The 72089-nt window shown below is 44.7% G+C and overlaps 1 protein-coding gene and 1 long non-coding RNA gene across 2 annotated transcripts; both read right to left on the bottom strand.

Moving 5' to 3' along the window:
• Positions 1–13354: 13354 nt before the first annotated feature.
• Positions 13355–29300, bottom strand: ZNF628 (zinc finger protein 628). The gene is made up of 2 exons (XM_040322992.1): positions 29228–29300; positions 13355–16682 (listed from the first exon to the last, which is right to left on the bottom strand). The coding sequence occupies exon 2, from the start codon at positions 16667–16669 to the stop codon at positions 13397–13399; it is 3273 nt and encodes a 1090-aa protein (XP_040178926.1). The 5' UTR covers positions 16670–16682; positions 29228–29300; the 3' UTR covers positions 13355–13396.
• A 20100-nt stretch (positions 29301–49400) lies between these two features.
• Positions 49401–69706, bottom strand: LOC120913207. The gene is made up of 3 exons (XR_005743484.1): positions 69663–69706; positions 52136–52199; positions 49401–49578 (listed from the first exon to the last, which is right to left on the bottom strand). It is a non-coding gene; the product is annotated as an uncharacterized LOC120913207 (long non-coding RNA).
• Positions 69707–72089: the final 2383 nt, after the last annotated feature.

Raw genomic sequence — 72089 nt, 5'->3', positions numbered from 1 at the left:
CATCCATCTTCCCATCAGCTTCCCTGTTCCTGCTGAAGAAAAGCATCCACACAACATGATGCTGCCACCACCATGTTTCACGGTGGGGATGGTGTGTTCAGGGTGATGTGCAGTGTTAGTTTTTAGGCCAAAAAGTTAAATTTTAGTCTCATCTGACCAGAGCCGTGTCCCCCACATGGCTTCTTGCAAACAGGACTTCTTATGCCTTTCTTTTGACAATGGCTTTCTTCTTGCCAATCTTCCAAACAAGCCAGAAGTGAAGTGCATGACTTAGGCCGGGTACTAACGAGCAAACATGTACGATGAAACCGGTCCGTCGGACCGTTTTCACCGTACATGTCTGCCAGAGGGCTTCTGTACGATGGCTGTACTAACCATCGTACAGAAGTCTGCGCGTAAACAATACACGGGGCGTGTCCGCGTCGTTGCCGCGACGATGACACGGCGATGTGGGCGGGCCTGCCATTTAAAGGCCTCCACGCATGCGTCGAAGTCATTCGACGCATGCGAGGGACGGCGGGCGCTCGGACATGTACGGTAGGTCTGTACTGACGACCGTACATGTCCGAGCGGGCAGGATTCCAGCGGACGGTTTTAAAACACGTCCAGGAATATTTGCCCGCTGGGAAAAGGCCCGGCGGGCAAATGTTTGCTGGAATTCGGCCCGCTCGCGCCTACACACGACCGAACATGTATGCTGAAACTGGCCCGCAGACAAGTTTCAGCATACATGTTTGGTCGTGTGTACGGGGCCTAATAGTTGTCCTGTTGAGATTCTCCTACCTAAGCTGTGGATCTCTGAAGCTCCTCCAGAGTTACCATGGGCCTCTTGGCTGCTTCTCTGATGAATGCTCTTCTTGCCCGGCCTGTCAGTTTAGGTGGACGGCCATGTCTTGGTAGGTTTGCAGTTGTGCTGTTCTCTTTCCATTTTCAGATGATGGATTGAACAGAGCTCTGTGAGATGTTCAAAGCTTGGGATATTTTTTATAACCCAACCCTGCTTTAAACCTCTCCACGTTATCCCTGACCCATCTAGTGTGTTCCTTGGCCTTCATGATACTGTTAATGATTTGTTCACTAAAGTTCTGTGAAGCCCTCAGAGGTTTGTTAGAGAACAGCTGTATTTATACTGAGATCAAATTACACACAGGTCTATTTACTAATTAGGTGACTTCTGAAGGCAATTGGTTCCACTAGATTTTAGTTAGGGGTATCAGAGTAAAGGGCGCTGAATACAAATGTACGCCACACTTTTCACATATTTGTAAAAAAAAATTGAAAACCATTTATCATTGTCCTTCCACTTCACAATTATGTGCCACTTTGTGTTGGTCTATCACGTGATATACATTTAAGTTTTTAGTTGTAACATGACAACATTTTAAAAATTTCAAGGGGTATGAATACTTTTTCAAGGCACTAGGCTGCAGTTGATACAGAATGTTTTATCACATTCATTTTGATGCCCTGGGTAAAAGTATTGCATTTTTGATGTGTTTCCAGTGAAGTCTATGGAACCAAAAGCGCAAACTGCTACGAGGGGGGGGGGGGGGGGGACACAGTGGTAGAAAACGCACAGACGTGAACATGACCCATAGGAAACCATGTTAAAAGGACTGTAGTGCTTTTCTGAAAATGCACTGAAAACCCCATAGGTGTGAACCAGATTTAAATTATGTTTTTGGTTTAATGCCTGGGCTTTAGTTCTTTTTCCCCATTTTATATGCTGCTATCCATCTTCTGCTGGCACCACAAGGTAAATAACCCCCTCTGGCCGCAGCCTGGCAGCTCTTTATGTGGCTTTCAATGCAGAGCAGCTTCCTGATCACTGCTGTGATTGGCGCCCTATCAGAAACTGTGCCTGTGAGCTGTCAGACACAACTCGGTCAATGTGCTGGGAGCACGCAGTGGGCAAGCTGTCAGCACACAACCTCAGACTGCCACAGACACATATGTGCAGCAGCTGGGCTATGAGGCCCACTCTTCCTGCTGCTGCATATACACGTTACACGGTTGCTAGGAGGTTAAGATCCTAAAATTCTAATGGTTTTGATTTCTAATATCGGCACTGGACAGATTAACCTTTTGCTCAGGTGTCTGCTATATAGACAGTGGCAGACTGAATTATTTAAAATTGTATAATTTTCTTGCATTTCTGTCTAAGAAGAAATTTATTTTATACATATCAATGTAAACATTATATTATATTACGAGTTTATTTATTTTTTTTGTATAAATGCTCCTCCCAGGATGTGGCAAGTTTACGGTGGTTTGCTTGTTTCTTTGCAAAATACAAGAACTTGATGGAAGTTATTGCTTTAGCTTACATCTATTTAACTACTTCAATACCAGGCATTTTCACCCCCTTCCTGCCCAGGCCAATTTTCCGCTTTCAGCACTGTCACAACTTGAATGACAATTGCACGGTCGCGCGACATGGCTCCCAAACAAAATCGGAGTCCTGTTTTCCCCACAAATAGAGATTTCTTTTGGTGGTATTTGATCATCTCTGCGGTTTTTATTTTTTGCGCTATGAACAAAAAAAGACTGACAATTTTGAAAAAAAATATAGGCCCAGATTCACGTAGATTCGCCTATCTTTAGGCGGGCGTAGCGCATCTGATACACTACGCCGCCGTAACTTAGAGCGGCAGGTCCCGTATTCTCAAAGAACTTGCGCTTTAAGTTACGCCGGCGTAAGCCCGCCTAACTCAAATGTGAAAGTGGTGGGCGTGTTTTATGGAAATTGATCGTGACCACACGTAATTGACGCTTTTAACGAACGGCGCATGCGCCATCCGTGAATGTATCCCAGTCCGCATGCTCCAAATTACGCCGCAAAGACTCAATGCTTTTGACGTGAACGTAACTTACGCACAGCCCCATTCACGGATGACTTACGCAAATGACGTAAAACGTGAAAAATTTTACGCTGTTCCGATGTCCATACCTAACATTGGTACGCCTCATAGAGCAGGGGTAACTTTACGCCCAAAAAAGCCTTACGTAAAAAAAATGCGCCGGGCGCACGTACGTTTGAGAATTGGCGTATCTAGCTCATTACCATATTCGATGCGTAAATCGACGGAAGCGCCACCTAGCGGCAAGCGTAAATATGCAACTTAGATACGACGGTGTAAGAGACTTACGCCAGTCGGACGGTGTAAGAGACTTACGCCAGTCGGATCTAAGACAAATCTATGCGTAACTGATTCTAAGAATCAGGCGCATAGATACAATGCCTCACACAACGCCGTCGTAACTCCTTTGAGAATCTGGGCCATAGTATTTTCTACTTTTTGCTATAATAAATACCGTATATACTCGAGTATAAGCCGAGGACTGAATTTGAAAAAATGGGAAAATGTATTGACTCAAGTATAAGCCGAGGGTGAGAATGCAGCAGCTACTGTAAGCGGAATAGAGGGTCAACAATGCCCATTTGCACACCTCACTGTGCCCATTGCAGTCTCACTGTGTCATACCTCTCTGTGCCCGAGTACCTGCAATCTTGACAGGCGTCCATTTTTTGAGTCGTGGCTTCCTCTTGGTGTTCCGTTCCGTGATAGGCATTTGACACTGTGTTCCGCCTATCACGGAGGTCCACTCATGCTCGGACTCAGTTTCCCAGCCGAGACTGTGTTCAGTGTTCCGCCAATCACAGACATTCTTTCATCCTTGAACAAGAGGACGTCCGCGATTGGCGGAACACAATGTCTGCTGGGAAACTGTCCGAGGATGAGAGGACATCCGTGATAGGCGGAACACAGGACTGCGATATTGCGGCGGACAGATCGGACACTATTTTGGGACCATTCACATTTATACAATGAACAGTGCTATAAATATGCACTGATTACTGTATAAATGTGACTAGCATGGAAGGGGTTGACACTAGGGGTTAAATGTGTGCCCTAGGGAGTGATTCTAACTGTAGAGGGAGGGGACAAGGGACACACCATCGGTCTCCTCTCCTGGACAGGACGTAGATCTCTGTGTTTACACACGTCCCTGGCTCTGTAACTGCTGATCGCGGGTACCTGGTGGACATGGCGGCTGGCAGGCACGCGCATCGGCACCCGAGTGACGTGGCGGGCATGCGCGTGCCTCCTAGCAACCGGGAGGCCCGAGGAGGTCATATGACGTCCACCCAGGATGGCAGAGCCACCTTGTGGGTGTCATATGTCTATAGGCGGGATGGAAAGTGGTTAAAAAACCCCATCACAATGTTTTACCAGCATATGGATCTGCTATGTAGCATTCTGGCTCAGGTTAAGAGTTTCTGGTTGAAATCTCTGCCCAAATTAACAGTTTGGAAGTTGAAAGGTGACACAGCAAGGAAATGGATGTCCTCTATCTGGCAAGGAAATGGATGTCCTCATTCTGGCTATGCCATGATTGAGGACCAGAACAGGATTGCAACATTTTGGACAGGTAACTGTGCACACATGTATTTCAACTCTATATTAAGCAATTATCTTAGAGTTCTACTTTAACTATAGTGCTCTAATATTTAAAATTATTATGTGCTCTTAGAAATTTTAAGAAAATGTATGAGGTCAGACAGGTAACAGGGGGAACTATTAAAGCGGTAGTAAACTGAAGAAAAAAAAATCCTCCTGCAAGGTAATGTTATGTGTTAGCATGCATTGCATACTAGCACATTATGTTAAACTTACCTTAAAACAAAGCCCTCTGGTGGTGCACTGTCACTGTTCACAAGGCTTCCATCTTCACCCGTTCTTCCTTCAGAGTCCTTTGATTGGACGAGCCGTGATGTCACTCCAGCACATGAGCTGCTGTTCACACACTGGGCTCTGAAGGAACGGCGAATTGGGTGATCTCTGGTGAACCATGGCTCTAAAGCTAGAGTCACACCTAGACAAACGAAAGCTAAGGCAAGAGGGTAGTCCCTGTATATTTTTGCTTTCCCTTAAACAGCGACAGCGCTGAAAGTTGGCTTTGGCAGGAAGGGGGTGTAAGTGCCTGGCACTGAAGTGGTTAAACAGTTCAGGCCAATATGTATTCTTCTATACCGTGTTTCCCCGAAAATAAGCCGTAGCGGGATTTCGAAGCAAGATCGAAATATAAGCCATACCCCCGAAAATAAGACGTAGTGATGGGCGTGACTATGCGTAGCAGAGCAGGAAACAAGACGTGATAGGCGTATGTACCGTAGTGTACTGGTGCAGAGCTGTAAATAAGTTGTGCAGCCCTTCTTATCTGCTCCATCGTGACAGCTGCTACGGTGACTGGAGAGGTGTCGGCAGCACCATCAATAAGGTCAGCTCCCCCTGTCAGGTCCAAGAAGTAAAGCTGCTCCCCAGCACTGACCAGCAACAGTCTCTCACCCTCACACAAACAAATGTAGATTGTTGTACCATACTTGCCGGTAATACAAATAAGACATCCCCCGAAAATAAGCCATGGTGTGTTTTCTTGAGAAAAAATAAATATAAGACGGTGTCTTATTTTCGGGGAAACACGGTATATTTTTTGGTAAAAAAAAAAATTCCCAATAGGTGTATATGGATTGGTTTGTTCAAAAGTTATAGCGTTGACAAAATTGGGGATAGATTTAGGGACTTTTAATTAGTTTTTAATGGTAATGGTGGCGATCAGATTTTTAGCAGGACTGCGACGTTGCGTGTTCAAACTGTGTGGGGGATGGGCTCACTGGGACAACACAGATTGCTGTTCCTGATTACTAGGAACAGCCATTCTCAGTGTCGTCCCCTTGTCAGAACCGGGATCTGCCTTGTTTACATAAGCAGATCTTCGTTCTGTCTCTCTGTGGAGCGATCACAGGTGGTCTGCAGACTTGATCCGCGTGCGTGCCCACAGTATCTCATGCACGAGACGATGTACAGGTATGGGGTTTCGCGCAGCCAGGCCACACCGTCGCAGTATATGTGTGGTGGGCGGTCTGGAAGTGGTTATTATTAGAATACCATGACTCTGGGCCAGATTCACAGAAGAGATACGACGGCGTATCTCCTGATACGCCGTCGTATCTCTGAGTGTATCTATGCGACTGATTCATAGAATCAGTTACGCATAGATAGCCCTAGGATCCGACAGGCGTAAGGCTTCGTACGCCTTCAGATCTTAGGCTGCAATACTTCGGCCGCCGCTGGGTGGAGTTCGCGTAGTTTTCCTGCGTCGGGTATGCAAATGAGCTTTTACGGCGATCCACGACGGTTTTCGCGTTCGTTACGTCGTCGCTAGTAATTTTTTCCCGTCACAAGGTTACGGCTGCTTTAACATGGCTTAAAGCGGATGTGCCATGGGAAAAACATATTAAAAGCCAGCAGCTACAAATACTGCTGCTGCTGACTTTTAATATTAGGACACTTACCTGTCCTGGAGGCCAGCGCCGATCGCAGCAGAGCACGAGCGATCGCTCGTCTCTCTGCTGTTCCCCCCGCCATCCACGCTGAGGGAACCAGGAAGTGAAGCGCTGCGGCTTCACTGCCCGGTTCCCTACGGCGCATGCGCGAGTCGCGCCCGCCGATTGGCTCCTGCTGTGTGCTGGGAGCCGAGTGTTCCCAGCACACGACGGGGGGGGGGGGGGTGACGGGAAGTGACGGAATGCCCGTCTTTTGCCCGTGAATGCCGGGCCGGAAGTGGGTGCAAATACCTGTCTTTAGACAGGTATCTGCACCCCCCTCCCCCCTGAAAGGTGTCAAATGTGACACCGGAGGGGGGAGGGTTCCGATCAGCGGGACTCCACTTTAGGGTGGAGAACCGCTTTAACTTTAGATGAGCCATGTTAAAGTATGGCCAAAAAAAATGACGTCACTTCGCGCAAAGCACGGCGGGAATTTCAAAACGGAGCATGCGCAGTACGTCTGGCGCGGGAGCGCGCCTAATTTAAATGGTACACGCCCCATTTGAATTAGGCGGGCTTGCGCCAGACATCTTTACGATACACCGCCGTAAGTTTACACGCAAGTGCTTGGTGAATCAGGCACTTGCGCTGAAAACTTGCGGCGGTGTAACGTAAACACGATACGTTACGCCGCCGGAGTTTTCTGTGAATCTGGCCCCTTTGATTTTAGTTTGAATTCTAAACGTAATCTGCGAAACGAATATTTAACACTTAATATTTTAATAGTAATACCTAAAACAAAACAAGTTACTTTGTGCATTACAATCTTACAGTCTGACCAAATCTTTACATCAGTTCATTGCAAAATGTATTTTAGAAGCACGTTCTTCTACTGACATGGCATCAGTAAGCCTTTGTGATCAGAGATACAGGACTGAAATGCACATCATTAAAAACAAAACATTGTAACCATAACTGATCCAATTTGAAACGGCATCCTGACAAATGTATATAAAGAGGAGGTTATCATATACCTGGGTATCGGAGAGCTGGGATGGTTTCTGATCATGTTGACTTAGTGTGCCAGCAGCCAATTGTAAGCTGAACCAATGCCTAGGAGGATCATCCGATTCATTTAGTAAGAGGTAATGCCATTGCTCAAGAATGTGTAAACATTACCCATACAAGGGCACAAAAACACACATCCAAAAATAGTTTTTTTTTTGTTTTAACTATCTGCCTTTTGATTGTCCTGAGCACCAAATGTTCTGCCCTGTGTCTGCATTCCAACTTTTGGTTAAGCGATTACAGAAAACATGTATTAAGAGATTAAAGGCAAATTCACCCAACAAAATGCACATTTCATATTTTATTTATTTCTCTTTTGCAACGCTTAGCACTCATCTCAGGTGGTGCAATGCCAGGCTCTTGCAGACTATTCCTCCAGCTCCCTGCCGATACTTTCCCCAGCTCTCAATCAATAGATGAGCATGGTGATGGCTGCACGTGTAGTCCATGGAAAAATACTAGTCTGTCTGCCATGGTGGCCATTGTAGTTCATGAATCAAGGCCTGTTTCACACGAGCTTCGGCTTGTATAAGAGCAGTAAGCTTTGGCAAAGCATTTGCAGAGCTTTCAGTAGGCTTTGTTGAAGCCTTTAAAGTACCGTTCAGCTCCAGTTTGTAAATGTTGAGACAGGCATTGTAGCGCGAGCTACAGTATGCCTGTCCCGATTTTTTTAACCCCGGACTCACCTTGCGTGCCTATGGAGAGGGAGGATGATTGACGGCCGGCTCTGGCACGTCACTCTCCCCGAAGACAGCCGGAGTAGGTCTCGGCTCTTCACGGCGCCTGCGCACAGGCTATGCGCACGCGTCGTGAAGAGCCAAGCCTATTTCGGCTATTTCCGGAGAAGCGTGACGCGCCAGAGCCGGCCGTCAATCATCCTCCGTCTCCATAGGCACGCCCATTCCCTGGTATCTTCGATGAACGATTACAAGGTGAGTACGGGGGTAAAAAATTCGGGACAGGCATACTGTAGCTCGCGCTACAATGCCTGATTTTATGGTAAAAGAAAATTTTTTTTATTTTTTTTCGTTGATAGGGTGAACCCCCGCTTTAAAATTGGTTCAGCAAACAAGATGGCTGCTTGCACCGTACACAGGTAACACATCCGCTCTTCTTACCCATAAAGCACATTTCACTGTATTGTAAGTGCATAGAATAGATCACTTTTCCCACTGGGAAAATTCAAATCAGACCTGGAAACTTAAATATAATCTGTCAGTGCAAGCAATATTCCAATGTTGTCAGCATCTTGCTAGAATCTCGCTCAGCTTAGTGCTGGAATTCTTTTTTTTTTTTTTTTAAAGCTGGAAGTATATACACTCCCATATTTACAGAAAGGTGCATGCATGTGAGGTCATATTAAATGACATCAAAAGAATAGAGGAGACTACAGGCGTTCGTCTTCCTCTAGGAAAGTGCTAGAAAATATTTTGCTAAATACTCAAATCACAGTAGTATCTAACAGAATTCTGCTAAGCATGGATAGCCTTACTACATATTTTACCCACAATACACTAATTTTTTAGATAAACATTGGTAGATCCAATCATATTTACTTCACATTCCTAAGGACTTATTCACACCGGTGTAAACACTGCGTACAGCTTATTGTTTGTATGTACTATAGAAGGCTATGGGCCCATCTAGACAGCGGCACTGTGTTGAGCGGCATTCTAAGAGGACTGTATTTTATGCATGTAAACATTTGTGTCAACATTTACCCGCACCCTATTGGCTGCTGCTCAGGACCAAAATGTTAATATCAATATGTTTCAGCTGTTGATTAAATACCAATATAGTCATTAATGTGGTGACGGCACGTGTGCAGAATGACCCCAGCCAGTCGCTCATGAATGACTGAAGGTCGGTTAGTCGGTACAGCAAAAATGACTCATTTAAGGTAGACGTAAACAGCAACTGCACAGGGACCGCTGATTGCACATTGTTAACATGTCAGCCCTAAGCAGCGAAGGCCAAACCTTACATGTGCACAGTGTGTGGAGAAGATTTTACACACGATCTTGCAATCAGTAGGATCCTGCGTAAATAGATCCAGGCCCTATGAATGAGGCCTTAAAGTGACTGTTAAGATTACTTATAAATAGCAAATGTACCACAGTCTTACTGCAGTATACACCTGTGTGAGAGCCGTATTTGCCCACTTGGGGAAGCACAGGTGATCTGTGCACGCAGTCCTATTCAAGTCAACTGGGACGCAGTTGCTACTCCCACAAAACGGCTGTCAATTTGCCAGTAGAATCTCTGTCAGTGCGTCCCAACTGACATCAATGAGACTGCCTGTACAAGAATGCGTGGAACACCTGTGCATCCACATGCGGGCAAACACAGCCCTTACACGGTGTATGCTGTAGTACACCTATGGTGAATGAGGCCTTACCTATAAAGAAGAGCATAAATACTTAACTCTCTTGCTGCCCATGTCACTGAACACCTTCAGTGAGGAGAAATTGCTGCCTGAACATTATTCTGAAACCAGTTTTGTTGATTTCAAAATAAAACTTCAGGAAGCAATTCTCCTCCAACGGAGCTGTGGTCAGCAGTGCAGGCTCCTCCACTGGAGCGGTGTTCAGCAGCGCGAGATCCCCTCCACTGGAGCGGTGTTCAGCAGCGCGAGTTCCCCTCCACTGGAGCAGTGTTCAGCAGCGCGAGTTCCCCTCCACTGGAGCGGTGTTCAGCAGCGCGAGATCCCCTCCACTGGAGCGGTGTTCAGCAGCGTGAGTTCCCCTCCACTGGAGCGGTGTTCAGCAGCGCGAGATCCCCTCCACTGGAGCGGTGTTCAGCAGCGCGAGTTCCCCTCCACTGGAGCGGTGGTCATCAGTGCAGGTTCCCCTACATTGGAGTGTTGTTCAGCAGTGCAGGTTCCTCCTCATTGAAGTGGTGTTCAGCAGTGCAGAATCGAATCCCCCTCCATTGGAGCAGTGGTCAGCAGGAGAGGCAAGTATTTATGTTTCTCTTTACAGACACAATTGCTATTAACGTTTCATTCTTGCGACAGATTTGCTTTTAACATGGCTATACTTCATTCAAAGCCATCACAAATGTCAGTCATTTAAGTTAAGCATTTCATGAAAAAAAAAAAAATGCATAAACAAATATTACTGTCAGCAAAAAACATGTGTCAAAATGATCAGGAGATGCAGATGCCTGAATTTTTTGTAAAATTATCCTGTAAATTCTGAGATTTCTACCCATTCCGTTACCAAAGCCTCCCCACTGGTCAAAGAAATCACCCATTATGAAAATGAGGAAAATAAAAAAGGTTTGGTGGCAGGACTGGGGCCAAGGTCCACAAGTATGAGATATCCATATTACTTCAGCTGATAGTTTTGGATCTACAAATCATAAAGCTTTTCACTGAAGGTAACCTCTGTTTATGCATTTTGCACAATTTGAATTTTAAAGGACCAGTAAACCTAAAATAAAACATACGTAATGTGCAAAAAGAGGATTTCCATCCTAACTGAAGGGACACAGCAATACAAATGAGGTGATAGTATGTAGTTAGTGCTTAGTGGATTTGTTCTTCAGAGGATAGACATATGGGAACTGCTAGTTAGTTTGTAGTGAAGCTGACAGCACAAAGCCGGCATTATTACATGGGAACTGCTAGTTAGTTTGTAGTGAAGCTGACAGCACAAAGCCGGCATTATTACAGAGTGAGTGGCTTGGAACAAGCATGTTGGATGGGAGTTCAGACTTTCCAGCCTTCATTGGCTACATGCTAGTTCCAGGTCATTACCTCACTAGGTTTCTAAGCCAGGATTAGGATGCCTTCACCTTGGAAAATTAGCATTTGCAACTCTTGTATTTCTATCCCCACAACTTCACTTTCAGATATCTTAATTATTTTTACTAAATGGCATTTATATCAGGATATAAATTAAAGTGGTACACGCTGCAACAAACTCCTACGATTTAAAATAAAGGTCTGAAATTTGACTTATTCCCCCTGCTCTTCCAATGTCAACTTTCTACGGCCAATCACAAGGCTTGAGTACTGAAAAGCAGGGTAAGAGATGTGTCTAGCAGTATGACCTGAAAAACGCTTAGGGGCATATTTGTAAAGCAGTGAATCAGACATTCACCACTCATTTACTTCAGGTGAATATTCCAGACAGATATGTTTTAATTGACAGCGATTGAGTTGCGACGGTGAAAATCACACTCACTGCTTAATAAATAGGCATTTTAATGTATAGTCAGTATTTGCAAGAGCATGACAATGTCGTGGTAAAGGTAAGCTAAGGCCCCAGTTAATTTTTTTACATTTTTTGCTTTAAGGCCCCTTTCACACGGGGCGGATTCCATTGTGATCAGTTCACAGATACCCTACTGATCAGAGCAGTGCGGGCGGATGATACATCCATGTCCGCTCAGTTTCAGCAGAAAGGACATGGACAGAGCCCTCTCTGCTCTATGGGCGGCTGGGAGTAAACAGACTCTGCTGTCCATTAACACCAAACCACACTTCGATTTGAACCACCTAATTCAGGGGTCTCCAAACTTTTTTGAAAGAGGGCCAGATTTGATGAGTGAACGTGCGTGAGGGCCGACCATTTTGCCTGAGATTCTTTGAACCATTAAAATCTGTGTCAGTGTGTTCGTCCAAGCACTAATACACTGCCCAAAAATAATTCTCCTATCTTTGTGTCTGTGTGTGGTGAATATATATATCTATATCTCCTCTTTGGCCCCCAACAAATCCCAGAGCTCCACTCAGGGTAAGGATGAGATCAGGTTGTAAAAAAATATATATTTTCTCTTCTTTATCCCCTGAGAAATCTGGCCTCTATCTCTTCTGTGGCCCCCAAGCTCCACTCAGGGCAAGGATGAGCTATTATTATTTTTTTATAGATTAGAGAATATATAAATAATTTTTTAAAACCAAGCTCATCCTTACCCCGTGCAGAGCTTGGGGGGCCACAAAACTGATAAAAGCAAATTGCAAGTGGGGCCATATAAAACCAGGCCGCGGGCCGGACTTTGGACATGCCTGATCTAATTGGAAGATGGACCCCCCCTTTCATTTTTTTCTAGCGGATTGGATCAGACCCGGAGGTAGGTGGGAGTAAATGGACACAAGTCTGTTTACACATGCATGTAAATAGGAGTGCCTGGACCTTCCGATCAGATCGCCAGTGTGAAAGGAGCACAAGGACTACATGGCAGCATAATACCACGTATCCGTCATGGTTTGGTACCAGGAAAGAAAAGTTACGGTAAGTATTAGACTTCATTTTCCTTTTTTCTGCCTTTGGAAAGCTTGTTGCTATACAGATTTTAAAATGAAAGATTATGGAAATCCAAAAAACAAATGTCATATATTGCTGCCTACTATTCCTTAGATGCAGTGGCTCCCATTTGTTTCTTTTTTTATTCTAAGTGCATTGCAATTCTTATACTTCTATATTATAACACTTATATTTTCTGCTCACAAGTACTCACAATACCTCTTGATCCTTATAGTTCCTGTACCAAACTGCTAAACAATTTCCAAATACATTTTTATGAACTACACAACCCCTTCCAACACAACTCCCTACTGTAACAATGAGTAGAGGTGAAGTTTTTTCCTGCCCTGAGGTGGCAATGCTACTCCTCCACAGATACAGTACAGTGAGTGAGTGTAGCCACCCAAGGACAGGAAATGTGTTACTAACAGAATAGCCTGGTGAAAATAGATGGGGGGAAAAAAGCCTGACAGATAGAAACTAACAAAGCCACCATATCTAAGGACTGGGAAACAGCAATAGATTGCATTTTTGTTTTTGAGTTTAAATACACTTTACATTTTAAAATCTGAGAATTTGTAATTTACTGGCCCTTTATAATACGGTAAGTACTAATCAGTGCTATTACAAAAGTAACTGATAATGTGATATAAAGATGATAACCTAACACAGGTGCCCTAATTTCAATATCTGCAGCCGATTACTTCAGAATACCAGGAAGAATAGGCACTGCCGTATTTCTATATTAAAATGTATGGACAAGCTGTACTTTTGGGGCGGCCTGGACAATCTGAATTAATGGCAATACATGCTGTAATCCCTGACCAGAATTCTTTTGGACTAGCTGGATTGTCTGAACGTTCTGATTCCCGGCACCCACCGCTTGTACATTCTGGAGACCCTGAAACTTTTGAACAGTTTGTAGGCCTTGGTTGGCCGGTACGGTCCTCAGCTGCATGTTCTGTGGTAGCTGGACGGTGTTGTGGCTCTGAATGCTAGGTAACAGTTGAAGCTGGTTCTGCCCGGCCTGCAAACCTTGGAGATTTTCAACCATGTGCAGATTCGGATCGTTTTGGAAGTTATCCACCATTTGAAGCGTCTGTTCTCCTTGAGAACTCTGGATAATAAAGAGCTTTTGACATTCTGGAGCTGTGGCACCAGGTTCTTGTATATTAGACATAGCTTGGATTTGGACATTAGAAACATCTTGTATGCCCTGAATATTTTCCACTCCCTGCACACACAACCTTGTCTGCTCCCCATCCGCGTTTTGCAAGATGAGGACGTTCTGCAAACCTTCTTCCGTCTGAAGGGTTTCAAAGTGGACATCCTGAACTTCCTCCATTGACTGCAAGTTTTCTACGCTCTCAGAGCTTAGGAGTTCCTCTCCTGGAGAATTCTGTACAACGATCAAGTTCTGACTTTCTTGCAAACTAGAGACGCTCTGTGGCTCTGGAAGGGATTGAATGTGAATATCTGAAAGATGAGTTGTGTTTGGACTTGTTTGAAGGTGCACATTCGATAGTTCTTGGTGGATATGCATATTAGCAATGTTTTGAGAGCTTGATACAGTTTGAATACCAGGCAGTTCCCCTGCTTTCATTTGAATATTGGACACTTCCTGAGCACCAGGCAAGCTTTGAATAGTTATATCTTGTGTACTGGGTAATTGTTGGATCTGTATGTTTGCAGTCTTCGGTGCAGATGGAATAGCATTCATATGCATTGTCGGTAGCTGCAGATGATTTCGATCCGTCACATTCTGTAAGACGATTATATTTTGACCCATGGGTAGTGTCTGAGCTCGGGGAAAGCCTTGAATAGTCTGTATTTGAAGAGGCTGCAGGTTAGGAATTGTTTGGCTTGTGTTGGGCATAATAAGAATGTTTTTATTAGGACTAGTAAAATTAGTAACCGCATTAGAAGCTTTAGCCTTGGGCTTCTTTCGCAAAACCTTATTCTGTGGAGCTCTTTGACTAGCATTGCTTTGTATTGTAACCAGGTTCGAAGTACTGGGCGCTACAGGAACCTTCTGCTGAGGCTGAAAAAGTTGTGAAGAAGGCACAAGTATAAACTTAGGAGTGTTTTGTTGTGGGACTTGTACCAGGAAAAAGGTTTGCGAATTTAAGGTACTGGGTTGGTTGCAGACTTCAAGATTTAGCGTAGTTGGTGTGTCGGGCATAAGTTGTACTTTTTGACTAGCCGGCACAGCTTGCCCGTTTTGAGGAGCTAGACTTTGTGCGGAAGAGTCACCATCTCCGCCGCTGTTTATGGAATGGGTGCGCAGATGTCTCTGAAGATAAGAAGACATGACAAAACCTTTGCCGCAAATGGTGCACCTGTAAGGTCGATCGCTGGAGTGTGTGCGTTGATGCAACTGCAAATTCGAAGAGTGCGTAAATGTTTTGTCACATTTTTCACATTTGTAAGGCTTTTCACCCGTGTGGGTCCGCTCATGCTGACGTAGATTGGAAGTCTGCGTGAAGGTCTTGCCACACATAACGCAGGCAAATGGGCGTTCCCCTGTGTGGAGCTGCCTATGGCGACGTAGGCAAGAAGTGTTTTTAAAGGACTTTCCGCACTCCGTACAACTGTAAGGCCTTTCCCCTGTATGGAGCCGTAAATGGTACTGATAATGTGAGGACCACTTAAATGTAAGGCCGCACTCCGCACACTTGAACGCCCTGACGCCCGTGTGAACCCTCTGGTGTATAGACAAAAGGGAAGAGCGCTTGAAAGCTTTTCCGCACTCTGAACACTTGTAAGGGCGCTCTCCAGTATGGTCCCTCATGTGGTACCGCAGCCCCGAGGAGCCTTTGAAGGCTTTATTACAGTCTGTACATTTGTACGGCCGTTCGACGGTCTCAGCAGGGGTGGCGGTGGTAAAGGGAGGAATGATTTCAATGGTCTGTGGGCAGGTCACCTCTGCCTCTGTCTGGATGAGCTGTTGTTCTTCCGTGTGAGTTCTCTGGTGCATCAAGAGGTTGGAGAGCTGCACAAATGTCTTTTCACAGATGGAGCATTTATAAGGCCTTTCGTTAGAGTGTGTATATTGGTGGCGGGACAACCCTGAGGCATTTTTAAAAGTCTTATCGCATAACGTACAAGAATAGCTCTGCTCCTCGACATGGCTCTGCTGGTGTTCAAGAAGCATCTCCTCATCCTTGAAGGTCAAGTCACAAGTGCCACACTTATAAAGCATCTCCACCGTCTCGATTTCGCTGGTGGTAGTCAGGAACAGTTCAGCTTCTGCTTGTACAAACGTCTGTTCGATTGTGTGAGTTTGCAGGTGCTTCTGCAGGAAAGTGTCTGAAATAAACACTTTTCCACACAAGTCGCATTTGTGTGTGGCCCCGCTGTTGTGTGTACGCTGGTGAAGAAGCAAGTTGGACGAGTGGGTGAAGGATTTACCACATTCAGTGCACTTGTAAGGCCGTTCACCCGTGTGGATCCGCTCATGTTGCTTTAAGTTGGTGGACTGCGTAAATGCTTTGCCACACACCGTACACACATAAGGACGCTCTCCCGTGTGGATGTTTCTGTGCCGCCTCAAACTGGAGGAATTCTTAAATGCTTTGTCGCAGATGTTGCATTTATAAGGTCGCTCTCCTGTATGTTGTCTCATGTGGTACTGGTAATGGGAGGACCACTTGAATGCCATTCCGCACACACTGCATTTGAATGAGCGATATCCAGTGTGCACACTCTGGTGGATCTGCAGAAGAGAGGAGCGCTTAAAAGCTTTACCACAGTCTTCACACTTGTAAGGCCTTTCTCCAGTATGGCTTCTCTGGTGATAAAGGAGGGCTGAGGAGCCTTTAAAAGCTTTTGGACAGTCTGAGCATTTATAAGGACGTTCTCCAGTGTGGGTTCTTTGGTGGTGTATTAATCTTGAAGACCATTTAAAGACTTTCCCACACTCCAGGCACTCATATTGATGGCTACTAGCTTCTGCAGGTTGCACAAGGGGTTGTTGTATAGAAGATGCCTGTACCTCCAGTTCCTGTGCACCCACCATTCTGAAGGATCTGCTAAGAGATAATGAAGACAAGAAATGGGGGTTATTTTCTAGATTCCACTGACTAAATGAATAACTGTGAATATCGGCCGCACTGATAATCGTCGACCCCTACTTTACAGTTTTTTTTTTTTTTTAAGAATTGGTATCGGTCACAAACTTACCAATATTGCTTCAAGGGGTTGTACCGGGGTGATGCTTGCAGCTAAAGGTATTACCCCGGTACCATCCTTTACACCGAATGGTCAGCTTTCTTGCAAAAACAACCAATGCGGCTTAGCAGCTGCTTGGCTATTATTACAAGCAATGGAAGGGGGACCCCCCTCCGCTGCTTTCCGCCTGGGTCACCAGGAGGCTTGAGCTACCAGCCGGCACATCCGCCAGCTTGCCCGAGACCCAAACAAACCCATAATCAGCTTTCTTTGGGTCTCAGATCTAGTAAACTAGAAGCGATGTCATCACATCATTTCTGGATTACTGACACCCTAAAGGCGCCAGTTTTAAAAAATAGAAAGAATTCAAAAACGCAGATCTTGGCATTGGGGTCTTATAGACTATAGGTGTAGGCCATTTAAATACCTCCTGAAGTATGGCTGAAAAACTCCCAGAGATGGCATCATCCTGTCCTGCCTTGTTGCTAGGATGTTGATATGACCATCCCAGCTGATTCAAACCTCCCTGTGTGTGTTTTCTTCCCAGTCGCAGTAAGTCTGAGAGCCTGTTGGTGCAGCTGCGCATGCGCACGCGCAAATACAGAAAAGGTTTCGGACTTCTCTGTGCGTGTGCCACCCCTGTATGTGCACAAATGGCTGGGAAACTGGCAGCACATTTGTGCATGTCTGCCAGACTCTCTCGGGAACTGAGCCCTGAAGCACATCTGAACATCCACATTGGGCGGGGAGAACATCTTGTTTAAGCGAGAAAGGTGGAAGTGCTGATTTGCGGCATTAATAAAGTATATTCTGGAAAAAAATATGTCTATTGGTGAGAGGAAGGAGGTAGGGCAGCACAAGATGTCGTTTGAGGTGAAGGTCTGCTTTAAAACATGAAATACCTTTTGCGCCAAGGATCTTAAACCCTGCAAGGTCCCAACAGCAGAATCTTCCGAGTGCCGTCTTCAACTGTCCTGATTGGCTGGACAGTTGAAGACCGGCACTGCCAAGGAAGTAATTTATCCCGGCACACTGGCACTGTGTTGGAAATATAAATAGAGCTGTGCATGCGCAGCTCCATTTACATTCTTGGGAGGATTGCACGCAGGTACGTTTATTTTATTGCAGGAGAGGCATTGGGGTTGATTTACTAAAACTGGAGAGTGCAAAATCGGATTCAGTTCTGCATAGAAACCAATCAGCTTCCAGTTTCGTTTGTTAAAGCTTAAAGGGGTTGTAAAGGAAATGTTTTTTTTCTCTAACTAGCTTCCTTTACCTTAGTGCAGTCCTCCTTCACTTACCTCATCCTTCCATTTTGCTTTTAAATGTCCTTATTTCTTCTGAGAAATCTTCACTTCCTGTTCTTCTGTCTGCAACTCCACACAGTAATGCAAGGCTTTCTCCCTGGTATGGAGAAAGCCTCTTGAGGGGGCGAGCAGGAGTGTCAGGATGCCCACTAACACACAGCTCCTTTCTCTATCTGCACAGTAGAGCGTCCTGACCCTCCTGCTCGTCCCCTCCTCCCTCAAGAGGCTTTCTCCACACCAGGGAGAAAGCCTTGCATTACTGTGTGGAGTTACAAACAGAAGAACAGGAAGTGAAGATTTCTCAGGAGAAATAAGGACATTTAAAAGCAAAATGGAAGGATGAGGTAAGTGAAGGAGGACTGCACTAAGGTAAAGGAAGCTATTTAGGGGAAAAAATTTTTTTCCTTTACAACCCCTTTAATTGAACAAGCTGAAGTTAGAAGCAAAAGCTGCACCAGATTTTGCACACCAGTTCTAGTAAATTAACCACTTCCCGACCGCCGCATGTACATATACGTCGGCAGAATGGCACGTACAGGCACATTGGCGTACCTGTACGTCCCTGCCTAGACGTGGGTCGGGGGTCCGATTGAGCCCCCCCCCGCTACACGCGGCGGTCGGGTTCCCTCGGGGAGCGATCCGGGACGACGGCGCGGCTATTTGTTTATAGCCGCTCCGTCGCGATCGCTCCCCGGAGCTGAAGAACGGGGAGAGCCGTATGTAAACACGGCTTCCCCGTGCTTCACTATGGCGCTGCATCGATCGAGTGATCCCCCTTTATAGGGGAGACTCGTTTGATGACGTCATTCCTATAGCCACACCCCCCTACAGTTGTAAACACACACACTAAGTGTACACTAAATCCTACAGCGCCACCTGTGGTTAACTCCCAAACTGCAACTGTCATTTTCACAATAAAGAATGCAATTTAAATGCATTTTTTGCTGTGAAAATGACAATGGTCCCAAAAATGTGTCAAAATTGTCCGAAGTGTCCGCCATAATGTCGCAGTCACGAAAAAAATCGCTGATCGCCGCCATTAGTAGTAAAAAAAAAAAAATTAATAAAAATGCAATAAAACTATCCCCTATTTTGTAAACGCTATAAATTTTGCACAAACCAATCGATAAACGCTTATTGCGATTTTTTTTTTACCAAAAATAGGTACAAGAATACGTATCGGCCTAAACTGAGGAAAAAAAAAATTTATATATGTTTTTGGGGGATATTTATTACAGCAAAAAGTAAAAAATATTGCATTTTTTTCAAAATTGTCTCTCTATTTTTGTTTATAGCGCAAAAAATAAAAACCGCCGAGGTGATCAAATACCACCAAAAGAAAGCTCCATTTGTGGGGAAAAAAGGACACCAATTTTGTTTGGGAGCCACGTCGCACGACCGCGCAATTGTCTGTTAAAGCGACGCAGTCCCGAACTGTAAAAACACCTTGGGTCTTTAGGCAGCATATTGGTCCGGTCCTTAAGTGGTTAATGGCTTCTGAATTAAAGAGCCTGCCAGCTAGGATTTTTTTTTTGCATTCGAAAGCAAACTGTGCAGCTTTGACTAAAGATGAATATTGCCCTTGGAATAGGTGTAAGCTATTTATTTACCTCCTGAAACCTGGCCAAAACCTCACAGAGGTGGCATCAACCTACCTTGTTGCTAGGGCACTCCTAGCTGTAGCAGGAGGTAGCTCTGAGTTAATTGATGCTGCAGTGGAGGAGATGGTGGACCATGGTTTTAAGAGCTCAATCCTGGGAAGGTTGTTTGCGAGTAGTAAATCCTGGAGGGATAGCAACGTCTTAGCAACAAAGCAGAAAGGCATACGACACTCAGCCTGTTAGCCATCAAACCCCCATCTCCTCAGTCACAGCATTGTTTTCTGTTCATAACCGTTTAACACCATCCTGCCCACCCTGGCATCTATGCATCATGCACAAAGCATCTTTTCCTAGCTGAGTTTGGGGTGGCTTTACCAATTTATGGCACAAGCGCAATGCTTCTTTTTGCGTGTTACAGGAATATGTGCTGAAGTGTCTGTGTGCATTCTTGGAACATGCAGATGTATATGGAGCCTTAAAATGGCTGTAAACCTCAGACACAAAATACACGTGTTTCACAGCCGGTTTCCCTACTGTGCATTGGCAAAGTGCACTGCACTTTGTGAATGGCCCAGCAGTGGGGGAAGGAGGAAGGGAACGAACTTCCAGATAAGTTCGCTGGCAAAATCAGCCGGAAGTGGGTACCAGTCAAAACCAGGTACCCGCTGCCCCTGAAAGGAGCCAAATGTGGCAGTGGAGGGGGGAGGAGGCAAATAATCAAAGGCAGCTAGAGTGCGAGATAGTCGGACAGGTTTAGGTAGAGAGTTTCAGAGGATGGGAGAGGCTCTGGAGAAATCCTGGAGATGAGCATGGGAGGAGGAGACAAGGGAGCTTGAGAGTAGGAGGTCTTGAGTGGAGCGGAGAGGAAGGTTTGCGTGATATTTGGAGACAAGATTGGTGATGTAGCTGGAGGCAGAGTTGTGAATGGCTTTGTAAGTTGTGCTTAGTATTTTGAATTTAATTCGCTAGGCGATCGGGAGCCAGTGTAGGGATTGGCAGAGAAGGGTGGCAGACACTGAGCGGTTGGTAAGGTGGATAAGTCTGGCAGCAGCATTCATGATAGACTGAAGAGGAGATGGATAAGGTAGGCCTATGAGAAGGGAGTGGCAATAGTCAGGATGAGAGATAACAAGGGAGAAAATGAGTTTCTTGGTGGTTCCATTTGTTAAAAAGGGCCGTATTTTAGAGATGTTACAAAGATGACGTCTACAAGCTTTTGACGACTGGATTTGGGGCTGAAAGGACAGGTCAGAGTCTAGGATTACACCTAGTACCCTGACATGAGGGGAGGGATTGAAGGTTGCATTTTTGATTTTGATGGAAAAGTCATGGAGGGGAGCACGACGGGAATATTACCAGCTCTCCCAGGTCGGTTTTAGAGAAATTTAGTTTAAGGAAGTGGTGTGGCCATTTTGGAGAAATTGGCATCGGCCGATTATTATTCAAATTAGGCCGATATAACACGAACCGCAATCACTGCACCTCTGCCAGCAGAGTGTGGAAAATCCTCCTCCCTTCTCCACACTGTTGGCAGAGCAGTGCCGCGGTGTGTGAAACTGTAGGGAGAGAGAGAGGAACTGTCACAATTGAGGTTGAATGTCGGGGGTGGGTGGGAAACAGCTATTCAACACCTGCCAATGGGATGGGATCTGGGAAGGCCGCTATGTGTATGTGGCCCGCCCCTTTCTTAAACAGCCCAATCATTGGCTGGATAGCTGCTGGGTCCCGCCCACCTCTGCAATCACGCTGAATGCTTCAGCTCCTCTCTTTCCATACAGTTTCACACATGGCGCTGCAGAGAGCATTCAGTTTTATAGCTACACTATCGGCTGTAAAAACTGCCAATGGCAACCAGTGCCAACTGCAAATCAGTGCCACCTGCCAATGCCAATCAGTGCTATCCAATGCCAACCAGTGCCACCTGTTAATGGCAACCAGTGCCAATTAGTGCCACCTGCCAAAAAAAAACAAAAAACAATTGGCCTAAAATATCGGCCGCAAAAATCAAGATCATAGATCGGCCATCGGCCAGAGAAAAACCCATATCGGTCGACCTCTAGTGGCATCCATGCTGATATGTCAGTTAGTAATGCGAGATGAGACTGATGGAGTGAGATGAGGAGTAGACAGATAAATTTGGGTGTCATCGGTGTATAGATAGTATTGGGAGCAGTGGGCAGTTATCGAGTGACAAAGTGAGGAGTTGTAGATAGAGAAGAGAAGAGGTCCAAGAACAGAGCCTTGGGGGACCCCCACAGAAAGGGTCAATGGACAGGAGACAGAGTTGTAGGCAACATTGAAGGAGCGTTGTGATAGGTAAGGCGGAAAACCAGGATAGAGAAGAAGAATGAAGTTTATTGAGAAGGAGCAGGTGGTCAACCGTAACAAAGGCCCCAGGGAGGTCATGTAGTAGGAATATGTACTGGCCATTGGTTTTAGCAGTTAGTAAATTGTTAGTGAGTTTTAGTAAGGCAGTTTCTTGTGGAGTGCTGCGAGCGAAAGACAGACTGACTATAAAGCTGGATACACTAGATTTGATCTTTTTGGTAAATCTAAAAGGAAACAATCTAAAAAAAATTGTATAAACACTTTTGATTTGATTTGTATGCAATCAGGAACGCCCTTGCACTACATAGATGAAGGTAAAGCTAAAGGAAATCAAACAACAAAAGTTGTACAGTGTGTATCAAGCTTAAGCGTTCTAGTTTTAGAGGTGAATGGGAGTAATGAAATGGGTCCCAAGTGGTTCAGGTTGGTGGGGTCCAGTGAGGGCTTTTTAAGTATGAGAGTGATCTACACATGTTTTAGGAGGGTAAAGGAAGGTGCCACTAGAAAGAGAGAATGAACATGTAAGTGGTGGATAGAATAGCGTTTCTCAGCCCCAGTCCTCAAGGCGCCCCCAACAGGTCATTTTTTTGCACAGGTGATTTGATCAGTTTCACTGCCTAATGACCCATACACACGATCCGAATATCGTACGACAGATCGTACGACTTTTTTCGCTTAATAGTTGCAAGTAAAATGAAATAGGTTATTAAAGTCACGAAAATTCTCGTACGACAGAAAAAAATAATCGGAAGTGATGTCATGTGTTGTAATGTATTTGTATTGTATTTTTGGACGACAACTATACTAACTAAATGAAAATCGTACGATCTGACATCGTACGAGAAAAATTTTTCGTGTTTGTCCGATCGAATAATATCGGATGGACTAACGTGATCGGCTCTCGAAAGTAGTGTACACACGATCCGAAAATCGTACGATTCTTCCTCGGACGATCGTTTTCGTCTGATATTCGGATCGTGTGTATGGGCCATTATGCCGCGTACACACGACCGTTTTTCGGGTTGTAAAAAATTACGTTTTTTTTAATGTCATTAAAAACTATTGTGTGTGGGCTCCAGAGCATTTTTCACTATGTAAAAAATGGGCATTAAAAATTTAGAACATGCTCTAATTTTTCACGTCGTTTTTAACGTCGTAAAAAATGGTTGTGTGTGGGCTTTAACAACAGGCATTTCTCCCCCTGACAGGACCGGGAGCTGTGTGTTTACACACACAGCTCCCGGTTCTCTCTCTGTAACGAGCGATCGCCCGGCAGTGATCGCGCCCGCCAGGCACGTGCATCGGCGTCAGGAGCGCACTCTTGTTAAAGGGGGCCCCCAGATTCCGTTAAGCTCCCAGCCCGCAGACCCCGACAACCAATGGCCAGGGTTGTCGGGAAGAGGCCCTTGTCCTCATCAACATGGGGTGATTTGGGGAGCGCAGGGCTCGGATCCCTGTTCATTGAAGTCAGACTTCAAGTCGCAGGGCAAAGTTGGATCCAAAGTAGTACGACTGTTGTGTCCTACCAGTGTGAAGCCTAAATGTCCATTTACCAGCAGCAGTGTACATGAAGCCCAAGATCAAAGGGGGGAACTTTAAGTGGTTAAACTTCCTTCATTCACACACCAAAGTCTAAACCTTTTTCCGACACTTGTTTCCAGTATTTTTTGCTAGAAATTACTTGGAACCACCAAACACACATATAATATATATATATATATATATATATATATATATACAGTGATACCTCGGTTCACGAACTTAATTCGTGAACTGACTCTGGTCGCGAACCGAATTGGTCGCGAACCGAGGCACATTTTCCCATAGGGTTCAATGTAAATCCAGTTAATCCGTGCTGACCTTTTTTTGGGGGTTTTTGAAGCACAAAAATATGAAAAAAATTACAATACACATTAGTACAGTATAGTAATGTATAAAGAGAGGACACTAACCTTGCTTGAGATGACTTCTGGCATGGAGGAAGGCAGGTGGGAGGCAGTTATTGTTTGGTGGGAGAGTCCCCCTCCATAAGGACATCAGGGGTATCTCCTTCAGTGAACTGTACAATACAGCAAGGACAGTACTGTAGTACAGTACAGTACTGTATGTGCTAAAAATCACACCAAAAATCAAAAAATCACTCAAAATGTTTGCAGAGTACTCACAGTACTTCTTTCTGTGTGTCTTCTTCTCTCCACGGTCTTCCTACAGAAAGTCACGACCATGTGACAGCCTGGAAATAGCATTAAAATGGCCGCGGCTCCTGTTCGTGAACCGAGGCGGAGTTCGTGAACCGGAGCATATTTTTATGAACTTTCCTGTTCGTGAACCGAGTTGTTCGTGAACAGAAGCGTTCGTGAACCGAGGTATCACTGTATATATATATATATATATATATATATATATATATATATATATATATATATATATTAGGGCCGAAACAACTAATCGATTAATCGACAACTAATTGATTATGAAATTAATCGATTACAATTTTTATAATCGATTAATCGGCCAGTAACATAATGGGGTTAAAAAAAACGAAAATTAGCCCTTTATAGTACAAAAAAGCAAATCGCTACTGTAAATATTACTTTCACTGTCCCACAGTAAAAAAATGAACCCCTTACAGTAAAGATTATTTGCTCTTTTTGTACTTATTTTTGTTTTTAACCCCACTAAACATCTCAGGCCGGTGTCACACCTCTGTTTTTTGGTGCTTTTTGCAGAAACACACTACAGTTCAGTTACATGTTTTCCTATGGGACACGTTCACATCCAGGATTTTTTTTTCAGCTGCTGCGTATTTGGAAAGAGCAAGGACTTTTTAACGCAAAACGGTGCTATTTTGTTTTTTTTGGTTCACTATACTTCAATGGAGAAGCTGCAGAAAAGCATGTAATGTGTTTTTGTGGCAATTTGTGTTTTGTAATCTGCCCAACAACAAATTGGCCCCAATTTTTTTTTAAATGCTATTTTGGTTTTAAGACTATTATCTGATTAATCGAAACAATAATCGGCCAACTAATCGATTATGAAAATAATCATTAGTTGCAGCCCTAGTGTGTGTGTGTGTATATATATATATATAAAAACATTTTTATTTTTTGCTGAGACCCATGGGAATAAAATGGCAATTGTTGCAATATTTTATGTCACACTGTATTTGCATTTGAAAGACTGCTGCACAATTTTTGTTATGTTTTTATATTATTAATTGAACAGTAAAGTTGCCCATTTTTTTTTTTTTGTATAATGTGAAAGATGTTGCGCCTTGAGAATCACAAATTGTGATTTTCATTTTAGCCAGAATCGTGCAGCTCTAGTTCTGATTGGTCCCTGCTGTCTTCTGTAACCTGTGTCTCCCAGAAGACAGTGGGGGGGGGGGGGGGGGGGAGATTTTAGGTTGCCGGACATTGTGGCGATTTTCCCCAGAAGTGGGACCAGATACCTGGATTAGACAGGCATCTGCACCCCCCCCCCCCCTCGAAAGGTGCCAATGTGACACTGGAGGGGGGAGAAATCCGGACAGCGGAAGTTCCATTTCTGGGTGGAACTCCGCTTCAACTGAGCCTTAAACAGTTCGGGGGAGGGAGCGGGTGATCATGTGACTGCTGTCACTGGTCAGACTCTACCGATCTGTCACTGTGCTCAGATCGGTAGATCAATAGATTCCGACCGTCCACAGCGACAGATCAATAGATTCCGACCAACCACAGAGACAGATCGGTAGATTCTGACCGAGCACAGTGACCGATCTGTCGCTGTGGTCGGAATCTAGCGATCTGTCTCTGTGGACGGTCGGAATCTAGCGATCTGTCTCTGTGGTCGGTCGGAATCTAGCGATCTGTCGCTGTGGTCGGTCGGAATCTAGCGATCGGTCGCTGTGGACGGTCGGAATCTAGCGATCGGTTACTGTCGACGGTCGGAATCTAGAGATCTGTCTCTCTGGTCGGTCGGAATCTAGCGATCGGTCGCTGTGGACGGTCGGAATCTAGCGATCTGTCGACGGTCGGAATCTAGCGATCTGTCTCTGTGGTCGGTTGGAATCTAGCGATCTGTCTCTTTGGTCGGTCGGAATCCGTCTCTGTGGTCGGTCGGAATCTAGCGATCTGTCTCTGCGGTCGGTTGGAATCTAGCGATCTGTCGCTGTGGACGGTCGGAATCTAGCGATCGGTCTCTGCGGTCGGTTGGAATCTAGCGATCGGTCGCTGTGGACGGTCGGAATCTAGCGATCTGTCTCTGTGGACGGTCGGAATCTAGCGATCTGTCTCTGTGGACGGTCGGAATCTATCGATCTGTCTCTGTGGTCGGTTGGAATCTAGCGATCTGTCTCTTTGGTCGGTCGGAATCTGTCTCTCTGGTCGGTCGGAATCTAGCGATCTGTCTCTGTGGTCGGTCGGAATCTAGCGATCTGTCTCTGTGGATGGTCGGAATCTAGCGATCTGTCGCTGTCGACGGTCGGAATCTAGCGATCTGTCTCTGTGGTCGGTCGGAATCTAGCGATCTGTCTCTGTGGACGGTCGGAATCTAGCGATCGGTTACTGTCGACGGTCGGAATCTAGAGATCTGTCTCTGTGGTCGGTCGGAATCTAGCGATCTGTCGCTGTGGACGGTCGGAATCTAGCGATCTGTCGCTGTGGTCGGTCGGAATCTAGCGATCTGTCGCTGTGGACGGTCGGAATCTAGCGATCTGTCGACGGTCGGAATCTAGCGATCTGTCGACGGTCGGAATCTAGCGATCTGTCGACGGTCGGAATCTAGCGATCTGTCGACGGTCGGAATCTAGCGATCTGTCGACGGTCGGAATCTAGCGATCTGTCTCTGTGGTCGGTTGGAATCTAGCGATCTGTCTCTTTGGTCGGTCGGAATCCGTCTCTGTGGTCGGTCGGAATCTAGCGATCTGTCGACGGTCGGAATCTAGCGATCTGTCGACGGTCGGAATCTAGCGATCTGTCGACGGTCGGAATCTAGCGATCTGTCTCTGTGGTCGGTTGGAATCTAGCGATCTGTCTCTTTGGTCGGTCGGAATCCGTCTCTGTGGTCGGTCGGAATCTAGCGATCTGTCGACGGTCGGAATCTAGCGATCTGTCGACGGTCGGAATCTAGCGATCTGTCGACGGTCGGAATCTAGCGATCTGTCTCTGTGGTCGGTTGGAATCTAGCGATCTGTCTCTTTGGTCGGTCGGAATCCGTCTCTGTGGTCGGTCGGAATCTAGCGATCTGTCGCTGTGGACGGTCGGAATCTAGCGATCTGTCTCTGTGGACGGTCGGAATCTAGCGATCTGTCTCTGTGGACGGTCGGAATCTAGCGATCTGTCGCTGTGGACGGTCGGAATCTAGCGATCTGTCGCTGTGGACGGTCGGAATCTAGCGATCTGTCTCTGTGGACGGTCGGAATCTAGCGATCTGTCTCTGTGGACGGTCGGAATCTAGCGATCTGTCGCTGTGGACGGTCGGAATCTAGCGATCTGTCTCTGTGGACGGTCGGAATCTAGCGATCGGTCGCTGTGGACGGTCGGAATCTAGCGATCTGTCTCTGTGGTCGGTCGGAATCTAGCGATCTGTCTCTGTGGTCGGTCGGAATCTAGCGATCTGTCTCTGTGGTCGGTTGGAATCTAGCGATCTGTCTCTTTGGTCGGTCGGAATCTAGCGATCTGTCGCTGTGGTCGGTCGGAATCTAGCGATCTGTCTCTGTGGTCGGTCGGAATCTAGCGATCGGTCGCTGTGGTCGGTCGGAATCTAGCGATCTGTCTCTGTGGTCGGTCGGAATCTAGCGATCTGTCTCTGTGGCCGGTCGGAATCTAGCGATCGGTCGCTGTGGACGGTCGGAATCTAGCGATCTGTCGCTGTGGACGGTCGGAATCTAGCGATCTGTCTCTGTGGACGGTCGGAATCTAGCGATCTGTCTCTGTGGACGGTCGGAATCTAGCGATCGGTCGCTGTCGGTCGGAATCTAGCGATCTGTCTCTGTGGACGGTCGGAATCTAGCGATCTGTCTCTGTGGACGGTCGGAATCTAGCGATCGGTCGCTGTGGACGGTCGGAATCTAGCGATCTGTCGCTGTGGACGGTCGGAATCTAGCGATCTGTCTCTGTGGACGGTCGGAATCTAGCGATCTGTCGCTGTGGACGGTCGGAATCTAGCGATCTGTCGCTGTGGATGGTCGGAATCTAGCGATCTGTCGCTGTGGACGGTCGGAATCTAGCGATCTGTCTCTGTGGACGGTCGGAATCTAGCGATCTGTCTCTGTGGTCGGTTGGAATCTAGCGATCTGTCTCTGTGGTCGGTTGGAATCTAGCGATCTGTCTCTGTGGACGGTCGGAATCTAGCGATCGGTCGCTGTGGACGGTCGGAATCTAGCGATCTGTCTCTGTGGTCGGTCGGAATCTAGCGATCTGTCGCTGTGGACGGTCGGAATCTAGCGATCTGTCTCTGTGGACGGTCGGAATCTAGCGATCTGTCTCTGTTGACGGTCGGAATCTAGCGATCTGTCTCTGTTGACGGTCGGAATCTAGCGATCTGTCACTGTGGACGGTTGGAATCTAGCGATCTGTCTCTGTGGACGGTTGGAATCTAGCGATCTGTCGCTGTGAGCCATCTGTGATCGCGCTGTCTCGGCACTGAAAGTGCGCTCAAACAATGGCAGTCCAGCGACGCACTGGATGATCGTAAAGGGAAGCAGGAAGGGGTTAATGGTGATTTTATATTAAAAAAAAAAAAAAAATCTCTCTCAAAATATGTGAGGGGGACATAGGGAAGGAAATATGTGAGGGGGACACGGGGAAAGAAATATGTGAGGGGGACACAGGGAAGGAAATATTTGAGGAGGACACAGGGAAGGAAATATTTGAGGAGGACACAGGGAAGGAAATATTTGAGGAGGACACAGGGAAGGAAATATTTGAGGAGGACACAGGGAAGGAAATATGTGAGGGGGACACAGGGAAGGAAATATTTGAGGAGGACACAGGGAAGGAAATATGTGAGGGGGACACAGGGAAGGAAATATGTGAGGGGGACACAGGGAAGGAATTGAGTTGTAGTTCAGGGTGTGATTGATGACTCCCTCTATGATGTACACAGCTGACTCTGCTGTCCTCGGTCACCCCCCTCCATATGGAGGCTGAGAAATCCCCTCCCCCTCCATCACACCGGACAGATACTTGCATTCTCTCCGAGCGGACGACGCTCCCCTCAGCCCGGTCTCAGGCCTGCATTGCGACGTCGTCACTAGCGTGCGCGGCGGTCGCTGCGTGATTACGTCACTGGGGTGCGACGCACGGCAACCCGGAAGCTGCTGCAGGCTCCTCTTGAGAAGAGAGTTGCAGTGGAGTGTGGGGGGGAGATGACAGGATGACTTCTCATGAGCCAGGCTATGACATGTATTCATTCCTCAGAGGTGGAAGGCTGAGCTGTATTGTGACAATGGTCTTGTGTGGACCCATGTCGATGTGTATGGGAGAGATGAATGTATGTATAGGATGGTTTCTGCTGAGCAGCTTCTCTTCGCTCTGGTTCACGTCTGTGCAGTTTCCCTGTGGCCATGCTTGTCCAATTTATTTGAATCTGCTGCTGTACCCACTGAAAACCGGTCCCTGCACCTTTCCAAGAACCGTGTCCAGTATGTGTGGGTGCCATTAGACACAATTGTTGCGATCCAGTGGTCCTATTCCAGTCATTAAAGTGGCGTTCCACCCAAAAGTGGAACTTCCGCTTTAACCACTCCTCACATGCCACATTTAGCATGTCATTTTTTTTGGGGGGGGGAGTGGGACCTTCCTGTCCCACTTCCGCCTAGGCTACACGTCATATCGCCTTTTGGTAGCCCCTCCCTGTAGCCGATCATCTGGGACACGTGACAGGTCCCAGGCGATCGCCTGTCCACTCAAGTAGCGCAGTGCCGCACATGCACAGTGAGTGACTAGCCATGAAGCTGAAAGCTGTCACGGCCGGGTGCCCACAGTTAGAATGGGGGTGCCGGAGGAGAGGAGCTCCGGGTGTTGCTGGTAAGTGTCTTTATTAAAAGCCAGCAGCTACACTTTTTTTTTTAGCTTCTGGCTTTTATTAAACATAAAAATAGAAACCATGGCTTTGAAAGGTTTGATGCATGTCCTTAAACTACAGGATCTAAGACCTCTTTGGGAAAAAAAAAAAAAAGCATCTGAAAAACGCCTCCCCTACTACCCCAAGTGCTTTCACACTGGGGTGTTGCACCGGCAGGAGGTTGAAAGAAAATAAAAGTCCTGCATGTAGCATCTTTGGGACGTTGTATATGCCGCTCCTCCTCTACACCTTAAACTGAATATGGACGCATTTAACACTAGCGGGGGTTAAAAGCGCTATACTAGCAGCCGAATAGCACCACTAAAACTAGCAGTGCTTTATAGTCAACACAGCTCAGTGTAAAAGGGGTCTTAGGGCAAGTTTACACCACATGCAGTCCAGTGCAATTTTGTTCTGCATCAAAAACACATGGAAACTATGGTTTCTAATGGCGTAATGGTAGCACTTTTGCCTAGCAGTGAAAAGGGTTGCTGGTTCGAATCCCGACCATGACACCACCTGCCTAGAGTTTGTATGTTCTCCGTGAGCTTCCTCCCACACTCCAAAGACATGTCGGTAGGTTAATTAGATCATGTCCATAAATTGGCCCTAGTGTACATGTATATATAAATGTGAGTTAGGGACCTTAGGTTGTAAGCTCCTTAAAGCGGAGGTTCACCCTAAAACAATCATATACCATTCCATCCAGCCACCATGTACAGTATGCTTTTTTTCTTTTCGCTGTACATACCGTTTAATCGTTCTTTTTCTTTTCAGACTCCCGCGGGGAATAGGCGTTCCTATGAAGAGGTGTAGATGATTGACGTGCGGCTAAGGCGTGTCACGCGTTCTGAAAATAGCCGGACTGGGACTCTGCTCTATACGGTGCCTGCGCACAGATTAGGAGCTGACTGTGCAGGCACCGTATATAGCCGAGTCCTAGTTCGGCTATTTTCAGAACGCGTGACGCGCCTAAGCCGCACATCAATCATCTACGCCTCTTCATAGGAACGCCTATTCCCCGCGGGAGTCTGAAAAGAAAAAGAACGATTAAACGGTATGTACAGCGGAAAAAAACCCCCAGCATACTGTACATGTCGGCAGTATGCTGGATGGAATGGTATATACTTGTTTTATGGTGAACCTCCGCTTTAAGTGTAGGGACTGATGTAAAGTGCTGTGTAAATCGATAGCGCTTTATATCTCTATTATACATTTACCTTAAATAATTATAGTTCACACCACTCCAGAAAAAAACAAAAAATAGAACATGCTGTATTTTTCCAGCACTGGAACGCTGTAAAAACGCATCACACACACCAATGTACTCTGTAAACAAAACAAACAGGAAAAACAGTACTTGCAGGGCCAGTTCACACTAGATGCAAAAGAAGTTACCGCGCTAATATACAGTCAAAAAAATTACTAACAGAGCTGCAACAACACAGTGTCATACACACACAGTATAAATGGAGAAAAGGGAAGAGATGTTGCGCTAATAATTAACTAAATCTAAACAATAATTGATAAGATAAAAAATTGAAAAGATAAAAAATTGAAACCAGTAGACCCAAATTAATGGGAAGCTGAAAAGGAGGTATAAAATAGTCCCAATGTGTCCACAATAAATAATTCATATGTAGGTGAACAAATAATGAAGAACAAATGAGACAGCCACCACCACGATGCAATAAAGATTGGAGGCTTACCACAAGGCAAGCAGTAAATGCTTGCGGCTGCAAACCCCAGCCAGGGCCTTTAAACAATCCTCACGGAGGGGGGGGGGATGGAGAAGAGAAGAGGTTGGAACCCCCAATCGAATCCACGATTTGTTGTACCGTGTTACAAAAGAAACACTCAATGGTGAAGTATATCGTGAATCAATTGCACATAAAAATATAAATAGTGACTTGAGAACCACCACCACCGACACCCTATGAATCGGAGGCTTACCAGAGCTTATGAAATAATCAGCGTGTGGCTAAAACCCTAGCCTGGGCCTTTAAGGGTCCTGGAATATACTGACAATCCTTGGTAATCCTCCGTGTTCAGCAAGTATGTAAAAAGAGTAATGGAGCCCACATAGTGAAGTATATAAAGGCTAGACGTTTTAATAGATAAGATTACACTTACAGTGTTAAAGCACAATAAAAAGCAGAGAGATAAGCCGGCCGGCTCGGAACAACGCCCGTCCACTCTGAACACCACGTCCTGCGTCAGCACGCTACCCTGGAAAGGTAGCGTGCTGACGCAGGACGTGGTGTTCAGAGTGGACGGGCGTTGTTCCGAGCCGGCCGGCTTATCTCTCTGCTTTTTATTGTGCTTTAACACTGTAAGTGTAATCTTATCTATTAAAACGTCTAGCCTTTATATACTTCACTATGTGGGCTCCATTACTCTTTTTACATACTTGCTGAACACGGAGGATTACCAAGGATTGTCAGTATATTCCAGGACCCTTAAAGGCCCAGGCTAGGGTTTTAGCCACACGCTGATTATTTCATAAGCTCTGGTAAGCCTCCGATTCATAGGGTGTCGGTGGTGGTGGTTCTCAAGTCACTATTTATATTTTTATGTGCAATTGATTCACGATATACTTCACCATTGAGTGTTTCTTTTGTAACACGGTACAACAAATCGTGGATTCGATTGGGGGTTCCAACCTCTTCTCTTCTCCATCCCCCCCCCCCTCCGTGAGGATTGTTTAAAGGCCCTGGCTGGGGTTTGCAGCCGCAAGCATTTACTGCTTGCCTTGTGGTAAGCCTCCAATCTTTATTGCATCGTGGTGGTGGCTGTCTCATTTGTTCTTCATTATTTGTTCACCTACATATGAATTATTTATTGTGGACACATTGGGACTATTTTATACCTCCTTTTCAGCTTCCCATTAATTTGGGTCTACTGGTTTCAATTTTTTATCTTTTCAATTTTTTATCTTATCAATTATTGTTTAGATTTAGTTAATTATTAGCGCAACATCTCTTCCCTTTTCACACTAGATGCAGTTTGGTGTGCTTTTTCTGCACTAAAAATGCATGCAGTGGTTTCTGTGTATTCCAATGCCTCTAGAAGATCACACCAGTGCAGTCAGTTTCTGCACCGTTGTGAACTAGAGGCATTGGAATACACTGCATGTATTTTTAGGGCCAGTTCACACCACAAAAATGCACTAATACATTCCGGATCAGTTTTTGCTTACAGTTCACACCACGTTCAGTTCCAGTGCGTTTTTGATACAATTTGCTCGGTTCCACTACAGTTCTATGCAGCACGCTCTTTTTTTCTCTGCACCGGAACCTGACTGCACTGGTTTGAACTAGCGCCATTGGAATATGTGGGAAAACACTGCATGCATTTTTAATGCAGAAAAAAAAAGTGCACATAACTGCATCTGGAGTGTATTTTTGTGGTGTGAAACGGCCCTAAGTAAAAGTACAGCGGGAAGCCATTCTAAGGCGGCCCATACACCAATACAATTTGTGTCATGATGTAAGGTTTTGGAAATGTTAAGAACCGTTGGCACTAGCATTTTTTTTTTTTACTACAACTGACCAATACAGGGGGGTATTTTTTGCCCCCTCAGATCACTGACATGGGGTATTCTGAACTTCTGACCACAAATTTGGGGGAATTTTTTATTCTCACTAGAACCAATTCTTCTCCTGGCCAATTTAGAACCCAACATTCTGAAAGACAAATTGGCCGTGTATTTATAATGGAAATTGGGGACCCCTGCTATTGAGTACATTTGTCATGGTAAATAACTAACCAGTAATGCTAATCTTTCTATGTAGACTTTGGTGTCCCAAACAATAAATGTAAAAGCTAGGTTGCATTGTTTTTAAAGCATTTGTAGTTATTTTGCTGAATGTATTGTTTAAACGTATCATTAAAAATTAAATCTTGAGTCGAACATGTTTGAGTACTAGGTGTGTATTCTGTTCTTTGAGGATAATCAATTATTCCACGTGTCAAATAATATTATCCCAATAAGGAGGGGCGGTTGATCATTTCATCATATAGTCAAAATGTTTAAACATTCTTAATACAATTTCAGATTGGAGGGGGGGTGTCATCTTGTAAATTCATTCTGCTAGTGATGTAGCTTCTCATTTATACACCTGGTTTAGGGTTCAATCGCACCAGTTGTGGTGGGACTATGATGGATGGCTATTCCAGTCCCACTGCATGACAAGGTGAAGTGCCTTTTGTCCTGTGTGCCTGGTTCACCCCCAACTGTGTTTTAGTGGTGTGCACTGAAAAAAGGGGTACTGCATGTAATATTTTGGGGCAGGGGGTTTCCAGTGTGATGCACTCCACCACCTCGAAAGTGGTGGCCAATTAAAATATGTTGTTGAGGGGTTTACCAACCACTTTAAAGCAGAGTTCCAGCCTTTTTTTTATGTTTATTAAAAGTCAGCAGCTACAAAAAGCATAGCTACTGGCTTTTAATAAACATACACTTACCTGCTCCACTGTCCAGCGACGCTCCTCCTCTCTCTTCCGGCGCCTCCATCCTCACTGTGGGCACTCAGCCGTGACAGCTTTCGGCTTCACAGCCAGGTACTCATTGCACATGCTACCCGATCGGACAGGCAATCGCCTGGGACCTGTCACGTGTCCCAGGTGATCGCCTACAGGGAAGGGTGTATGACGTATCGCCTAAGCGGTCCCTGGGTGGAAGAAGGAAGTGGCACAGGAAGTCCAACTCCGCCCCCCAAAGAAATTACGTGAAATTAAATGTGGCATGTAAGGGGGAGAGGAGTGGTTTAAGTGGAAGTTCCACTTTTGGGTGGAACTCCTGCTGTAACAGATAGAAGTCTTAAAGCAATGTAATTTCTTCTGTGCCCAGTCTTGCCATTAATCCAGCTCTGAACAATCCTCATCTTTATTCAGTAATATAAAAACAGACACACAGAAATAGGTGCCCATTTCTTTCCCCTTGCTGTGAGAGACCTGGAGTGGATCTCTCTCTCTCTGACTTAAAAAACAAACCTTTGCAACCCTCTTTATTTTCTAAATAAGTTCCTTTAAGCTGGTGCATTGTTGGTTCAGTTACCTTTTCCTTCAATTTCCCTTCTAAATGTTTTCTTCTTTGTCTGAATTTCTCACTTCCTTTTCCTCCTCAGTAAGCTGTTCTGGCTGACTAACCCCCCATGGATGATAGGGCAAGCTTACAGAGGAACAGTAAGTGAGAAATTCAGACAAAGAAAACAACATTTAGAAGGGAAATCAAAGGAAAGGGTAAGTGAACCAACAATGCACTAGCTTAAAGGAACCAATTTAGAAAAAAAAAAAAAAACCTTTAAAACTAAAACCCCTTTAATGCAACAAAGGAAAAAGACCTAAAAAGTTTGTCTTTACAGATCTTTACCTGTCCTGTACCCCTGCAAGGCTTGTACCTAGGATTTAAAAATATCCAAAAATACTAAACTGCTGGTTGTCAACAAAATGATTACCACCACAAGAAAATCTTAAATTACTCCTTTAGAAAACTGATTGAGTTGTAATGTCAAAGTACATTTAGTGTATGAATACAGTGTGACTTACAATGCTGGCCAATTTAGTGTGACTAACCGTAGTGCATTCCAGACTGCCAATGGAAAACAAAAAGCATGGTGGAACAGAGCTATTCGATTTGGTGAAATTGATGCAGATGGCCAATAAACTGGAGTCACTTTGCTCTCATTCGACCTGTGGCCAATAATCAATCTCTGTTCTGACCAAGAATAATTTTTTTTTCCCCCATAAAGACTTTATTGAACACATTGTATATAACATAGGCATAAATGACTATGAGCCTGATGAAAACGTTATACAGGTAGTTTCAACAAAGCAGACACATGGCATGCCTAAACATCTCTACACAGCGAGTTAAATCGTATACGGGGTAACGCTGTTTAAATCCTAGGAGAGGGAAAATAATGGAAAGAAATATATAAAAAAATAAAGGTAGGTTGGATATTGGGGGGGGAGGGAAGGATTATGACAGGGCCTGAGGAGAGGAGGTGCAGAAGTCAACAACTACCCTCTCCAGCATCCAATGGTCAAAACACTAAGGTACGTCATGCTATTAGCATGAGCCTGAATCTGCATTTAATATCTGGGGCAAAATGGCTCCACTCAGATATTAGTTTGCACTTTCTAGAAGGTCTTGGTATGGTTGAGAGCTTTTCAAGGTTGTCCAGGCTTCCCATATAGCAGAGTATTTGGCAATGTATACAAATATATAAGAGGTCCATACAGTGAACTTGGTGTTGAGTTATTCACTTTACGGTCAACACTGAGGACAAGGGGGCACTCTTTACGTCTAGAGGAAAAGAGATTTCACCTCCAAATACGGAAAGGTTTTTTCACAGTAAGAGCTGTGAAAATGTGGAACAGACTCCCTCCAGAGGTGGTTCTGGCCAGCTCAGTAGATTGCTTTAAGAAAGGCCTGGATTCTTTCCTAAATGTACAGAATATAACTGAGTACTAAGATTTGTAGGTAAAGTTGATCCAGGGTAAATCCGATTGCCTCTCGGGGGATTAGGAAGGAATTTTTTCCCCTGCTGTAGCAAATTGGATCATGCTCTGCTGGGGTTTTTTGCCTTCCTCTGGATCAACTGTGGGTATGGAGTTGGGTGTATAGGATTTTACTGTGTTTTTTATTTTGTTTTTTTTATTTTTTGTGGTTGAACTGGATGGACTTGTGTCTTTTTTCAACCTGACTAACTATGTAATGTTATCTGCAGCAGTATAAATCAGTTCCTCCATCTCAAAGACCCGATTTGAGTAACCCATTCAGCCATGGAGGGCGGGGATGAAGACCGCCAATGGACTGGTATACACATCCAAGCAGCATCATGTGCATTGCAACAGACTAAAGTACCGCTTCTTCGAAATTTTAGTTCGATGTAGAAGATATTGTGCTGGGGAAAACTTCAGCGGGAGCAGAGACACAGTGGTCAAATTGTGCACTTTATGCCAGAAAGGTTGGATTTTCGGGCAGTCCCACCAAATATGAAAGAACGTGCCCTGTTCTTTGCCACAGCGCCATATTACATTTTATAAAGACATTAATTGTTATCAGTCACAGGGTGTCTGCTCTGCTCATATAAAAGCAGATGATGCAGCGCTAGTAACAGTCCATATAGTGTGCAATACACCATCCGTGAGTAAATTCAGTACTACTACACAAAGGACATAATGAGTGACTTCACAGGTGCGATGAACCTCCAACAGAAAAAATGGCCTCTCACCACAAGGACTTTTTGCCTATGGAGGGTCAATCACACATTCCCTTGTGGGCACTAAGGAATGAATCCAATATCAATCAGGAACCAGGAGAGAATCACGATAATAATCCCAGGTCTCATGCAGTCATGTAAATACAAAAAGGCAAGGACAGTGCTCTACGTCTCGACAATGGATTAAAATTAGGTAAAAGTGAAAACTTACATACAAGGCACCAAGTCAGGTGGCGGATGATACAACATTGTATACAAAAATAACGTGATAGGCGTGGGTGACGTCACAACGCTTCTTCCGTACGCGTTACGTCCCTTACAAGGAGGGGACTTTCCTTTAGCGGATACGGAAGCGTCAAGATCACCTGCTAATGTATGGATTGGTTGTCATGGATACCCGATGCCATGACACAGCAAGGGGAGGTACCAATTCACACTCACATCCAATACTAACGACCAAAGAAAACGTAGTTGCCATATCCTATACAACAAAAGGGAGCCAACATAACAATGTCATACATGACACTGTGGTGGACGTGCTAAAATGAAAATTTTATGTTATGATTAGAATCACTGAAATATTTCTCTTTTCTATATTCCTCATACTGTTTATTTGTTTCATACGCATTATGCACATGTATGTATGGAAATGAACAATACTGCCTATTTTCCTTTAAGATTTATCAGATATTGTTTTAAAGTTATGAACCCAGCATTGAAAATATGAAGAAGCAGATATTACATTGTAAAAGTTACCATTTGAAATGGAGTAACAAAAGGAGATGTTAAAGCGGTGGTTCACCCTCAGTGACACGATTTTACCATCGAGACAGGCATTGTATCGCGAGTCCCGATTTTTTTACCCCCGTACTCACTGTGTACTCGTACATTATAGATTTCGGCGTGCCTATGGAGAGGGAGGATGATTGACGGCCGGCCCTGGCACGTCACTCTCCCCGAAGACAGCCGGAGTAGGTCTCGGCTCTTCACGGCGCCTGCGCACAGGCTATGCGCAGGCGCCGTGAAGAGCCAAGCCTATTTTGGCTATTTCCGGAGAAGCGTGACGCGCCAGAGCCGGCCGTCAATCATCCTCCGTCTCCATAGGCACGCCCATTCCCCGAGGGGAGTCGGTATCTTCGATGTACGAGTACACGGTGAGTACGGGGATAAAAAAAATCGGGACAGGCATACTGTAGCTCGCGCTACAATGCCTGATTTTATGGTAGAAGAAAAAAATGTTTTTTTTTTGGGGGTTTATAGGGTGAACCCCCGCTTTAAGAGCAGATGTCATCCCCCCCACTCTCCACTCTAAGCTCTCACTCCCAAGCTACCCCTCCCTTCTAGATTCCTCAGTTGTGACAGGAAAAGCCTTCCCCTCCCCCTCCTTTTCACTCGGATCTCCTGAAAGCTTGTGGAGGAAACTTGTCTGCTTTACTGAGAGAACTTTTCTATGCCTGAATGACACGTGGATTTTTCAAGAACATGGAATGGACTTGTGAGAAGAAACCATCCCTTATATGAACTGACCAATGAGAAGCTTCATGCCAAGGACAAGCCACACAGGGGAGGAGGGTAGAGTGGGTGATTGGGAGGATTAGTGGGTGTATGATGTGAACCAATCAATGTATGCTTTGTGATTTCATATGGCTAATAAAACTAAAGTGAGGAGGGCTTCCTCTTCCTGTTGGGACTGAAGCTGAGAGAGGCGAGATGTGAATCTTTGTCTGTAGATTGCACTGTCTCACCATAGTAATTTGAATCAGACGGCAGAGATGGGTTAGCACTGAGATTGTCAGGAAATCAATTAATTAGTCCACATCAACACCACGCTAGAGAGAGGCTAACCCAAAATGTCACAACAAAGGAAAGTGCAAAAAATAAAAACGGATAAATGCGATAACGCCCAATTCCCATTATATAATGTGCAGAACAGCAAAATTTAAATAACAATTTATTTTAATAAAAATATATATAAAATATCTATCAATATCATAAAAACATATAAAAGTATATTAAAATGTATTTAATTCTAATAAGAAAAACACATCAACCACGGCCATCTGTACAATACATATAAAATGAAATACAACTTAACGATCAGTAATAAAGCAATTAGTGTCAAAATCAATATTTAATCCCCCAGGGGCAAGCACCTGGGTTTCATGTATCCAATAAGATTCACGTTTGCTTAATTGGTGTATGGAATTGCCCCCCCCCCCCCCTCCAGTGTCTATTTACCCTGTCTATCCCCCAAAATTGGAGGCTTTTGGGGTTCTGCTGGTGAACTAATTTAAAATGTCTAGACACGTGTGTAATAAAACCTTTAATATTGTTTATGTGCTCTGCTAGTCTTACATGCAGGGGTCTGGATGCCCTCCCAATGTATTGCAACCCACAACCACATTGCAACATATAAACGACACCCACCGTATCACATGTTATGAGTTGTGTTAGGTCATATTCCCTAATAGTGGCAGAAGCTAAAAACTTGTTTTTTGATATTCAATTTAGAGTGTTTACAAGGAACACACTGTCTGCAAGTATAAAAACCGCCTACAAATGTAAATCACCTGTTCTCCGTAGGGACAAGGGGATTGAGAACACTTGGTGCTAAACGATCCCTAAGCGATGGTGCTTTTTTATAAATGAACTGAGGGCTTATGGGCAAAACTGGTCCCAACACCTTGTCATTCTTCAAGATAGACCAATTCTTACTTATTCTCTCAAACGTCCTATATTGTACATTATAACCTAAAGTCATCCTGAAATTGGGATTATCAGTACTGGATTCCCTAATGTGATCGGCAACCAATATATTTCTGTCCATAATTATGATCTTGAAGGAGAAATTTCTAAGGTCAAGTTTGTCATATCCTTTTTCTTCAAATCTGGACAAATAGTACTTGAGATTGACTGATGAAATCATCATCCTCAGTACAATTACGGTGCAACCTAATAAACTGTCCCCTGGGGATGTTGCATAACCATGAATGAAGGTGGCAAGGGAAATATAGGAGCTGCGATCCATAGGTTTAAAATGATTAACCAATCTAAAATGGTCCAAAGATGGAAGAGGGAGGTGAATGCTGTTCTCTCATACAGGAAAATGATTTATACACAGAGGGAGACCACAAAAAGTCTCCAATGTATGGGACAGATGGCTGGAGGATGGTGAAACGTGTACAGTCTGAGCATCGGTGTATTGAGACTCGGAGCGAGTCCGGGGGGAGTGGCTGGGCGGGAGTCAATGGGGTCCCAGTGGGTGGAGCTGTTGCTTGGGAAGGTCAATATGTTGTGCATGGTAGAGGTCGTGCCTAATTTTATTTACCTATGCCTGGGGATATACGTACGAAAGGAACTGTGGTCGCAAAGGATAAATGTAACTGTTTTTTTTTGCCTTTGATGAGGGGAATGTTGACCCACTGTGTTTTTATATTTGTTTTTTCACAAAAAATTGTGTGTATACCTTTGTCTACCACTTAATAAACTTGGATTTATTTGGAAAAAAAAAATGGTCCAAAGATTTATTGATGACTAATGCTGGCCATACACTATACGAAAAATCGGGCGAAAATCGGTCGTTCAGACAGTTCGTTTTTCGTACAGTTAATGGGCACAAAATCGATAATCGTCCTTCGTTTTTTCAGCTCAAAAACGTCCCAACAAGTTTGGAAATTTTCTGCCGAACGAATGATAAATCGGAAGGTTAATGTGTTTCCCGCCCAAACTTTCTGCACTAGGTATATGTAAAAAATACGAACCAATTTTTTTTTATTTCTGTCCACTGAACGATTTATCGGTCATTACATGATGGCACTATCGTTTGCGCTCACGACCGAACGTTCGTTTTTCGACAATTTTTCGTGGAGTGTATAGCCAGCATAAGTCAAGAAATACTACTTTTTCATGATCAATATTTCATGTAAGGGAAATAGTTTTGTCATTCAATGAGTCTATAAACGACAAAACAGATTTCTCACCTTCCCAAATCATAATAAGATCAATAAATCTACGATAGCCTAATTCAGGTGGGCGATGTGCAAAGATGGTCTCCTCCTCCCAGTGAGCCATAAAAATATTGGCCACACCGGGAGCAAAACGAGCGCCGATCGCCACACCCCTAGTCTGCAAGTAGAATTCCTTATTGTACCAAAAGTAGTTCCTGGTAAGACAGAATTTTAAACAGCTCAGCAGAAACTCCTGATGTCTCCCCGATAACGTGGGAGAAAGAAAGAGCCCACTCCACTGATGACATAGCATCATTATGACCTATAATGTCCACATTAACCAATATGGTAGACGATGATCACTTTAGGGATTCAAGGATCTGTACGATATGCTTAGTATATTTTAAAAAAGCTGGGGTTTTTATAACTAGAGGTTGAAGGAAAGAATCAATGTATTGTCTTAACCTAGCTGATAGCGTCGATCCCATTTACAATGGGCCTACCAGGGGGGCAGTACTATTCTTGTGGATTTTCGGAAGAAAATAGATTATGGGAGTTCTACAGAATAGAGGATCTAAATATAAAGTCTTTTCTTGTTAAGATCTTTTGATCCTTCCCATCTTCCACAATAGAGTGCAGTTCGTCTTTAAATGATAGCATAGGGTCCCTATTGAAGATCCTATACGTTTCATCATCACTCAGAAGATGATTCATTTCGGACTGGCAATACTCCTTACTAAGGATAACCAGACCACTCCCTTTGTCTGCCGGTCTAATAACGATGTCCTTCCGCATCTCTACAGATTTCATCCCACGTTTTATGAACTGTGGATCCATAACTTTCTTAAAGTGGAGTTCCACCCATTTTCTAAACTATCTCTGTATACGACCTCCTTAGCTAATTTTTTTCACATTGGCGTTTACATTTTTTTTTTCTGCATAGAAATACTTTAATCTAATTTCTTCTTGGCTTCCGGCCCTAATAGCCTAGGTGATTAAGTCATTAGGCGATTTGCAAGGGTTCCTGGGATAGCGGTGTCATGTATCTCAGGAGTCCCAGCGAATCACCTAATTCCTGAAATCTCGCGTTATTTGCAAATGACGCGAATGAATGAGAGAGCCGTGCTCTGACAGGAGAAAGGGAGGAGGCAAGCGGGGGAAACATTCTGAAAGCACGCCGCCTCCCTGTGTCACCGCTGTCTGAGTTGCTTCAGATGCCCACACCCAAAATGGAACCTGCCTGCTTCCGAGATCTGTGAGTAAAAAAGGGATTTTTAATACAGCTTACCTGTAAAATCCTTTTCTTGGAGTACATCACGGGACACAGAGCGGCATTCATTACTATATGGGTTATATGGAGTACCTTCAGGTGATGGACACTGGCAATCTCAAACAGGAAATGCCCCTCCCTATATAACCCCCTCCCATAGGAGGAGTACCTCAGTTTTGTAGCAAGCAGTATGCCTCCCAAAATGGTCCCCAAAAGAGGGGTGGGAGCTCTGTGTCCCGTGATGTACTCCAAGAAAAGGATTTTACAGGTAAGCTGTATTAAAAATCCCTTTTTCTTTATCGTTACATCACGGGACACAGAGCGGCATTCATTACTATATGGGATGTCCCAAAGCAATGCTTACAATGAGGGAAGGGAGAACATCTCCAAGACAAAAGGATTTAATTTTAGAGATATACTCAAATCATAATAAATCCAACTTAGTTGAGAAAAATAATTTTAAATTTTAAATTTAACTCAAAAAAAGGGGAGCCCCCGGAATCCGAGGGTCTCAAACTGCAGCCTGCAGCACTGCCTGCCCAAAGGCTGTATCAGTATTCCTTCTTACGTCCAACTGGTAGAATTTTGTAAACGTGTGGACAGAAGACCAGGTTGCCGCCTTGCAAACTTGAGCCATAGAGATCTGGTGATGTGCTGCCCAGGAGGCGCCCATGGCCCTAGTAGAATGAGCCTTTAATGATACTGGAGGAGGCAACCCTTTCAAGCCGTAGGCCTGAGTGATTAACTGTTTAATCCACCTAGAGATGGTGGACTTTGCAGCTGCCTGCCCCTTCTTGAGCCCATCCGGTAAGATGAACAACACATCCGTTTTCCGGATCTTCTCTGTAGCTTTAAGATAGGCCTTCATGGCCCTGACAATATCCAAGGTATGCAGCAACCCTTCCTTTCTGGAAGTCGGTTTAGGGAAGAAGGATGGCAATACCAAATCCTGGTTTAGATGAAAACTGGATATAACCTTCGGTAGGAAGGAAGGATGAGGGCGGAGAACGACCCTGTCCTTATGGAAAATAAGATATGGTTCCTTACAGGATAAGGCCGCCAGTTCCGATACTCTTCTTGCGGAAACTATGGCGACCAAAAATACTAACTTCCTTGTCAGTAAAACCAAAGGAATTTCAGCCAACGGCTCAAACGGTTGTTTCTGCAAACTTGACAGAACAAGATTTAAATCCCACGGACAAAGCGGGGATTTAACTGGAGGTTTAATACGTAAGACCCCTTGAAGGAAGGTCTTAACCAGCGAGTGGGTGGCCAGCGGCCGCTGAAACCACACTGACAGAGCTGAGATCTGTCCCTTGATTGTGCTTAATGCCAATCCCTTATCCACTCCTAGCTGGAGAAAACTTAAAACTATCGATGGTGAACTTGCGAGGAAGCCATAGCTTGGACTCACACCAGCCTACATAGGCCTTCCAGACCCTGTGATAAATCACCCTAGAGACCGGTTTCCTGGCTCTGATTAGGGTAGAGATTACCTTCTGAGACAGACCTCTACCCCTGAGAATCAGGGATTCAGCTTCCAGGCCGTCAAATTTAGATGCCGTAAGGCAGGGTGGAGGATCGGACCTTGCGATAGCAGGTCTGGCCGTAGAGGAAGAGTCCAAGGGTCTCCCACTACCATCTTCAGGATTAGTGAATACCATGCCCTTCTGGGCCATGCTGGAGCTACCAGGATGACTGGTATGTGCTCCACCCTGATCCTGCGCAGCAGGCGGGGTAGTAACTGGAGCGGGGGAAAAGCATAAAGAAGTTTGAACTGATGCCAAGGGCAAACCAGCGCATCGGTTCCGCAGGCCATCGGATCCCTTGAGCGGGATATGAACCTGTCTAGCTTCTTGTTGAGTCTCGATGCCATGACATCCACGTCCGGCACTCCCCATCTTTGGCAGAGTGCTTGAAAGATTTGTGGATGCAGAGACCATTCCCCCGGCAATAGAGTCTGGCGGCTTAAGAAGTCCGCCTGAAAGTTGTCCACTCCTGGAATGAATATTGCCGATATGCAGGGCACATGAGCCTCTGCCCATAGGAGACTCAAGCTCACCTCTCTCTGAGCGGCTTGACTCCTGGTTCCCCCTTGGTGATTTATGTATGCCACAGCCGTGGCATTGTCTGATTGAATTCTCACCGGGAACCCCTGTAATTTTGACGTCCAAGCCCTGAGGGCTAGTCGAGCAGCTCTGAGCTCCAAGATGTTGATGGGCAACTGCCTCTCTGGCTTTGCCCAAGTACCTTGGCGAGTGCAACCATCCAAAATTGCTCCCCAGCCCGTCAGGCTGGCGTCTGTGGTCACTATCTTCCAAGCCACTGGGCTGAAAGACTTCCCCTTCAGTAGATTCTGAGGGTCTAACCACCAACACAGACTTTGTCGGACTCTTGATGAGAGCGGCAACGGGATATCCAAGGCCTGTGGCCTTCTGCTCCATGCTGACAGGATGGCTGCCTGCAGGATGCGAGTGTGGCTCTGGGCGTACGGCACCGCCTCGAATGTGGCCACCATCTTGCCTAGTAACCTCATACATAGGCGAATAGTCGGTTCCTTCTTGCTTAGAACCAGTAGGATTAATTCCTTGATGGCTTTGACCTTCATCAGAGGTAGAAACACCCTTTGTTGTTCTGTGTCTAACCTCATGCCGAGATATTCCAACTGCCTTGTGGGCTGGAATGTTGACTTGGAGCTAGGACCTTCGTGAACACCCGGGGGGCCGTAGCCAACCCGAAGGGAAGCGCCACGAATTGGAAATGACGCGGAGCCACCATAAAGCGTAGATATCTCTGATGTGGCTGAAAAATTGGAACATGAAGGTAGGCATCCTTTATGTCTATGGACGCCATGAAGTCGTCCTTTTGGAGTGTGGCAGCCGCTGACCGCACGTACTCCATCCGAAATGAGCGGATCTTTAGGTAAGTATTTACCATCTTTAGGTCCAAAATTGGCCTGACATCTCCATTGGACTTTGGGATGATGAATAGGTTGGAGTAGAAACCCAGCCCCTGTTCCAGGACTGGTACCTCTACTATTACTTCCTGGGAAAGTAGATGATTTAATGCCGACATTAATGCGGCTCCCTTCTCCGGATCGTTTGGAATCCTCGACTCCTGGAAATGAGGAGGAGGAAACCTTAGGAAATCTAATTTGTAGCCCGTGGCCACGGAAGACCGTACCCACTTGTCGGGAATGCTTGCTTCCCAAACCTCTGAAAAGAGTCGCAGCCTTCCCCCCACCTTCGTGGGTGGGGGCGCCCCCTCATAAGGTCGGCTTGGGGGCTGGTTTTGCTGGTTTGCGAAACCACTGGTTTCTGCCTCTAGCAGCCTGTCCCTGCGACTTGCTGTTGAAGCTGAAGTTTGCTTTCGCAGGAGGCCGTCGATACTGTTTGGCATTAGAGGGCCCCTGCGCAGGGGAGCACTGTCGTTTAAACCCAGGCCCCTGAAACTTGTTTTTGTTGGCAAGAGAGTACTTTTGCCGTTTGAAATGGTCTGAATGTATTTATCTAGGTCTTCTCCGAAGAGTCGTCCTCCATGGAAGGGGAACCCTACCAGGAGCTTCTTGCATGGGGGCTCGGCCTCCCAGCTTTTTAACCATAAGAGTCTTCTCATATGGATAAGGGATAACGATAAACGTGACGCTTGCTGGATAGAATCCTTAATTGCGTCTACCGTAAAGCATATGGCCCTAGGGACATCCGAAAATTCTTCTGCCTGCTGGGCAGGAATAAGTTTAAGCATCTGCTTAATTTGATCCGATAATGCTTGAGCAACCCCAATCGCAGCCACAGCTGGCTGCACTACTGCCCCTGCAGTAGTGAAGGAGTTCTTAAGTAGTGCTTCCAAGCGTTTATCAACTGGATCTTTGAACACCTGTATGTTTTCTACAGGGCATGTTAACGATTTGTTAACACATGAGATGGCTGCGTCCACCGCAGGAGTAGCCCATCTCTTGGAAACTTTATCTTCCATAGGATATAGGGCAGAGAATCTTTTAGGTGGTAAAAATATCCTATCTGGCTTGCTCCAATCTTGGAACAAAACTCCCTCTAGCAGAGGATGGATCGGAAACACTGCATTGCTTTGAGGCGCCCTTAGTGAGCCCAAAGCTGAAACCGTCGATACTTGGAGATCTGGTACCGGCAAGTTGAATGCACTATGGACCAAGTCCGATAAGGCTTGAATCCACCAGCTCTCCCCTTGGTGTCCCCTTGGTGTCGTCCAATTCCCCTGAGGAAAGGACCTCCTCTTCCGAGGGTCCACGCTCGGGCGACGGAGACCTAATCCGCTTACTGCCCCGCATAGCTGTGGCTATCATTTTTCCCATTCTTTTCTCCATCTCTTTTAAAGAGGTGAGTAATACCTCGTCCGTGACCATCTTAGGGTTGGACTGACCCGCGCCAGTTCCAGCCCCAGATCCCGATGGCCCCAAGGCTCCTTCTGGGGAAAGCAGCGGCATAGCCTTGTCCTAGACCTCAGACTCTCTGGGGGAATCCCCACCTCTTGTACCCTCTGACCCGGATGCCATGGTACAATACCGAGGTACACCTGCTAGCTTATTGGTACTTGGAACTATAAATAGTTAATTGTCCAAACACCTGTTTGGGGGATAAAAAATGCCTCCTCTCCCCTAGATGACTTTTTTTTTTTTTCGTTTTTCAAATCCAGGAAAGAAAAAGCATTCTGTCCCCCTAAGTAGTATTGCCAAAGAAAAACTATTGAAATGGAAAAGAACAGCCTATTTCTAGGCTTGAAAACAGTCTTCTGAAGACTGTAATATCTTTTGTGGCCACTGTGTGTCCTCGGCGCCCCGTGCTGCCGCTCTGGTCTTTCCCTCCTCAGTTCCAATCTTAGAATGAGCTGCTGGAACGAAAAAGGAAGGGCCGCCCCTTCCTTAAGCAGCTGACCCGCCCTTCCCCCCTCAGCTCAACGGCGCCAATTGCGCCTATAACACGGGGATGCGCGCGCGCCCGCCGACAGGGGGGGGGGGTTGGGGGGAAGGGAGCCTCTCCACGAGGAGGTCAGCGTCTGCCTGCTTTGCAGGCTCTGAGGAGGAAGAACCGATGGAGCACCGCCTGGAGGCTTGCAGGTAAGCACAGCTCTCTGAACACACACATACCATACACACAGGCCCCACTCAATGCTTTTCCAACACTACAAGGGAGGTCACTTCTTATGGGGAAACAATACACATAGAGCCATCCTATCATTAAAGATATGTGACTAGTTTGCCAGATGCAGCGCATAACTTTAGGCATGTCCCCTGTGACCCCCCAGAAAAAACCTGCTAAGAACCAAGTTCCGCAAGTTTTCCCCTCACTTACCTGCTCCATGCCGCAGGACTTTGCCAAGCAAGAGGCCCAATCTTCCCCCATCTCCGTGGGGCTGTCTAGACCTTCAGGCCCTGGGTTCCTATGAAGGATCCACTGTCCTGGGCCCATATAGCACCCTGGCAACAGAAACATTAGGCCCCCAAAGGTTTCTAAGTTCTGGGACCAGGGTCCAGCTCTCTAAAAAGAAAAGCATTATGGGCTATACCCCAAGGGTTTGGGGTCCGGTTACTGACCACTTTAGCACTAAGGCCTTTGGACAGAACCGGTTAGCTCACCTAATCCCAAGGATGCGGAGGCAAGCTAAGCCATGACCAACACCTAAGACACTGGCGTAAAAACTGAGGTACTCCTCCTATGGGAGGGGGTTATAAAGGGAGGGGCATTTCCTGTTTGAGATTGCCAGTGTCCATCACCTGAAGGTACTCCATATAACCCATATAGTAATGAATGCCGCTCTGTGTCCCGTGATGTAACGATAAAGAAAAAACGATTTTTAAAGAAAATAAAAGCGCAATAAATATAACATGTTAGAAATGTTAATTTACATGTTTTGACAATTACAGAGCAGTCTTTAAAAAAAAAAATGTGCTTAAACACTTCCATAAATTTGTTATCCACATTAAGAGGATTAAAAATAGATCCATTACGTAAAGTGGAATGATCGTTAGACCCAGATGTCACATTACAAGGATGCGAAAGGAAATATTTTTTCATATTGAGGGTTCTCATATTTGTGTAAGCTTGCGTACGTTGAAACTTGTTCAAAATTGTTGTAGGTGCAAACTTTAGACCCCTATCTAATACCTTTAATTCATCCTCATTTAATAACATACCACTGAGGTTATATATACCTGCTCATACTGAGGTTTGGGCCTTTTGTAATCACCTACCCCCTCTCCTTCCTCTTTTCGCTTTCTGAGTGGAGCCATACTGGGTGGGGTATGTTGTAATTGTTGGAGGTTGTCCACTATCCCCCTGGATTCGGCTTGTATATCGGGGGTGCTGGCACTTGGTTTCTGCACGGCCCTAAAAAATCACTTTGATCATAAGAAGCCTGATCTGATAAAGGGGCATACCTATTCTGTGTGGAAATTGGTCTATCTTGAGGGTAATGGAATTCATCCCCATTAGTCCCATATTGTCGATTATCCCTCCAATTAGAGGAATCATGATATTGGGGATATGGTTGATGGCCTCCATCATAAATATGGGGCTGATGTCTACTACCTCTTATCCCTTGTAATACCTCTGACTGAAGGATCTCTCTGTGGGGAAGGATATCTATCGGATTGGGGGTGGGCATATTCATATATAGGATTCTAGGGGTACCAACAGGAGTATCAGGAATAGTGTTAATAACAGGAACTCATATGTTGGTAATCCAGGTGCAATAATCAAACTTTCAAGGTATATAACACATCCACTCAAGATGTATCTATGATTTAGCACCGAAAATCCATGATATTCCATAGAGTCAGTTTCCAAGCATCCATGTATTCCAATATAGCCAATGCATTAATGTTTAAACTCTGGTGGTTTATTGGTCACATGTAGCAAATGTGCAACAAAAAAGGTTTTGCCAAAGTTCAATACTTATCAAAATAATATGTAGTCCAATATATCGCTCGATCAGTGGGTGGAGATATGCAGCAGGGAAGCCACGTCTGACCGGTTTCGCCAGTGAGCCCAGCTGCTTCAGAGACAAATTAAGCAAATGTATGAACATTTTCCAAGAGTTCCATATTTTTTTGACAGGGATTGTACAAGTAATGCAAGAAAGAAAATAGCATAAAATGTGTAAAAAATTGTATACAAAAGTTAAGTGCAAATATGCCCTCTCTACAACTGCACTAAATTCCCCCTGAAAACGTATGCAAGCCCAAAGCCTAGGTCAGTGATGGTGAACCTTGGCACCTCAGATGTTTTGAAACTACATTTCCCATGATGCTCAACTACACTGCAGAGTGCATGAGCATCATGGGAAATGGATTGGTTTTAGACTGTGTATCCAAGCTGATTTTTAGCACCAAAATCCCCAGGTTAAACAAAAAAGTGGCAAATGGGATTTTTTAGGGTGCAAGAATATAGTATATCAAATAAAGTAAAGTACAAGTAACAGTATTACAGGACAGTAATTTGGAAAAGCATTCCCGACATGTTTCGCCCATAAATCAGGCTTCTTCAAAGGAGAAACTGTTTAGTTCGTAGTACATGTCTTCTAAAATGAAAGAAAAAAAAACAAATATCAAAATTCACTAATTTTGATACATTCGTTTTTTGTTTGAAGAAGTCCGATATATGGGTGAAACATGTCGGGAATGCTTTTCCACCTTACGGTCTTGTAATACTGTGGTAAGTATAAATGTAGCGCTAATGGTAATGAAAAAAACTCAAATTCAACTGAGTAACTGAAACAAATTGAACTAAAGTCCATAAAAGTGAATATATTAGGTGGTGTGAAACAGTGTCCATCAATATAAAATGAAGATAGATGCTGCGTACATCATCATGGAACCAACATTCCTTCCCGCTCTAAGAAGTAGATGAAATGAATGGAATACTCTTACCGGATCTAAAGGATCTAACCGCCAGCGACAGTAGATCATACAGGCATGAAGGCTCCAAAACAAAAACAGCTTGACTGGTCTGGCGATTCTGAAGGGCCACAAGCTTGACCTCACTGGAACCCGACAATCATTCGCTGGTAACCTCTCACTGGGTAGATGGCAATCCAAATAACAGGAATGGACCGGGAGAACCGTGATAGTTCTTTGCCTTCCGGCAGGTGTTACATGTAAAAAGAACCAACACCCACAAAGTGAGGAACGAGGATGGAACTCCAAAAAAACTTAATCCAGCAGGACATGCAAGGAAAAAGAAAACAGGGCTTCAAACAAAAAATTACATAAAAGTGATCACAAAATCAAATAAAATGGATAAAAGCAATATGGGGAGTAGGTGTACCTACTTAATCTGATATATTACTGTATTTATCGCCATATACCGCGCACTTTTTTGCCCTGAAAATCAGGGCAAAATCGTGGGTGCGTGATATACGCCGATACCCGCGCTGAGTTTGAACCACTGCACCGGCATATACCGAGCGCAGTACACTCGGGTATAGTCGGGCAGGCTCGGCTCCTCTCGCGGTCACGTCTGTGCGTCCTTTACGCGAGAGGAGCCGAGCCTGCCCGACTATACCCGAGTGTACTGCGCTCGGTATATGCCGGCGCAGTGGTTCAACGGCGATGGACGAGGGGCAGGACGCGATGGACGAGGGGCAGGACGCGATGGACGAGGGGCAGGACGCGATGGACGAGGGGCAGGACGCGATGGACGAGGGGCATCCTAAGTATTTTTTTTTTCCAGGAATTTTTCTTCAAGTTCGGGGGTGCGCGCTATACGCCGGGGCGTGCAATAGGCCGATAAATACGGTATTTTCTTGCACTCAAAAAAAAAAATCCAATTTGCCACTTTTTTGTTCATCATGGGAAATGTAGTTCCAAAATATCTGGTGTTCCAAGGGTCACCATCACTGGCCTAGGTTCACACTGAGCTGCGGGAATGAAGCTGTGCAAGTTCAGCTGACCTTTGCGCGATTTCACTCCCGCCCGTCCCGATTTCGCCCGCAATTGCAGAGACATCTCTACAGGTTTCTGCACAGATGTCAATGTAAATTGCAGCTGAAATCACAAAAAGTAATACAGAAACTACTTTTTGAAATCGTTGCGGCGTCACTCAGATTAGGTCAGCGCCATTGACACTCCAGTGTGAACCAGGGCAAAATCTGTTTTTCAGTATGTTTGGTTTCCTGTCTAACTGTATACAGCTGTGAGTGTGGCCCATAAAGTGGGTTTGGTTTCACATTCCAAGGCTTGAAGGGGCACAGTACAGCATAGGGGTACAGCAAAGCATACCCCTATGTTTTGCTATGCAGAACATTCCAGAACCCATGCATGGTGCCCTGGATCCTGCAGGACAGCCTCCTTGACATGAACCTTGTAGAACAGTGTCCTGGGACTGTCCTGCAGGGCACTTGACAACCCACCATGCAGTACTGTGGGCTAGTACAGTCTTGTGTAGTGCATTTATGGCTGAACATTCAGTTTGAAGTACAAATAAAGCTCATGTTTTCTTTTGATCTTATCTGTATACCCACAGCTGCATTTTATTTCCCAGGGATATAGAACCATCCTGGGATTTTGTAGGGCTACTTGTCTTTCTAGGTTTACAGCTTTGTAATATATTACCTTAGTAAGCATCTTGTTTAACATCTGTACCCCTTCTGGTTTCTCATTTCTAGCCTAACGGTTTCTGTGGAAAAAAATAAAATGCTTTTATTAATATAATACAACAGTATACAAAAGTCACAAGTTTTCTATTATGTTTCTGGGCTACAGGGATTCCCTGGTGCTCAGGAAGACTCCTTTCAATCCTTATTTATGATACAGCAACACAATCTGGTGCCGTGCTTGAGCATTATTATTATAGTCAAGCCTCATACACATGATCGGATTTTCATCGGACAAAGCGTAGGAATTTTGTCCGAAGGGCATTGGCCAGGAACCTGTATTGCATACAAACAGCAAAAAATTGACGGCCAATAAACACAAAACGATGTTTTTTTTTCAGCTCTTTAGCGCCAGCCTTTGGGCAACTTCTGCTAATGTGTTATGGTTAGCATTGTTTCTGAGCATGCGTGTTTGTACTTTGGAGTTTTGTCCGACGGATTTGTGTACACGATCGGATAAATCCAACACACATTTGTTGGAGCACAATTTTAAAGCATGCTATCCCACATTTGTTGGCGGAAAATCCGACAATTGTCCAATGGAGTATACAAATGGTTGGATTTTCCGACAACAGCGTGCCAACACACAATTCCATCGGATAATCCGATCGTGTGTACGAGGCTTTAGTCAGGTTGAAAAAAAAAAAAAAAACACAAGTCCATCTAGTTAAACTAAAAAAAAACAATCCCATATACACAAACCCAGAGTTGATCCAGAGGAAGGCCAAAAACCCCAGCAGAGAATGATCCAACTTTCTACCGCAGGGTAGAAAATCCCTTCCTGATCCCCCGAGAGGCAATCAGATATTCCCCGGATCAACTTTACCTATAAATGTACTCAATTATATTATGTACATTTAGGAAAGACCTTTTTTAAAGCAATCTACTGAGCTGGCCAGAAGCACCTCTGGAGGGAGTCGGTTTCACATTTTCACAGCACTTACTGTGAAGAAACCTTTCCGTATTTGGAGATTAAATATTTTTTCCTCTAGATGTAAAGAGTTCCCCCTTGTCCTCTGATGACTGTAAAGTGAATAACTCAACACCAAGTTCACTATATGGACCACTTATGTATTTGTACATGTTGATCATATCCCCCCTTAATCTCCTCTTCTCAAGAGAATAAATTCAGTTCCTCTAATCTTTCCTCATAGCTGAGCTCCTCCATGCCTGATGAGCAGTTTGGTTGCCCTTCCTCCAGTTCCCTTATATCCTTTTTTGAGAACCGGTGCCCAAAACTGAACTGCATATTCCAGATGAGGTCTTACTAATGATTTGTACAGGGGGGCAAAATGATATCTCTGGAGTCCATACCTCTCTTATACAAGAAAGGATTTTGAAATTGCAGCTTGGCATTGCATGCTATTGAGTGTGTTATCTCCCAGATCCTTCTCAACTATGGATCTCCCCAGTTGTACTCCCCCTAGTATGTATGATGCATGCATATTCTTAGCCCCCAAATGCATAACTTTACATTTATCAACATTAAACCTCATCTGCCACTTAATTTCTCAATTAGAGCATTGAGGTTGTGTGTATAAATTTGATCAAAGCCATAAAAACACCAGGAGTACTACCAACACATTTTTCAATCTTCAGGGAGAACCAAATTTCAGAAAATTGCCTATTCATAGGTGAGAGGAATAGCAATCAAGTGAAATATTTTATAGTATTTCTATATAAAATCACAACATATAAAATGTAGTGATCAGATACATTTAAAATACAGAATAATTATATATATATATATATATATATATATATATATATATATATATATATATATATATATATATATATATATATATATATATTATATTTATATAATATATATATATTTATTTATATTTATATTTATTGGCAGAGCGAGGCTCTGTCCCAATAAAAATAGTGTTAAAATGGACACAGGGTATGCACACTTGCTGGGTGCAACTCTACTGAGCGTAGATGTGGACTGGAGAAGACTGCTGGTGCAGCTTTCTCCAGGTTTTGGTACTGTGTCATGGGGCTCTGTAGTTTGGAGATTCCACACAGCTCTCCCCGTTCTTCAGCTCCGGGGACCGATCGCGGGACTCCTGCGGCGATCGGGTCCCGCGGTCACGGAGCTTCGGACCGGGTCGCGGGCGCGCGCGACACACAGCTGGGCACTTAAAGAGGACGTACCTGTACGTGCTTGTGCCCAGCCGTGCCATTCTGCCAACGTATATGTGCAGGAGGCGGTCCTTAAGTGGTTAATATTCATACCAGACCCAAAGGGCCTGGTAATGGACTGGGGGGAATCCCATGCCGTTTTTTTTCAATGACTTATCTGTATTGCCGAGCCCTGACAATTCATTATAGTGCCAAGTAGTTTTAATTGACCATTTTCTTTTAGAAATGTCATTTTGTGAAGGGGCTGTTCTAAACACGGGAAAATACGCCATTTTACAGGCATACTATAGACACCCCCCAGGTACAAAATTTAAAGGAATATTTCACTTATTGTTTCACTTTAATTATTAAAATCATTGCTCCCGAAAAAACTTCAGTTTTTAAAACTTTTTTGCACTGATACATGTCCCCTGGGGCAGGACCCAGGTCCCCACTTTATGACAATAACTTGCATATTAACCTTAAAAATTAACACTTGATTTCTCCCACTTTTAAAGGGTGTTCCACGGCTTTCGAATTTGCCACGAATACCCCAAATTGTTCGCTATTCGGCAAACAGGCGAACACACGACAAATGGCCCCTAACCCAAAATTAAAATGGCACATGGGACTTGGTTTAAATTCATGTGCCCAATGTTCTTGTGTCTAGTCTATACAAGACACATTACCCATTACAGAAAAGATTAGTTAAATTACAAAAAATGTATGCCAAATCTTTAAAATGATGACTAATCATAAGTGTCTGCAGGACCAGTTACACAGGCAGTACATTTAGAACCAAGTTAGGAGAAAGAAATGGGAGAAATAAAATCTGTAAAATATCTGTTTCGGAGGTTTAGTTCAATAGGGCCATTTAGCTATCCTTCATGAGTCCCATAGGTGTCCTTGCAGTGTTGCGACATGCAGACCATAAAACGAGGTTCGTTTTTGGCACAGGAAGCAGTAGTTCTCATTATGGAGCTTTCTAAACAAGAAAAAATAAAAATTAAGGGGTCTATTTCATCAATGTTTTCAGGTCAACATTCACGCAACTGAAGCTCACAAGATTTGATTAGGACAGTGGGTTAATCTTGGGTGAAAAAAAACTATTTTAAAGATCCCATAAAAAAAAAATGGTTGGGTAAAAAAAAAAAAAATTAAAGCGGGGGTTCACCCTAAAAACGATTTTCTAACATTACATCCAGCTCTCTCTACATTGACAGTATGCCGTTATGTACAGCTAAAAAAACCTACCTCATACAGCCATTTTCTTCCCCGGCTTCCGGGTAGGGCCTCCCGCGGGAGTGGGCGTTCCTATCCAGCAGGTGATTGACGTGATGACAAAAACTACCTCCACCCGTCGCATAAGGAGCGTCACGGGTTGCTGAAAGAAGCCGAACGTCGGTGCGCAGGCGCCGTATAGCGCCGACTCGCCATTCGGCTTCTTTCGGCAACTCGTGACACTCCTTATGCGACGGGTGGAGGTCGTTTTTGTCATCACGTCAATCACCTGCTGGATAGGAACGCCCACTCCCGCGGGAGGCCCTACCCAGAAGCCGGGTGTAGAGATTAGCTGTACGAGGTATGTACAGCAAAATTAACAAAAACTAATGGCATACTGTCAATGTAGAGAGTGAGTATATTGATCAGAGGCTGATTTGCATGTATAAATGTAGAGAGTGAGCTGGATGTAATGTTAGAAGATCGTTTTTAGGGTGAACCCCCACTTTAAACATTAATGTCTCCCAATACAACTGACCTAACTTTCTCTATAACATTTAACCTTTCTCCAGCAGAGTAAATGCCCCTAAATCTCCCTCTAGTCAAAGGGAGCCTTGACTGATGAACGCATGACCCAAAAAGTGGAAGTTAAAACACACCAAAGGGGTCAGGCTTAAACTCCAGAGAAATGATACGATGAGGCATGTGCTACTACTGACCTGATAAACATCAGCCTTCAGAAGAGTTGCCTGCTCAAACCACCCATATGAAGATGTTTGTCAAAGATTTAGTGGTGGTTTGACCTTGCCTGTTATGAACGTTGCTTGAATGGGCTATGCCAAGAAGTCTGTCCTTACCATCAGTGCCAGACAATTCTAGGTCATTGTCATGTGTGGTCACAGTATAACGGACTGGCAGGTTATGTTTGACATTTTCAAATCAGCTGTGGCCTTACCCTTTCCAACAATCAGTCTCTGGGTCATCTTTTAGCAAGGTTTCTTATTGCCAGGGTTTTTTCCATTGCTGGATTGAAGCAGTACTCCGTTCTACCTCCGACACCAGCTCTGTGGGCATTGGCTTGTTAATTGTAAACACAGAATGTGGTAAGCGCTTCCTCCACCAGCTTCTGTGTTTACAATAACAATGTGTCGCTCAAGTGCATAACACTCCCTGCCACAGGAAATACAGAGGAGATCAGCTGCACCAGTGGTAGCAGCTCCTTCTATGGAGGCTCTTAAAATGTATAGAGTTAGGACTGCAGATAATGCTGGGGTGCCTTATCGTGGCCCCTGCAGCTTACACATATATTTGCAAACTGAACCATGAACATTTAGACCGGAAACAAATCGTTTTTGTTGCAGGCTGGCGAGTTGTACTGGGAATTTCTTTGACATGTGTCACCCTTCCATGTGCTCTTGCTTTTAAGGCCAATTGGATGTTGGGGCAGTTGACATTTGTACCTTCAGCAGCCTGTGCCACCAGCCAGGAGTGAGGACTGGTAAGTACCTGTTGTATCTCTGCCATACTGGGCGGTATTAAGGGGGGGGTTTGTACTGAGGGGGGTATTGGGGGAGCGTTCTGTTCTTGAGAATGGGAGGTTGGGGGTAGAGATCTGCACTTGGTGAACTTGGAGAGGGGAGCTCTGTACTAGAGGGGTGAGGAGTGGAGCTGTGTACTGTAAGAGGTATGTGCGAGAGCTCAGTACAGTACTGGGGAAGTATTGTATAGGAGAGGTCTGTACTGGAGATGTGAAGGAAGAGCTCTATACTGGCAGTGTATTGGATGTGAGGTCTATACTAGGGGGATTGGAGTGCTCTTAATGGGGGGGTATTGGGGGAAAGCTATGTGCTGGTGAGGGCTGGGATGATTGCTTTGTACCAAAGGGGGTATTGGAGGAAGCGCTCAGTACTGAAGGGCATTGTAGGGACTGTTGTGTTCTGATAGGAGGGAACTATTAGTGGAGTAATTTGGGGGAGGTAGAGTTCAGGCATGTATTCTGACAAATAAAGAGCCCTACTTATTGCATATGGGTATAGCTTTAGTCCTATGCGTCTGAGCAAGCATGTAATTTTGAAGCCTGGGTAAACTCTGATCCAACATAGTAAAAGTTGCATGCTCAAAGAAGGCTGTATGTTGTCGAAAGGAATTACCTAGAGTGGGAGTTTGTTTGCAAGCTTGACCAGCCCCCCAGCTTCTAATGCCGCGTACACATGGTCGGAACTTCGACAAGAAAAGTTTGAGGTGAGCTTTTGGTTGGAAATTCCGACAGTGTGTAGGCCCCATCGGACTTTTTCTGTTGGAAAATTTGAGAGCTGGTTCTCAAATTTTCCGACGGGAAGAGTTCTTGTTGGAAATTCCGATCGTCTGTATGCAATGCCGACGCGCAAAAACCATGCATGCTCGGAATCATCGAACTTCATTTTTCTCGGCTCGTAGTGTTGTACATCACTGCGTTCTTGACGGTCGGAAATTTGTGTGACCATGTGTATGCAACACAAGTTTGAGCCAAAATTCCGTCTAAAAAAATCCACGGTTTTCTTGTTGGAATTTTCGATCGTGTGTACACGCCATTAGGCTGAATAAAGAAGTTTTCATAAGCAGGTACTCATTGTCCTTGGAGGGACAAGCCAACCATAACAAGATACTATGACTAGATTGCACATTTTACTTTGAGAAGAGCTTCCATTCCATGTAAGTGATGTGCACCAAAGAAATGCTAGGCAAACAGCATGTTTGGAGGGCTAAAGTCTTATGTGATATTTTGTCAAGTCCAGGCCCCTTGTTAACAAAGAACATCTGTCTCAGCAATGGGTACATAAGGTCAATTTATGGCTTTACAGCTTTCTCGGTTGTGTAATTTGATCATTTCACACATCAAAGCATACTTCTTGAGAAATGGAAATGAGTAGCACGCTTAGTGAATGAATATGGTGGACGACAACATAAGAACTACCAATATCACATGTCAAACAGAATGAAAACAGATTACATAATCCCAACATCTGGCTGCTCTGTTAGGCCCGCTTTACTTTCATGGGGGGAAAATAATTTGAATGTTTATGACTTATTTTTATTTTTTTTACTGGGGGGGAAAATTATAGTGTCAGCGTTGCCTTCAATGCATATTAATTGAAACATGCTGGATTGTCTTATCGCATTTTCTTAACCTATTAGCTACCAAGGAATCGGTACAGCAAATGTGTTTAATATTTTTCAGTAGCTCCAGTAGATAAAGGGTGGAAGATGTCCATGGATGGCAACATCTGGGTGAGTTTAATAGACTTCTCAGGTTTTCCTGGAAACTGGCAGGAAAGCAACCAGGGGAGGTGGATTTTCATATCTTCACATAAAACGAATCTACAGTAGCACAAAGATGATTTACCCAAAAATATTTGGATGCCAAGGAAATTTGAATGTGTTGAGCATGTTCTTCCTCTTATGTTCAATGTCTGCTGCTCTTCATTAGATGGTTCACCCCATGAACTCATGCTAGAGGCATGATTAGTAGATGTGTAAGGTTTGAATTCACATCTTTTACTACATGGCGCATTTACTAAAATGGGCAACTTGGGTGCTTCAACAATTTGAAAGGCAAAACAAAAGGATGAAAGACCCATTTGCTCAGATCCATAGGAAACCCTTATTGGCATTGAAGTACATGTTTGGACAAGATAAAACAAATGCAGTACATTAGTGTGTAGCACTACCCCCGAAGGAGCTGGTTTAGATTTGGGCCTGCCGTTACCTTACTGTTCCATACGCTCGTTTCAGGGGTTCTCCTTGAAGAGTTGTCCATAAGAATGTCTGCACCAAACACAAGTAGGTAGATTCAGAGAGAAGTGCCTAAACTTGCGGCGGCGTAGCTTAGCCTGTTTAGGCTACGCCGCCGAAAGTTAGCTAGGCAAGTACATGATTCTCAATGTACTTGCCTGCTAATATACGGCGGCGTAGCCTAAAGCGGGCGGGCGTAAGGGCGCCGAATTCAAATGTCTTGGAGGGGGGCGTGTTTGATGGTAATGAGGCTTGACCTTTTTTAACTGCGCATGCGCCGGGCGCCTACATTTCCTAGTGTGCATTGCGGCTACGTACGCCGCACGGGCCTATTGATGTGGACGTAAACGACGTAAATCCCGAATCGCGGACGACTTACGCAAACGACGTAAAACATTCGAATCTCGTGGCGGGAACGGCGGCCATACTTTAACATTGTTATTCCACCTAATAGATGGAATAACTTTAGGCCTGCTAATGCCTTACGGAAACGGCGTAAATGGACTGCGGTGGCCGGGCTTACGTTCGTGAATCGGCGTATCAACTCATTTACATATTCTACGCCGCAATGGAAGCGCAATGGAAGTGTCACCTAGCGGCCATCCAAAATATTGCAATCTAAGATAGGATGGCGCAAGCCGTCCTATCATAGATATGTTTAAGCGTATCTCTGTTTGAGCATACGCTTAAACATAAGTCGGCGTAGATTTTGATTAGGTCGACTTATCTACTGATAAGTCGGCCTAACTCTACCTGAATCTACCTAAAAGTCTCTTTATTAACCACTTAAGGACCGCCTAACGCCGATATACGTCGGCAGAATGGCACGGCTGGGCACAATCACATACTTGTATGTGATTGTTTAATGCCCAGCTGTGGGTCGAGGGCGTCTGCCCGCCCGTGACCCGGTCCGAAGCTCCGTGACCGAGGGACCCGCGCAGCCTATCGCTGCCGGAGTCCTGCGATTGGTCCCTGGAGCTGAAGAACGGGGAGAGGTGTGTGTAAACACACCTTCCCCGTTCTTCGCAGTGGCGCGGTCATTGATCGTCTGTTCCCTGATGGGCATGAGCTTTGAGTTCGAGTCGAACTCATGTTCGACTCGAACATTGCCTGTTCGCCGAACAGCAAACAATTTGGGGTGTTCACGGCAAGTTCGTGTGTACTTTTGAACCCAGTTAAAGTCTATGGGACTCGAACGTTTGAAATCTAAAGTGCTAATTTTAAAGGCTAATATGCAAGTTATTGTCAAAAAGTGTTTGGGGACCTGGGTCCTGCCCCAGGGGACATGTATCAATGCAAAAAAAAATTTAAAACCTGCATTTTTAATGCTTAAAGTGAAACAATAAAAGTGAAATATTCCTTTAAATTTCGTACCTAGGGGGAAGTGTATAGTATGCCTGTAAAAGTAGCGCTTGTTTCCGGTGCTTAGAACTGTCCCTGCACAAAGTGCAATTTCTGAAGGAAAAAAAGAAATTTAAAACCAATCACAGCTATAATGAATTGGCTCCCGGCAATACAGAGAAAAGTCATTCATAAAAAATAAAAATAAATGCGTGGGGGTCCCCCCAAATATCAATTCCAGACCCTTCAGGCACTATTAAAATCACTGCTCCCGAAAAAACGATTCTGATACATGTTCCCTGGGGCAGGACTCGGGTCCCCAAATACTTTTTAGGACAATAACTTGCATATTAGCCTTTAAAATTAGCACTTTAGATTTCAAACGTTCGAGTCCCATAGACTTTAACAGGGTTCTAAAGTTCACACAAACTTTTGCTCTGTTCACAGGTTCTGGTGCAAACCGAACGGGGGGGTGTTCGGCTCATCCCTATTCCCTGATCTAGGGAAAGGCAATCAATGATGTCACACATCCAGCCCCGCCCCCTGCAGTTAGAAACACATATGAGGTCACACTTAACCCCTTCAGCGCCCCCTAGTGGTTAACTCCCAAACTGCAATTGTCATTTTCACAGTAAACAATGCATTTTTATAGCATCTTTTGCTGTGAAAATGACAATGGTCCCAAAAATGTGTCAAAATTGTCCGATGTGTTCACCATGTCACAGTCACGAAAAAAAACATTGATCGCCATTAGCAAAAAAAAATTTATAAAAATGCAATAAAACTATCCCCTATTTTGTAAACGCTATAAATTTTGCGCAAACCCCATGATAAACGCTTATTGCGATTTTTTTTTTTACCAAAAATATGTAGAAGAATAAGTATCGGCCTAAACTGAGGAAAAAAATATTTTTTTATATATATTTTTGGGGGATATTTATTATAGCAAAAGTAAAAATATTTTTTCAAAATTGTCGCTTTTTTTGTTTATAGCGCAACAAAAAAAAAAAACGCAGAGGTAATCAAATACCACCAAAAGAAAGCTCTATTTGTGGGGAAAAAAAGGACGCCATTTTGTTTGGAAGTCACGTCGCACGGCCACGCAATTGTCAGTTAAAGCAACGCAGTGCCGAATCGCAAAAAGGGGCCTGGTCCTTTACCTGCATATTGGTCCGGGTCTTAAGTGGTTAAACAAAGTTCTCCAACAGAGGGGTAGAGGGATAGGGAAAGACTCAGGTACTTTTGCTTTGCGGATCCAGAGGATTGACTCAGCTCCACGCTGGATTTCAGCAACCACCAGATAGGCCTACTCTCACTGGCCTAGCAGCTGGTGCGAAGTTTGTCAAAGTCTCAGCCACAGACTTGATGTGTCGTTAGGCCGTCCCACGATCTTCTGCCACAGATCGTGTAACCAACTGCACACTTGGTATAGTTCCAACAAAAGTTACACTATTCACTGTGCCAAGAATCTTTCAAACAAACCGGCAGCACAGTGAGGCAAATCCGCCAGGGTACGTCCATCAATTGGTTCAGCTTCCTTCCATATATAAGGTAGCGAAGGACCATCCCTGGATCAATAGGCCCCAGAAACTCCTGGGCCTACTTAGTTGCTAGGCCTCGGGTCAGCCAGCCCAGAGGCTACAAAACAGCACACGCATCCCTGAGGCCAGGAGGGCCATCAGGTCGGGATCGGAAGACAAACCCCGCCAAATGGCGTCTGTCCCTTAATTACCCCTCCCCAGAATGCACAGGGGGTTGACCACGCCCCCTGAGCCACTTCTGGGAGAGAGATACCCAATACATCCAGCCTGTTGCCTTTCCAACCTTGACATGCGGTGACTGAGACACCCATCATCAGGGGGAAACTTATGCAACCCAGCTGAACTGGAACAGAACCAACAATTTAGAATTCTTCTGAGCCAAACTACTGCACAACTATAATTTAAAACATAGCACCTACTCAATGGAAGAATGGCGCTACAGGTGCAATACACATTTTCCATGTTTGTATGTGCAGAAAATACCGGTTTTGCCGGGAATCTCATTTTTTCTTACTTCAATTCCAGACACTTTCACCCCCTTCCTGCCCAGGCCAATTTTCAGCTCTTAGCGCTCAGTCATGCAACACTGTACGCAAATTAAATTTTGATAATTTTCCACACAAGTACAGGATTAATTTGGCAAGTAAACTGAAAATTTCCATCAATGTTTTTCTTGGTTTGTTATAAAATTTTGCAAATCATTTTTTTATACATTTGGGCCAAAATGTATACTGCTACGTTTAGTAAAGATCACCAAAATCAGTGTATATTAGTCTGTAGGAAAGTTAGAGAGTCCACAAACTGATATTCATATCTGAAAACTGATCACTCCTGATGCACCGATCTCATTTCTTGAGGCCCGAAAATGCCAGGACAGTACAAAGACCCCCAAAATGACCCCCTTTTCAAAAGTAGACCGTTTAAAGTATTTAGTTGGAGGCTTAGCGGATTTTTTTTACGTAATTGTCACTTTTTTGGGAATTGAAGACATTTTTATTTTTTATTATATGACGCTGTACTGCACTGGTGAAAGTACAACAGTGTGGCAGGTTCAGGGACAGTGACTGGTGACAGTATGTAAAAAAAATTACAATTTGTTTGATTTTTTATATACTGTGACCAGAGGTACACAATACAGTTGCTTATAACAGTGATAATCCCACTGCTATAAGCAACCTTTTTATGAATGACATTCATTCAGTGTGTAGCCACAACTAATCACATAGTACAGCTGGGGCTGTGATTGGTCACAGCGATCATATGGTGCACAGAAAGGGACAGATATCAACACAATAGCACACAATAGACTGAATAGAAGCCATCCATTGTGTACAATTGCAATGTATTCTGCTGTGATTGGTCATAGTGGTACCATCTGCCGTTCGGTACATTGATCTGTGTCATCCGCTGTGTCTGGACACATTGGACAGATCAGTATACCGGGCCCCAGACGGGTGGGAGCATCCAAGCGGGAGCAGTTATCCTGGATGGACATCATATGAAGTCCTCCCAGGATCAGCCCATGCAGAGTCTGCCAGATCTTCCAGAATCTCAACCACTGTGCCCACCAGATCTTCCAGAAAAAACCTCAGCGTTTAGATCCTGTTGCTTGCTTACAGCACACGGTATTGTTGTGAACTGAGTGGTGTCAGCCCTGCTTGTTTTTTTTTGCTAAACTGCTCAAATCATCCCAATCCTCCTGAGTAGCATAGAGGCCAATCATTCTGTAGTCCTAAGATGAGAACTAGGATGATTTACTCTGAAATATGCACAAGAGGATGTGGAAATCCCTTTCACAGTTGTCGTTTTCAGCAGGGAGTGTAGATAAATTAACAAAATTAACAGATTTCTTAGTAAGTGCAACGTAGAGGGATATGCAAAATGGCAAACACTGACCTTTATGGACTTTAATCAACCTTACCTACTACTGTCTATAAGACACAAGGCAGCTCTGAATTTTCTCCATGATCTACATGTTTTTTGAACAGATAACAAAACTTTGAATTATACATTTACCAGACCTAAGGGGAACAAAAAAGATCATTGTATGGTTTAACAGTTTAACCAAATCTTAAAGAGACCCTGTACCCCAGACCATTCATTTCCTATAGCCAACCCCTCAGTTCTCAAAAGAAAGTGGGAAAAATGCTCACCATGAAAGCCAAAGTTAAAGGGGTTGTAAAAGGCAGATTTTTTTTATCTTAATGCATTCTATGAAGAAACCTTTCCATATTTGGAGACAAAATCTCTTTTCCTCTAGATGTAAAGAGTGCCCCCTTGTCTTTTGTGTTGACCGTAAAGTGAATAACTCAACACCAAGTTCACTATATGGACCCCTTATATATTCATACATGTTGATCATATCCCTCCTTAATCTCCTTTTTAAGAGTGAATAAATTCAGTTCCTCTAATCTTTCCTCATAGCTGAGCTCCTCCATGCCTCTTATCAGTTTGGTTGTCCTTCTCTTCCCCAGTTCCCCGATATCCTTTTTGAGAACTGCTTCCCAAAACTGAACTGCATATTCTAGATGAGGTCTTACTAATGATTTGTACAGGGGGGCAAAATGATCTCTCTCTGGAGTCCATACCTCTTATACAAGGACTTTGCTTGCTTTGGAAACCGCAGCTTGGCATTGCATGCCATTATCAAGCTCATGATCTACCAAAACCTGCAGATCCTTCACTATGGATCCCCCCAGTTGTACTCCCCCTAGCATGTATGATGCATGCATATTCTTAGCCCCCAAGTGCATAACTTTACATTTATCAATATTAAACCTCATCTGCCACATAGTCGCCCAAATAGACAGAGCATTGAGGTCGGCTTGTAAATTGGAGACATCCTGTAAGGACGTTATTCCACTGCATAGCTTAGTGTCATCTGCAAAGACAAATGTTACTTTTGGCCCCAGACCCAATATCCTTTATAAAGATTAAAAGTAAGGGTCCCAACACTGAACCTTGGGATACACCACTGATAACCTTAGACCATTAAGAGTAAGAATCATTAACCACGACTCTCTGAATTCTGTTTTTCAGACAGTTTTCTATCCATTTACAAACAGATATTTCCAAGACTGTAGACTTTACCTTACACATTAGACGTGTGTGGGGGAACTGTATAGCTTTAGCAAAAATCCAAGTGTAGCACTACCCCCGGAGGAGCTGCTGGTTGTTTTGGGTGGCACATTTACCTCGTGGCTCTTCCGAATTCCTAGGGGTGACTGGTGCATATAGCAATAGGTAAAGGAATGTCTGCAACAAGTGTCGGGTAAAAACAATCAACTGGTGATGAAAGGGATAGAGTTTTCAGGAAGACAGAGAACAGCAGATTCAGGCGAAGTATTTGGAACAGTCCTGTTCCCATATGCAACCCTTTCCGTACCACTCCTGCCTGAGTGGGTTTAGCGTACCCGGACAGGCCCCTCTCACTGACCTGGCAGCCAGAGTATCACTCGAACATTTGTAGGATAAAGTCTCTGCCACAGACCCTCCTTAATGGACTTCAGGAAGACGCCTCTGCCACAGGCCCTCTCTGGTTGCAGTTACGGAGGTAATCCTCAGGTGAATTACGCCTGGATCTCCTTCTTAACGTTGCCCAGGTACCGACTGACAGGTGATCAATCCTTCAGTGTCCGGCTACCTTGATCCCCGGTGGTTTGTCGAAACCCTTTTGGATCGCTAGCCTCTCATTGGCGCTCCTCAGATGGACTCCCCACCGAACAGCAATACCGCTTGGGATCCTCCAAGGTGGGAACCCAGTCGCTGCTCAGATGTTCCAGGCCAAAATGGCCCCGGAAACCAGGAACACCGCGTGGCATGAACGCCCCGGCCAGGTAGGCCATAACACCGGGGCGCCATGATCCGGCTACCCTAAAGGTGGGTGCCACACTTGACGAAGAAGACCCTGAACCAATGGCGTCTGCCCCATAAATACACCCCTCCAGCATGCACAGCGAGGCTACACCCTCCTGATTGGCTGCTGGGGAAGAGCACCCAAACCTTGACTCCACTGCTGCCATCTACTGCACAGGGGTGGGAAGAACACCCCAGTACAACAGAATGAGCCCACAGCACAGCCAAGCTGTGACAGAGACCCTGTTTTAAGCATAACAATTTGGATCAGAGTTTAACTACACTCTGATCTCCCTTTAAATTTAAATAGCACCGGTACTTCAAAGTAACCAGGTGCTACACAAGTATTCCACATCCACCGCCACCCCTCTGTCCAAGGTTATACTTACCTCTTCATAAAAATAAATCAGGTTTGTCTGACAACTTCTGTCTTTCAGGAATCCATGCGGTCTGTTGCTTAAAATATTTTTCCCAGCAAGAACTCATCTATGTGGTCTTTTATTAATCTCTCCAGTATCTTCCCAACTATAGAAATTAAACAGGTCTATAGTTAATTGGTAAAGACTTTGTTCCCTTTTTAAATATAGGCACATTGGACCTGCGCCAATCCAGTGGTTCTATTCCTGTCATTGAGTCCCTAAAAATTAGATACAATGGCTTTGAAATTACAGAGCTCAATTCTTTTAGGCTCCGTGGGTGGATGCCATCTGGTCCAGGTGCTTTATCCACCTTTATTCTGTCTAAATATTTCTGGAACATATCACTTTTGAGCCATTGTGGATCATTTGGGGCTGTGTCACTACCACCCCCATTAGCTCCCCCATGCCCCGTTGTATACACAGAGCTGAATAAAGTATTTAATACATTTGCCTTCTTTGTCCCCAGTCATCCACTTTTTGGGGGTTTGTCCTACTAGCTTTTGCAATCTGTTAATTTTGAATTTTTTTCATCCTTGATTTCCTTTTTACATATACTGTTATATTCTTTGTAGAATTTAAATGACACTAGTGTTCCTTCATTTTTATATTTTTTAAAAGCTCTTTTCTTATAGTGTATAGCTTTAACTTTGGCCGTGAGCTACACAGGTTTTTTTTTAGCCTTTTAAACGTATTGCCCATGGGAATATACTTTGCAGAGAGTTCAGTCTTTTTGAAGAATTCCCATTTCTGTTCTGTGCCTATTGATGCCAATATTCTCTCCCAGTCTAAGTCCTGGAGAGCGGCCCTCATCCTTGGAAAATTTGCTCTCTTGAAATTAAGTGTTTTTATCTTTCCCGTATGTGATTTTTGCTTACGGCTATCACATGAAATCATGTTATGGTCACTTCTAACCAGGTGTTCCATTATCTTAGGGCTGGCCAAACTTTTTTCAAAGAGGGCCAGATTTGATGAAGTTTACATGTTTGTGAGGGCCGACCATGTTGCCTGACATTCTTTAAACCATTAAAATTCGGTCTAAGTGTGTTAGTTTAAGCACCAATACATTGCCCAACAAGAATTCTCTTGGCTGTGTGAGTAAAGAGATGAGCTTGGGCGTATTTGGATATACCATATTTATTGGCGTATAACACGCACCTTCACTTTAAGAGCGAAGTTTCAGGAAAAAAATAAATTTTAAAGAAAGAACTGAAGCAAAATAAGGGTCAGTGCCCATCTGCAGACCCCCCCATTGCCAGGAATGTAGCCCCCATTACCAAGAATGCACTCACGAGCTTCGATTACCTACAGGAGAAAATCCTGTTTACACAGCGGCCCCTAATAGAAAGTCCCACCTCGTTTGATGGACAGAACACCTCGTTTGATGGTCCAACTGCAGCGCAAGAGACAGGACTTCCTATTACAAAGGCTGCCCATAAAGAGGAAATTCTCTGGTGTGTAGCACTCGTCCTGCCTACTCCCTGTCCCTACCAAGGCATATACATCTTTTGTGGCCCCGGCGCTGGGAGATAGTTGGGGGCCACAAAAAATATATATGTCCAAATAACTAGGCGGGCCATTCAAAACTATTGGCCCGTGGGCCGGATTTTGGACATGCCTGCTTTATCTGAACATTAGTAATACACTCTGCATGGTTTGAGATTACCAGGTGCCACAGAGCATCATTCCTAGCTGGGGCCTCAAACTGGACCATAAAATTGTCCTGTAATAGGTTTATACATTTTGGCCCTTTAACTGTCCCAGCAGTGCCATTACTCCAGTCAATTTTTGGGTAGTTAAAATCCCCCATTATCACCGCCCTTTCAGCCCTTTCCATCTGTGCAACCTTCCCATTAACATTGGGTGGTCTATAACAAACTCCAATGATTCATCATCACTAATCAGAAAATCGGCTGAACATTCAAAATAGAATTCCATCCAATTTTTGGTATGGTCAACATTTTCTAGGAAAACTGAGCAAGCTGAAAACACATTCTACTGTCTATTAGATAAGCCCCAATTGTCACTGAGCTATTCGACTATACCCCGCTAACAAAAAATTACATTGATCGCCAATGGCAAAAGGGGGGGGCATCGTGCCGCTGCAATGGCAAAAGGGGGAGGGGAGTCGTTGCCGCGCCACTGGCAAAGGGGAGTCGTTGCCGCGCCACTGGCAAAGGGGAGTCGTTGCCGCGCCACTGGCAAAGGGGAGTCGTTGCCGCGCCACTGGCAAAGGGGAGTCGTTGCCGCGCCACTGGCAAAGGGGAGTCGTTGCCGCGCCACTGGCAAAGGGGAGTCGTTGCCGCGCCACTGGCAAAGGGGAGTCGTTGCCGCGCCACTGCTTGCCATTGGCAAAGGTGAGACATGCTTGCAATCGCTCAAAGGCAAAAGGAGAAAAAATAAGTACTGTAGCTTTTAGATTAAGATATCAAATACTTACCAAACAAAGATTGCAGCAGAAAGCCATGTGCTCACAACTGTAGACCAAAAGGGCAAACCGCCTCACAAGTGGGCGTATTCATATGTAAATCAGCCATTTTTTCCACCCAACTTTATTTGTGATAGTACCAAACTGACAAAGATCACAAACTCTCAAAAAGTTTAATATAACTTCCTTTTGCAACCAGGGGTCATACGCGTGGCTGTTCCTGGACCTGGATTGCGCAACACATTTGCATTTCATAAACAAATAAGGGCACCAGTAAAGCAACCAATTACTATATGCATTGACTATATGCATGAACTCTGCTCTGTCAGTACCATTTTGGCTTGGCTGTTTGTTGAATATGGTGTCCTCATACTCCAACCAAGAAAAACGAAACCATTCCGAGATCAACACTCCATATTCCCAGGAGTTATGCTTGCCATCGATCACCAGTAGCAAAGTGGGGGGTTGGGGGGGGTTATATATGCCACCAATCAATGGCAAGGGCAGGCATACCTCATTTATCAGCAATTGCAAGGGGAATGCATGCTTCCCATTCACCATTAGCAGGGGTTCCCCTTGAGTTAACAGGTTGATCTATATAATGCAAGAGTTTGAATACAAACCATTAAGGCAGACCCCCCCCCCCCCCCCTGCATAACAGTTAATAGTACATTTTAGGAGGTTATCCATTAGGATTGTAACATGTATTTGTCACATTTAAACAAATGGCAGTTAAAATAAGTTTAAACTGTAGCTTTGCAAACCTAATTAAACACCACTTACCAAACAAAGATGGCGGCAGCAACCCATGTGCTCACATCTGTAGACCAAAGGGCAAACAGCCTCACAAGTGGGTGTATTTATATGTAAATCAGCCATTTTTTTTTCACCCAACTTTATTTGTGACAATACCAAATGGACAAAACACAAACATTTTAAACATTTTTCTTTTGCAACCAGGGCTTGGATGTGTCGTTGTTCCTGGACAGCTGCAGAGAAGGGAAAATAAAATGAAAATAAAACAAGCTGTATACCGTATAGTGGATTATGAAGTTAAAGGTCAGCTGACAGAGCCACACCTCTTCAACTTTAACCCCTTATTGCCCAGATTTAGTGTTACTTTTGCATGGCACAGCATAACTTGTCTAAGGTTGTTGTTTGATGGTTTTACGGAAGAAAACAAGAAAAGGTTTGTCACTATTATTTGGTCAAATTCAGCAATAAAATTAGACAAATAGGTTTATTTAATAATGCAAAGTGCAGTATAGCGGAGGTCCGCCTAAAAAAAAAAAAAAATGGTCACTTACCTGTCCAGGGTGCCCACGATATCAGCAGCCAAAGCTGATCAATCGCTCGGCTCTCAAGGGCCCCACCTCCATCCTCTGTGAGGGAATCAGGAGTTAAAGCATTGCGGCTTCACTTCCCGGTTCCCTACTGCGCATGTGCGAGGCCCGCTGCACGTCCTCACTGGTCCCCGCTGTCTTCTGGGACCTGTGTGTTTCCCAGAAGACAGCGGGGGGGGTGGTATTCCCAGAAGTGGGTGCAAATTCCTGTATTATACAGGTATCTGCACCCCCTCCCCCCTGAAATGGGGGGAGGATTCCGAAAAGTGGAGGTTCCATTTTTGCGTAGACTTCCGCTTTAAGGGCCCATTAGTGTCTGTGTGTTGTGAAAAGCATATTGCGTTTTTAGTGTTTTTTTTAATGTGTTGCGTTAAAATTCAAGGCAACACATAATGCGTTTTTCATGTGTTTTCCCCAAAAATATTGCTTTTTCATGCATTAACATTGACTATGATGGAAGGTGTATTTGTCATGCGTTGTTCACAAAACGCACTAAAGATACAGCACACAGGACTTTTCAAAAGGACAGCCCACAGGATCACATCTGATACATAGGGGTAGATTCACGTACCTTTAGGCGGGTGTAGCTTATCTCCTATAAGCTACGTCGCCGTAACTTTGAGAGGCGAGTTTGGTATTTTCAAAGATTTTGCCACCGAAGTTACGGCGGCGTAGCGTATTAGAGCCGGTGTAAGCCCGCCTAATTCAAATGTTGAAGCTGTGGGCGTGTTTTATGTATATTAACTGTGACCCCACGTAAATGACATTTCGATCGAACGGCGCATGCGCCGTCTGTGGACATATCCCAGTGCGCATGCTCCAAATGACATTGGCAAATCGTCATGCTTTCGACGTGAACGTAAATTACGGCCAGCCCCATTCACGGACGAGTTACACAAACAACGTAAAATTTAAAAAATTAGACACGGTTCCGACGTCCATCTTTACGCCTGAAAACCCCTTACGTAAACGGCGTATCTTTACTGCGACGGCTGGGCGTACGTTCGTGAATAGGCGTATCTAGCTGATTTACATATTCTAGGCGTAAATCAGCGTACACGCCCCTAGCGGCCAGCGTAAATAGACATCTAAGATACGACGGTGTAGGAGACTTACGCCGGTCGTATCTTAGCAATATTTAAGCATATCTCAGTTTGAGAATACGCTTAAATATACAACGGCGGGGATTCGGACTTACGACGGCGTATCTACTGATACGCCCGTCGTAAGTCTTTATGAATCTACCCCATAGTATTTAAAGGGGATATGCACCTCTGGCACACTGGGAAGCTGCCAAAGCGCGGGAAAAGCGTACAGATGTGAACAGGCCTTAACTTTTAGAATTAAGTCAGACCAAGTACTCTATAGTAATCTGAAATGTGATTGGTTGGTATGGGTTACTAAATGGCTGCCAAGCATCCCAGATCACGCGGGACAGCCCAGGGATTGTGGACGCTGTTCGAAAAGGTCCGCGTCCTGCAGAGTGTCATGAATGAGGAGTGGCAGTGAGGTGATGGGTGTGGAAATGCAGAGCGCCTGGCACTGTAGCCAAGGTATAGTTGCGGCTTCAATAAAGAGGCAGCATCGCAAGAATATGTGATTAGGAAAGCAACCACTTCACCAATGATATGGGGCTTATTTATTTCAGACACCAACCATAGGCTTTATTTTTTCACACGTACACCAATAATGGAGCTTAGTTTTACTCCCAGTGGCACCAATGGCAATTATTTTATTACACTTACTTCAATGATGTGGCTCATTTCCTTCCACTGACACCAATATGGGGCTTATTATATTCCCACCAACACCATTGATGGAGCGTATTACCTTCCACTGTTGCCAAAGTTAGGGGGCTTATTTTCCT

Source organism: Rana temporaria, chromosome 9 (genome assembly GCF_905171775.1).
Source record: "Rana temporaria chromosome 9, aRanTem1.1, whole genome shotgun sequence".
In the NCBI taxonomy this organism is placed as follows: Eukaryota; Metazoa; Chordata; class Amphibia; order Anura; family Ranidae; genus Rana; species Rana temporaria.
Note: the sequence above shows the minus strand (reverse complement) of the source record. Positions and strands in the feature narration are given on the sequence as shown.

Excerpts from the sequence above, each read along its gene's own strand:
- ZNF628 (XM_040322992.1), bottom strand. The coding sequence starts at position 16,669 with ATGGTGGGTGCACAGGAACTGGAGGTACAGGCATCTTCTATACAACAA.